General features: G+C 50.1%; 1 protein-coding gene across 4 annotated transcripts; it reads left to right on the forward strand.

Moving 5' to 3' along the window:
* The first annotated feature begins 11,124 nt into the window (after positions 1–11,124).
* Positions 11,125–58,530, forward strand: LOC142250602 (uncharacterized). 4 transcript variants are annotated; one of them, XM_075322788.1, is made up of 7 exons: positions 11,125–11,202; positions 27,497–27,554; positions 37,027–37,215; positions 44,756–44,914; positions 51,272–51,399; positions 51,490–51,567; positions 57,121–58,530. In XM_075322788.1, the coding sequence occupies exons 3-7, from the start codon at positions 37,038–37,040 to the stop codon at positions 57,289–57,291; spliced, it is 714 nt and encodes a 237-aa protein (XP_075178903.1). In that variant the 5' UTR covers positions 11,125–11,202; positions 27,497–27,554; positions 37,027–37,037; the 3' UTR covers positions 57,292–58,530. The 4 variants fall into 4 exon arrangements, with proteins under 4 accessions (XP_075178903.1, XP_075178906.1, XP_075178904.1 ...); XM_075322791.1 differs by having other exon boundaries at positions 37,027–37,185; XM_075322789.1 differs by lacking the exon at positions 27,497–27,554 and having other exon boundaries at positions 11,139–11,202.
* Positions 58,531–71,860: the final 13,330 nt, after the last annotated feature.

The raw sequence follows: 71,860 nt of genomic DNA on the forward strand, positions 1-71,860 counted from the left end.
TGTGGTGGTGGATAAAAAGAAAATTGGAAAAATGAGCAGACATGGTAGAAAAAAATGATATGTAAATCTGTATGTGTTTATAAGATAAAGGAAAAATAATAAAATAATGAAATAAACGATCGAGTGAAAAAGCAAGGTTTTGTGGTTATTTGTATTATGGATATTTATATTACCCTGCTAGAAATAAAAACAAGGAAAGGGATTTTAATTAAATACAATTAAACCCTTGCCATAATATGGAAGGAAGCAAGGGAAGTGTGGAAATAATGTGACAAATGAAAAAATGCAGACATGTAGTGAACAAACACGATGGGAAAAAGGGCACAGAGCGGGAGCTGTGACACGGCTTTCACCTCAAGTTCACCCCTCGCGCAGGCGCACACCCCTTTTTCCCACGCTGTCAACCTCCAATAACCCTCCCTGCCGGTTGTCACCGCTCCCGCTCTGTTCCCTTTTTCCCATCGTGTTTGTTCACTACATGTCTGCATTTTTTAATTTATCACATTATTTCCACACTTCCCTTGCTTCCTTCCATATTATGGCAAGGGTTTAATTGTATTTAATTAAAATCCCTTTCCTTGTTTCTATTTCTAGCAGGGTAATATAAATATCCATAATACAAGTAACCAACAAACCTTGCTTTTTCACTCGATCGTTTATTTCATTATTTTTCCTTTATCTTATAAACACTCACATACAGATTTACATATCATTTTTTTCTACCATGTCTGCTCATTTTTACAATTTTCTTTTTATCCACCACCACATATTTATATATTTTTCCTCAACCTTGCCCATTTTGCTTTAAAATCCCTTTTTCCCGTTGTTTTCTAAATTTTTACACTTCTAATTACATCTACTTCCCCAGCCGCTGACACGGCCTTATTCCCCTTGCACGCTAGCATTTTGACATTTTTTTCGCACGGTAGCAACCTCCAGTTACCCACTTGCGCAGGCGCTTTTCACTCTGGTCTGACTCGGCATTCACCTTAGATCACCCCTCGCGCAGGCACACACACTTTTTTCCCATGCTGTCAACCTCCAATAACCCTCCCTGCGGGTTGTCACTGCTCCCGCTATATACCCTTTTTTCCCCATCATGTTTCTTCACTACATGTCTGCATCTGTCCATTTATCACAGCATTTCCACACTTCCTTTGCTTCCACCAATATTATGGCAAGGGTTCAATTGAATCTAAATAAAATTCCTTTCTTTGTTTCTATTTCAAGCAGGACAATACAAATATCCATAATATAAATAATCACCAAACTTTGTTTATTTAGTCGATCATTCATTTTATTACTTTATTTCATTTTATAAACACTCACATACATATTTACATATCCTTTTCTACCATGTCTGCTCATTTTCCAATTTCCTTGCATCTACCACCACATAAATATATTTTTTTGCCTTTATATCAGTACAATCCCATCACGGCGTTTTTTTTCCCCTTTTCTTGTCTTTCTCCCTTTTTTCTCCTTTTTCCATTTTTTCTTCTTTTTTTCTCCTTTTTCCTTTTTTTTTTCCTTTTTTTCAACATTCAGAACTTTATCCACTCCTCACGTGTTCATGAGTCACGAGGAGGATGATGTCGCAAGTAGTGAATACGTGGCTTGTTTGTAACATATATATGGGAGCCTGCGGCCCCCCTCTCTGCTATAGTATTCTCTGTACATTGTCCTGAAGAAGAGGACGGACATGTCCTCGAAACGCGTAGACCTGTGAAAATAAAAGGAAGAATTTTACTAACACCATCTGGACTCCTGTGGTTTGGCGCGGTATTTAAACCTGCTTTTCTCCTGCTGTCTGATATACCTCCTCGTTGCGGGACCACTGCCTTCCACGCTACATATATGCTTGCTAAGGGGTTGTGACTGGCACAACCCTACCAGGTGAGTGCTTCTACTTGCATTCACCCCTTGTGTCATACCTATTGCGCCTTTTCTCTCCACAGCTAAGTTTGCAACTGGGGCACAAGTGATGCCACTGAAGTGGTGTGTGTGTGGCCCAATTTTTGGAGAAAAGGGAGACTCTGCTTGGAGTCCCCTTGCTGTGATTTACATGATTTTAGAAGGGCATGACATGCCTCTATCTGTGTTTCCTCCTTCTTTTACTCGTCTAGCACTTTTGTTTTCGCATGAGTATATGTCCTTGTCACTTTCCCATGTGTTTCTGGTGTCTTGGGAGTTGTTTGTCACCTTTTGGACACCCTAGAAGGTGTTTTCTATGTGTTTCTATATGTTGGTTCGTCGACGGTTTGTCGAACGTTCGACGAACCTTTCCTCCCAACTCGAACGCTAGGGGGGTGGCTCATTTCTAGTCTTGAAATGTTATTAATGGTCTGAGGAGTGCACTCGGATGAATAAATCATCAAGATCTGCTGCTGGCAACTCCCTTTTGAATTGCAAACTAATTACAGCCCAGATAAGCTCAATGGGAGACAAGTCCGGAGACGCTGCAGACCAATGCAGCATGTTCAGGCCTTGAAACCTTGCGTTATGTTGAAAATTGTCTACTCAGAAACTTTAGTGAAATGGCCGTACCACTGGTTCCACAACCAAATCAATGTAACGCTGAGTTATTAGTTACTTAAAATGAAAACTAAAGAGGTCCACTTACTGAACATTATGCCACCACACACCATAATCCCGGGAATAGGACCAGTGGGACCTTCCTCTCATGAAATCCTCTTCATGCGATAGCCACATGCTCATTGATATCATTCCACCGCTCTCAATTGTTATCCAAAGCAAGATGACAGCGGAGGGCTATCTTCTTCAGTGATGAGTCCCGGTTTGGTCTTGGACGGAATGATAGTTCGAGACTGGCCTGGAGACTGAGATGTGGGCAATGCCATAAAGAGGCCTTCATCATGGAACGTGAAATTGTCCCAGGAGCGGTTTTTCAACACAATGCCAGGCCACATTATTCATCCTACAGTGAGCTGACCAAGTGATCTAAACGGCCTGCAGCACCTCCAGACTTGTCTCACATCTGGGATGTCCTTGGTCGGCAATTGCACAGGGAACTGCCAGTAGCGGATCTTGATGATTTATCCAAGAGCATTCAGCATGGCAGAACATTCCTCAGACAATCATTAATAGCAGCTAAGGCTTAAGTGCGGGGTTTCACTGTTGAGAGTATCGTATAAGATAAATTACGTTTTTCCATATACACTGGTATTTTTGGTTTATGCAAATTTAGTTGAAATTACCACGACATAACGGATTTTTTCATGTTGTTGCTGATAAAATGATCAAACATCAATTCTGCAATTTTTTCATTATGTAGTAAAAATGACCAGCAACATGATTATATTGGTCAGTATGATTACCGAATGCCAGTAGTGGCAGGAGGCAAAGCCTTGAAGGGAACCTGTTACATGGAGACTTCTATTACCCTGCAGATATAGGGTTAATCTGCAGGATAATAGCACTTGGAACCGGTACATCGAACTTCAATCCTCCCAGTAGCGTTCGGGTTTCAGTCATGGGGGCAGCACTGGAGCGGCAATCGTGCCCCCCACAGTGACTGACACCTGCTCATCATTAGAACTGGCTGTCAGGGGCACAGTTACAGCCGCCACTCTCGATACACAGAGCGGTGTCTGAAGCCGCAGCGGCGTCACCCCCGTGACTGAAATCCAATTGCTGCTGGAAGGATTGAAACTAATTTGTTCCCAACGCCAGGGTTTGATGTGGAAGTGTCGGGCAGGTTCCAAACGCTATTAAGCTATGTGCGCATGTTGCCTTTTTTGTGACCACAAAGATGCAGCGTTTTTGTGCATTTTTGGGCAATAAAAAAATGCACAAAAACGCACCTGCGGTAAAAATACATAAAAAAAAGCATGCGTTTTTGCGTGTTTTACCGCATTTTTGCTGCATTTCTGTTGCTGCGTTTATTCCAATGCATTGCATGGGTAAAAAACGCTGGCAAAAACGCAGAAAGTATTGACATGTTGCATTGTTGTGGTCACCACAAAAATGCACCTAAAACAAAACTCCACTGTGCGGACAGCAAAAATGAAAACTCATAGATTTTGCTGGGGAAGCAAAGTCATGCAGTTTTAAGACCAAAAACGCACCTGAAAAACGTGCAAAAATGCCCCGAAAAATGCACCGTGCGCACATAGCCTTAGGCTACATGCGCACGCTGCGTTGTCACGTTTTGTGGTGCAGTTTTGTTGCCAGAACCTTCTGCCATTTGACTTCCCAGCAAAGTCCATAAGAAGTCAGATTTGCTATGCACACGTTGCAGTTTATTTGTCAGCGGTTTTTTTTACAAAAGTTTGTGCCAAAAAGGAAGCAGCATGTTCATTCTTTCTTGTGTTTTTGTCAACATTTGTCACCTATTGAAATCCATGAGGGCATCAAAAACGGATGCTGTCCAATCGGTGCGTTTTGCATGCGTTTTATCTGCAGTTTTGTCAACAAAAACACAGCTCACCAACTTAGTTCCAAAATGACAAAATCAATGCTGGAGTGATTTTGGCATGTCGGTGTCTCTCTCTCCGCTTCATACTCACCGATCACCGGCGCGCACGGCTGTTGCACTGCTCCCGCGGCCTCTCATTCTTCTTCCCTACCACTCATTAGCCTCATAACATATTCACTGCACCCGCTTATTACGCTCATACTATTCACTCCTCCCAACGTCTGTGATTAGTTGAAGTCAGACACGCCCCCATGTTGAGTGACAGCTGTCTGACTGTAACTTATCACAGCCGCCGGTGGGCTTGTCTAGATCGTACAGCACAACTGAAGTAAGTGGCTCTATCAGCACTGACGTCACTAAGGTTAGCCGCTGTCACAGCTGGAGTCCTTCACCTGTGACAGCAAATCACCCGAGTGACTGAAGTGAGCTGGACGATCAGCGGTGCAGTCACTCAAGTGATTTGCGGTCACAGCTGGAGACCTCCACCTGTGTGCACAAATCAGGCCGTGACTGAAGTGAGCCGCAGCTGGAGGACTCACGTGCGTTACAGCACCGCCAATTGCGTGGCTCACTTCAGTAGCGGCCTAAACCTCAAAGCGGTGAACCCGTGACGTCACTGCTGCGACACACGCCGTACTGCGGGACACATAGTTGTGACGTCAGGGATTCACCCGAGTTCATTCTGATCGCTGTTCTCTATCTGCACTCACAGCTGGCATATTCTATGACGTTCACTGTGACAGGACAGGGATGTAGTAGAGCTGAATCGCCGTGGGACCTCATGTGGATTACTTCGGACCTGGTAAGGTGTTTGAGGGTTAATAAAGTGGTGAAAGAGAGGGCTTTTTATTTTATTTCAAATAAAGGATTTTTTTTGGGAGTTTGTGTTTATTTACTTTCACTTACAGATTAGTAGTGGGGGGTATCTCATAGACGCCTGACATCACTAACGTAGGGCTTAGTGGCAGCTATGGGCTGCCATTAACCCCTTATTGCCCCGATTGCAACCACACCAGGGCAATCGGGAAGAGCTGGGTCCAGTGACAGAATTGGCGCATCTACTGGATGCGCCACTTCTGGGGAGGCTTTGGGCTGCTATTGTTAGGCTGGAAAGGGCCAAATAACGATGGGCCTTCCCACCCTAATAATATCAGCCCCCAATTGTCTGCTGTACCTTGGCTGGTATTAGAAAAACAGATGGTACCCACATCATATATATATATATTTTTTTTTCTAAATACCGTAAATCAAATCATTAAAATAAAAAAAGCGTGGAATCTCCACTAATTTTCATAACCAGCCAAGGTACAGCAGAGAGCTGAATGTTGCAGCCTGCAGCTGTTCTTGTGCAGGATATGAAAAAGGGGGGACCCCTCGTTATTTTTTTTTACCCTCCAAAAATTAAAAATAAAAACGGCTAGCCAAGCTAGATATAGCTTTATCAAGCTATTCTGTTATTTCTTTCTATGCATTCTGTTCTTTTTTTATTATCTAATCTATATGTTCGTTCTATCTATCTATCTATCTATCTATCTATCTTTCTGGTTTTTTTCTATCATCTATTCTAGCTGTCTATCCATTATCCTATCCTATCGTATTTTGATTTACCTTTAAAAAAACGCATTAACAAAAACGAACCAAAAACGCACGAAAAACGCATCAAAAATGCACCAAAAATGCACCTACATTACAAGCATTTTTTTTTACAGTTCCAGGCTCTCTCTGATAACATGCAGTGTTGGTTACAGTTTGTGTGCAGAAAAAAACGGCAGCGTACGCATGTAGCCTTAGCCTGCAGATTAATCCCATTTCTGCAGGTCAATAACGCTGTTTTAACGCGACAGGTTCCATTTAAAAGGATTAATTAATTACATAAATAAATAAATAAATAATGGAATTGTGTGTTCCCATTTTTTGACATCTGTGATTTATTTTTAATTCGATTGCGCTGAGTGAGGACTTACTTTTTAAGTGACGAGCGCGTCTTCTTATTGGTACCACGTTGGGGCGCATTACTTTAATTTTCAGCTTATGACTCCTGTCGCTGTCATAACGAATTTCCTGAGCGCCGGCATTCACAGATCATCAGCATTTCTGCTGTTCAGAGGGACACTGAAGCACCGCTCTGAACAGCAAAAACGATCAGACAGTGCGGGCTTCAAGTCCCCTAAAAGTGCTATAGAGAAAAACAAAACCGTATGTGCAGGAGCTTTAATGCGGATTGCATCGTTTGCAGAATTCCATTTTACAGTTTTTGAGAAATTCAGCAATGGAAATTATATGCAAATGACCTGCAAGTGCTTTGGGATAGGACGTGCACTTGCAGCTCTCCTGCCTCCCTCCATGTTCCCTGCCGGGCTCCTGTGTGTGACTGATAGGTCTCTCAGTGACTTTCCTACCAAGATCTTGTGACAACAGTCAGTGTCTGAGTTTAGATCCATCCTGGGGCCCTCACTGCGCACGCTCCGCTCCAGGCACCGACCGTGCTGGTGAGAGATCTCGGTCAGGTGAGGCCGGTGGATTTCTCAGGAAAGCAATTAGTTTGAGGGATACAATTTTCATGATAGGCTCTCTATAAGAATTTGTGCGGTTCTCTTTTATGTATACATATTCTGCTGCTTAATAGATTTACAAACAGACGCTGAAAATACACCTGCACGCTCACACACACTGGAAAGTATACACGCACGCTCACACACACTGGAAAATACAGACACAAACAGAGCGGCACACTCACACGTTAGGTTCTGTAAGGACGGCGGAGCTTGGACGCTGTGAGAGGAAATGAGACTCCAGCATCCTCGTACAGCCATGATTACAGAGCCCTGCAGAGGCCGATTCTCCGCACCGCCCCAGCTCTACTCCTCACTGTTTATAGAGAGAGGAGGAGCAGAGCGCGGCTGCCCGGAGGTGACATCACGCCGGCATTTGGAACCGGATCGGTGCACCGCTTCTTCCTGGTTCGGTGAAGCTGCTACTATTTTAACAACCGGGAAGAAATGGCTGAATCCCACCCCTGCTCATCGGCTCGAGGTATAAGGCAGAGGCAGAAGCACCGTGCACTGACGGGGCCCACAGAAGGCCTCAGTCACACATCAGGACTTTTGGTCAGTATTTCATCAGTGACAGCCGTCAGTCTGCCAATTATAGTTTTTCTCTGTAAGGCTAAGTGCACACATCAGTTTTTTCCAATCAGGCACAATCTGGTTTGTGCCTGACGCAACGGATCCGTCTCAGATTGTGTAAAAACTGATATGACAGATCTGGTAAAAAAACTGATCCGTTTTTTTTTTTTTCTATGCTGAGACACCCCATCATCACCGCACAAACACCGTCACTACCGCCCCCACCATCACTGCACACGCAGGCACTACCGCACGCATCATCACCGCACACGCAGGCACTACTGCACGCATCATCACCGCACAAGCAGGCACTATTGCACGCATCATCACCCCACAAGCAGGCACTACAGCCCCCAACATCACCGCACAAGCAGGCACTCTCGCACGCATCACCGCACACACCCCGGCACTACCGCACGCATCATCACCACACACGCAGGCACTCCCGCACGCATCATCACCGCACACGCAGGCACTCTCGCACGCATCATCACCGCACACGCAGGCACTCTCGCACGCATCATCACCGCACAAGCAGGCACTACAGCCCCCATCATCACCGCACAAGCAGGCACTATCAAACGCATCATCACAGCACACGCAGGCACTACAGCCCCCATCATCACCGCACACGCAGGCACTCTCGCACGCATCATCACCGCACACACAGGCACTCTCGCACGCATCATCACCGCACACGCAGGCACTCTCGCACGCATCATCACCGCACACGTAGGCACTACAGCCCCCATCATCACCGCACACGCAGGCACTCTCACACGCATCATCACCGCACACGCAGGCACTCTCTCACGCATCATCACCGCACACGCAGGCACTCTCTCACGCATCATCACCGCACACGTAGGCACTCTCGCACGCATCATCACTGCACAAGCAGGCACTACAGCCCCCATCATCACCGCACAAGCAGGCACTATCGCACGCATCATCACCGCACACGCAGGCACTCTCACACGCATCATTACCGCACACACCCCGGCACTACCACACGGATCATCACCGCACAAGCAGGCACTACAGCCCCCATCATCACCGCACAAGCAGGCACTCTCGCACGCATCATCACTGCACACACCCCGGCACTACCGCACGCATCATCACCGCACAAGCAGGCACTACAGCCCCCATCATCACCGCACAAGCAGGCACTCCCGCACCCATCATCACCGCACAAGCAGGCACTCTTGCACGCATCATCACCGCACAAGCAGGCACTCTTGCACGCATCATCACCGCACACACTCCGGCACTACGGCACGCATCATCACCGCACAAGCAGGCACTATCGCACGCATCATCATCGCACATGCAGGCACTACAGCCACCATCATCACCGCACAAGCAGGCACTCTCGCACGCATCATCACCGCACATGTCCCGGCACTACCTCAGTGACGTCTCCGCTGACAGCGCGATTCACTTCAGTTGCTCCATGGAGCTCACAGTGAGCAGCGTTGTTCTACTGCTTCTCCTGTCATCTTCATGTAGCAGAGCTGAAATCGTCGTGGGACCTCTGTGGATTACGTCGGACCTGGAGGGGTATTTGGGGATTTTAATAAAATGGTGAAAGAGGGTGATTTTTTGTCTTTTATTCCAAATAAAGTATTTTTTTGGGTGTATGTGTTTATTTACTTTCACTTACAGGTTAATCATTGGGGGTGTTTTATAGACGCCTGCCATGATTAATCCCTTATTACCCCGATTACCACCGCACCAGGGCAATTCGGGATGAGACGAGTAGAGTCCCGGGACTGTCGCATCTAATTGATGCGGCAATTTCGGGCGGCTGCTGGCTGGTATTGTTAGGCTAGGGGGCTCCCCATAACGTGGGGCTCCCCATCCTGAGAATACCAGCCTTCAGCCGTGTGGCTTTATCTTTGCTGGTATCAAAGTTGGCAGGGACCGCACGCTGTTTTTTTAAATTATTTATTTATTATTTTACTGCACGATATAGACCCGCCCACCGGCGTCTGTGATTGGTTGCAGTGACACAGCTGTCACACAGCATGGGGGCGTGTCTGACTGCAACCAATCATAGGCACCGGTGGGCGGGGAAAGCAGTGAATACAAGATTGAATAATGGGCGGCCGGCATTTTCAAATCAGGAGAAGCCGCCAGAGCTTTGTGAAAGCCGTGCAGCACCGCGCCCGTGATCGGTGAGTGGGTGAGGGTGAGTGAGTGAGTCAGTGAGTGAGTGAGTTTGAGGCCTCCGACACACATCCGTGCCGCCGGTACGTGTTTGCCATTTTTGCACGTACCGGTGGCATGGAGACATGTTCAGCAATGCTACCCTATTGTAGCAGGCACACACACGTAAAACCACACGGAACGTGTGTCCGTGTGCGTTTGTACGTGTGTTCGTTTTTCTACACGCTGACATGTCCACGTTTTCTCCGGCAGCACGGGTGTCACACGGCCCGCACCCGTACCACACGGATGTAGTGTGGATGCGGTCTCGTGTGACACGCGCCGGAGAAAACACACGTCAGTGAAAAAAACCCAAAACATTTACTTACCTTCTCCAGCCCTCCTGTCTCTGCCGCTGCTGCCGACCGCCGCTCATTATGCTCATTTAATATTCACTTCACTGCGGCCGGCAGCAGCAGCAGCGGGGAGACGGCAGGGCTGGAGACCAAAGATCAGCACCATGGACAGCAGCACGGAACACGTGAGTATGCAAATTATCGGTTCTACGTGTGCTATCGCGGATAGCACATGTAGAACACACGTGGACCGCATGTACCCGAGACACGTACTTACTACATGCAACACTAGGGTAAATACGTGTCTCGCGGCACGTGCGTGTTTTTAACGGAAGTGTGTTTTAGGCCTGAGAGTGAGTGAGTGATTGATTTTCTGACAAGCAATAACTTTATATCACTTCTGGGCACGCTCAGAATCAAAACCCGGATCAGGTACATGCTTCCGGCGTTTGATGCATGCCACCGGATCCGGGGCGCATAGACTTTCATTATGCACCATTCCGCACAGCGCCGCACCCGGCGCTATGCAGTTTTTAGCCGCTGGCAAAAATGTTCCTCTCTGCGTCCTGTGCGGACGCCAGACTGACGATTTTTGCCGCATCCGACAAAAAACGGATCAAACGCAAGTACATGCGGCACAATCCGGCGCTAATAAAAGTCTATGAGGAAAAAACACACCCGGCGGAAAAAAAAAGATGCGTTTTTTCCGCAAATCACCGGATTGTGCCGCACAGCAAAAACCTGATGTGTGAACATACCCTAAGCCCAACTCCTTTCTTTAGCATACAAACACTGATGCAAAATACTGACCAAATACTTATGTGTGAATGAGGCCTAATACAGTGACAGCAGCTGGAACCTTCCTGCCCCCACTCCCCTGAGCAGCATCACATCCTCCACAAACATGGCGTCCTACATCCTAGTGACCATATTACTTGTAGTCTCTCAATGTACTAGGTCCTGTACAATAAAGTTTATTAATATTTGAAAAAAAAAAAGAAAAGAATCCATCGCCCATTGGCTGGCAGTAATGCCCGCCCAGTTTCCTAGGTAACAGCACTCTATGAAGGTGGAAACCGTTGGATTGTTCAGACTAAAAGCGCGGAGCCGAGGAGAGTAGACGCGTTCTGAGGTAACGGGGATTCCCGGGAGGGGCGGCCTGTACGTGCCCGACACGGTCCACAGCCCGCAGCTGCTGGGGCCACAACTGCCACCGAGAAGTGGCGCTTTATATATATATATATATATATATATATATATATATATATATATATATATATATATATATATATATCCCTCTCGGTTACCGGAGCTGCGGAGGAATCCTCGCTCAGTGTAGCAGCCGTCACTGTAGCGCTGCCCTCCCCGGCGGCACTTCCAGACCCGTGTCCGCTCCCCCTGCACCGAGCACGGGCTGCTCCGCAGGATATTCCCTGTGAGTGGAGCTGTGCCGCGTCCTAACGGCTGAGGGGAGATGTCTGCTGAGGGGTTTCCACAGGAAAATGGCGCCAAAATCTTCCTGCAGGTCTTTGGTGCCGTTTCCTGGGTGACATCCCGCACACTGCATCAGGCCTGTACCACACTCACGTGAAAATCACGCACGTGCCGCGAGACACGTATTTTCCCCGCGTGTTGCGTGTAGGTAAATACGTGTCTCTGGTACGTGCGGGCTACGTGTGTTCTCCGTGTGCTGTCCGCTATAACACACGGAGAATCGGTAATTTGCATACGTGGTCCTTGCTGCTGTCCGTGGTGCTGATCTTTGGTCTCCAGCCCTGCCGTCTCCTGCTGCCGCCGCAGTGAAGTGAATATTAAGGCTGCTTTCACACATCCGGATTTTGCTCCGCGGCACAATACGGCGTTCTGCAGAAAAAACGCAACCGGTTTTTGTGACACCGGTTGCGTTTTTTTTTGCATAGACTTACATTAGTGCCGTATTGTGCCGCAGGGGCTTGCGTTCGGTCCGGTTTTTGCCGCATGCGGCAGATTTAGCCGATGCTGCGGCCGGATAGAACGTCCCCTGCAACGTTTTTTGCTCCGGCAAAAAAACCCGCATCGCGCCGCATCCGGCCGCTGCGGCGCATTTTCAATGCATGCCTATGGACGCCGGATGCGGTGCGATGCGGAAAAAACCGCATCCGGCCGCCGCATGCGTTTTTTTCCACTGCGCATGCTCAGTAGCATGCCGCAACCGGAAAAAAACGGACCGGCCGCATGTAAAAACTTATGCAAATGATGCGGTGTTTTCGCCGCATCCGTTGCATAGGTTTCACAGCCGGATTGAGCCGCACGGCTCAAACCGGATGTGTGAAAGTAGCCTAAATGAGTATAATGAGCGGTGGTCGGCAGCAAGTGACAGCAGCGTCAGAGACAGGAGGGCTGGAGAAGGTGAGTAAGGATTTTTTTTTTTTTTTACTCTGACGTGTGGTACGGGTGCGGGCCGTGTGACACCCGTGCTGCCGGAGCAACACGGACATGTCAACGTTTTTAACACACGGCGACACGTAAGTACGGAACGGACACACGTTCCGTTCCAAAATACTTACGTGTCTCCTAACCATAGGGATTACCTAGGTCCCTGTGTGCACGTGTCTCCGGTCCGTGTAAAAAATGGCACACACGGACCGGCGACACGTGAGTATGTCGGAGGCCTCAGGGTGCACGGGGAGTGATGGCGTTGTGTGGAGGAGACTCCCATTCTTGTCAGTTTAGCTGCGCATGATTCCACATGGAATATCTCGTCAGACACCACCGTGTGCGGTCACCGGAGTCTGGTGCTTCCCGGCTCAGTGTAAGAACTCTTTCACACATTCGTGAAAAACCACGCACATTTTTACGGACATGTCAGAGGTGCGTTTTGCCCTCCGTGAGCCGTGTTTATGGGCTACGTGTGTTCTTAGTGTGTTATCCGTGATAACACACGGAGAACGGGAACTTTCTACTCACCTGTCCGTGGTGCTGATCTTCGGTCTCGGTCCTGCAAGACTCCCCGCTACTGCTGCTTCCGCCGCAGTGAAGTGAATATTCAATGAGCATAATGAGCGGCGGTCGGCAGCAAGTGACAGCAGCGGCAGAGACAAGAGGGCTGGAGAAGGTGAGTAAGGATTTTTTTTTTTTTTACTCTGACGTGTTTTCTCCGGCGCATGTCACACGGGACCGCATCCACACTACATCCGTGTGGTACGGGTGCGGGCCGTGTGACACCCGTGCTGCCGGAGCAACACGGACATGTCAACGTTTTTAACACAGGGCGACACGTAAGTACGGAACGGACACACGTTCCGTTCCAAAATACGTGTCTCCTAACCATAGGGATTACCTAGGTCCCTGTGTGCACGTGTCTCCGGTCCTGGTAAAAAATGGCACACACGGACCGGCGGCACGTGAGTATGTCGGAGGCCTCAGGGTGCACGGGGAGTGATGGCGTTGTGTGGAGGAGACTCCCATTCTTGTCAGTTTAGCTGCGCGTGATTCCACATGGAATATCTCGTCAGACACCACCGTGTGCGGTCACCAGAGTCTGGTGCTTCCCGGCTCAGTGTAAGGACTCTTTCACACATTCGTGAAAAACCACGCACATTTTTACGGACATGTCAGAGGTGCGTTTTGCCCTCCGTGAGCCGTGTTTATGGGCTACGTGTGTTCTCCGTGTGTTATCCGTGATAACACACGGAGAACGGGAACTTTCTACTCACCTGTCCCTGGCGTCGCTGTCCGTGGTGCTGATCTTCGGTCTCGGTCCTGCAAGACTCCCCGCTACTGCTGCTTCCGCCGCAGTGAAGTGAATATTCAATGAGCATAATGAGCGGCGGTCGGCAGCAAGTGACAGCAGCGGCAGAGACAAGAGGGCTGGAGAAGGTGAGCAAAGGTTTTATTTTTTTCTCACAGACACATGTCTTCTCTCCGGTGCGTGTCACACGGAACACATCCATGTGGTCCGTTTGCATTACGTGTGACACGTTTGTGTTCCGTGTGACACCCGTGATGCCAAGAGAAAACTGACATGTCGGCGTGAGAAACACAAGTAAGTACGGAACGGACACACGTTCTGTGCGCAAATACTTACGTGTGTCCAAAACCATAGGAATACCTAGGTCTACGTGTGTACGTGTCTCCGGTACGTGAGAAAACTGCCAAAGACGTACCGGAGGCACGTACGTGTGAAAGAGGCCTATGGCTGGTTTCAAACGTCCGTGTTTAATCAGGTACCAGTCACACGCATGGTTATGGTCATACATGTGTCATACGTGTGTCTCACCTGTGACATCCGTGTTTGCATGCGTGTGACAGGTACCGGAGAAAACACGGGTCTATGAACTTAAAAGATTTTTCATATTTGCCTGCTTTCTCCGGCTCTGCTGCCTGCCGCTCCTGACTGCCGCTCATTATTTTCATCATTATTCGCTGCACTCAGGATCAGGAAGCCGAGCATCGTGGGTACAGCGCTGGGTACAGCCCCACGAGGACAGCACCGCGGGGACAGGTGAGTATTTACAAAGCAGAGTGACATCCAGGAGGTCATCGGAGTTCCCAATGAACTCTGATGACATCCTGATGACCCCCGCGACACCCGTGCTACAGCTTCACGGGTTCATCAGAGTTCATTGGGAACTGTGACGAGTCCCCGATGCTGTCCCCGCAATGTTCCGGCTTCTATGTTCTCATCACACACCTGTAAACTCACTCAGCGATGCGGTCCCCGGCACTGACGTCTCCAGCGCTGTCCCTTCCAGCTCCAAAGGGCACTGAATATTCAGTGAGTATAATGAGCGGCAATAAGGAGCGTGAGGCAGCAGAGCCGGAGACAGCAGCGCTGGAGAGAGGTAAATATAGAAAATCTTTTTATTAAAAAGACCCATATTTTCTCCAGTATGTTTTACACTGATGTCACATGGATCACATCAGTGTGCGATCCGTGTGACATCCGTGCTGCCGGAGATGCCTGCGTGTGTGTGTGCGGGTTCATGAAAGGTCACACGGTCCATGTGCAAACACGGACGTGTGAGGCACATCATAGAATAACATGGGTACGTGTGACATCCGTGTTAAAAACGGATGTGACACGTACCTAAGGCCTCCGACACACATCCGTGCCGCCGGTACGTGTTTGCCATTTTTTGCACGTACCGGCGGCACGGAGACACGTTCAGCAATGCTACCCTATTGTAGCAGGCACATACACGTAAAACGGAACGTGTGTCCGTGTGCGTTTGTATGTGTGTGCGTTTTTCTACACGCTGACATGTCAGTGTTTGCTCCGGCAGCACGGGTGTCACACGGCCCGTACCACACGGGTGAAGTGTGGATGCGGTCCCGTGTGACACGCGCCGGAGAAAACACACGTGTCAGAGAAAGAAAAAAAAACCTTAACTCACCTTCTCCAGCCCTCCTGTCTCTGCCGCTGCTGTCACTTGCTGCCGTCCGCCGCTCATTATTCTCATTTAATATTCACTTCACTGCCTGGCAGCAGCGGGAAACGGGAGGGCTGGAGACCGAAGATCAGCACCACGGACAGCAGCAAGGACCACATGAGTATGTAAATAACCTGTTCTCCGTATGTTATCACGGATAGCATGCGGAGAACACACGTTGCCCGCACGTACCAGAGACACGTACTTACCTGCACGCAACACGCAGGGGAAATACGTGTCTCTCGGCTCGTGCGTGATTTTCACGTGAGTGTGTCGTAGGCCTAAAACACGGACGTCTGAAACCAGCCTAATATGGGGTCCAGTGATGCAGACTCTGCTCCAGAGACATTTCTGGTAGTCGACACCCACTGTTAACACCATAAATGGTTCTCCTGTCTATAGATCCACAAGTCTCCTGTCCGTGTTTGTGTGTGTGTGTGTGTGTGTGTGTGTGTGTGGTGCGCTCTGCTGTGTGTGTGGTGCGCTCTGCTGTGTGTGTGTGTGTGGTGCGCTCTGTTGTGTGTGTGGGGCGCGCTCTGCAGTGTGTGTGTGATGCGCTCTGCTGTGTGTGTGGTGTGCTCTGCTGTGTGTGTGGTGCGCTCTGTTGTGTGTGGTGCGCTCTGTTGTGTGTGTGTGTGTGTGGTGCGCTCTGCTGTGTGTAGTGCGCTCTGTTGTGTGTGTTGCGCTCTGCTGTGTGTGTGTGTGTGGTGCGCTCTGTTGTGTGTGTGTGTGTGTGGTGCGCTCTGTTTTGTGTGTGTGTGGTGCGCTCTGCTGTGTGTGTGGTGCGCTCTGCTGTGTGTGTGGTGCGCTCTGCTGTGTGTGTGGTGCGCGTTGCTGTGTGTGTGGTGCGCTCTGCTGTGTGTGTGGTGCGCTGTCTGTGTGTGGTGCGCTCTGCTGTGTGTGTGGTGCGCTCTGCTGTGTGTGTGGTGCGCTCTGCTGTGTGTGTGGTGCGCGCTGCTGTGTGTGTGGTGCGCTCTGCTGTGTGTGTGGTGCGCTCTGCTGTGTGTGTGGTGCGCTCTGCTGTGTGTGGTGCGCAATGCTGTGTATGTGTGTGGTGCACTCTGCTGTGTGTGTGTGGTGCGCTCTTCTGTGTGTGTGTGGTGCACTCTGCTGTGTGTGTGGTGCGCGCTGCTGTGTGTGTGGTGCGCTCTGCTGTGTGTGTGGTGCGCTCTGCTGTGTGTGGTGCGCAATGCTGTGTATGTGTGTGGTGCACTCTGCTGTGTGTGTGTGGTGCGCTCTTCTGTGTGTGTGTGGTGCGCTCTGCTGTGTGTGTGGTGCGCTCTGCTGTGTGTGTGTGGTGCGCACTGCTGTGTTTATGTGTGTGGTGCGCTCGTGTGTGTGTGTGGCGCGCTCGTTTGTGTGGCGTGCTCGTGTTTGTGTGTGGTGCGCTCGTGTTTGTGTGTGGTGCGCTCGTGTGTGTGTGTGTGGTGCTCTCTGCTGTGTGTGTGTGTGTGGTGCGCTCGTGTGTGTGTGTGTGGTGCGCTGTGTGTGGCGCGCGCGCTCTGCTGTGTGTGTGGGTGGGGCGCTGTGTGTGTGGTGCGCTCGTGTGTGTGGTGCGCTCGTGTGTGTGTGGTGCGCTCGTGTGTGTGGGGTGCGCTCTACTGTGTGTGTGTGTGTGGCGCGCGCGCTCTGCTGTGTGTGTGTGGAGGCCGCTCTGCTGTGTGTGTGGTGCGCTCTGCTATGTGTGTGGTCTGCTGTGTGTGTGGGGGGTTTGCTGTGTGGTGTGGTGCGGTGCGCTCTGTCACTGCAGACTTATGAATCCTGGGCACTGTGAGAACTTGTCCGTTTCAGAGCTAGGAATGCCGGTCACATGTATACAATATACAGACTTCCCGCTAGAATCTGACTAGAGGGTGTCAGCCTCGCTCAGTGCACGGATTCTGGTCAGGAGTCTGCATATCGGATACTTAAGTCAGGATTTATGGTGTGCACACTGCTAAAAATAGGGAAATTTTCTGAGGTGCCAGTGAGGGGACCAAGGTCCAAACAGTATACTAATTCAGACACTGCACTCTCATTCTTGAATAAAGTAGAAAAAAGAGACTGAACAGATTTGTTTTTTTCTTTTGCAAAAATCTTAGTATATTTTTATTTATTGTGCAACAGGGAAGGACTAGGGACGTTTCGGCCCAAATATAGGCCTTTTTCACGCCAATTCATTAGAAAAGGATGAGAAAACAGTAATCTCTATTTTACAATATTTTACAAGATTGACATATTTACAAGTAATATACACATAAAATTAAAAAAAGATCCCATGTTGAGATTTGGTATATAGATACGTAGCTACAACAGCAAAAAGTACAGGCAACCACAGTGGGGGTATCTCTCTGAGGAACACATGAACAGCAGCAGCAACATAAAAATAAGATGCACATAGAAGTAGCATACCTTCACAGAAGAAAATCTATTTTCTCAAGAGAATTTTTCATATAGGTTTCTGCAATTTCTATCTCTGCAATTGCAGAAACCTATATGAAAAATTCTCTTGAGAAAATAGATTTTCTTCTGTGAAGGTATGCTATTTCTATGTGCATCTTATTTTTATGTTGCTGCTGCTGTTCATGTGTTCCTCAGAGAGATACCCCCACTGTGGTTGCCTGTACTTTTTGCTGTTGTAGCTACGTATCTATATACCAAATATCAACATGGGATCTTTTTTAATTTTATGTGTATATTTCTTATAAATATGGCAATCTTGTAAAATATTGTAAAATAGTGATTACTGTTTTCTCATCCTTTTCTAGTGACTTGGCGTGAAAAAGGCCTATATTTGGGCCGAAACGTCCCTAGTCCTTCCCTGTTGCACAATAAATAAAAATATTCTAAGATTTTCTTCATCGTTCCTATGGGAGACCCAGACCATGGGTGTATAGCTTCTGCCTCCGTAGGACACACAAAGTACTACACTCAAAAGTGTAGCCCCTCCCTCCGAGCATATACACCCCCTGGATAACCAAATATAGCCAGTTAAATGCTTTGTGTTCAGGAGGCACACATCCACACATGCATTCTCATCTGATTTTGATTTTTGGAAAGAGTTTGAAGAAAAGCGGGTCCAAGCCTGGACTCCCGGCATGTCCCTTCTCACCTCACTGTGTCGGCGGTGTTGTTAAGGTTGATTTCAGGGCTGGAGCCTTACATGCCGCGCTCCTTCACCATCCCTCGGGCTCTGGCTTGAAGTGGGAGCCAGCACGGTTCTCACTGCCTTGCAGGAGACCGGTCTCCATCCGCAGCCCTTTCAGGATCCTGCCGGACGGAGCACTCATCCCTCAGGGATCTGGCCCTGCGTCTCACAAGCTAAGTATCTGAGACGTTATTATCGGGGGTCCCTTGTACTTTATTGTTGGGGAGAGTGTGCTGTGTATTTATTGTGACATTTCCGGCCGGTTCAATGGTTTTCACCTGAGAACCGCGCCGATGGTGCCTGCTCGCCGGCCGCATCGTTAAATTTAGGCCCCGGCTTCGCCTGAGGCCTAGTTTCGTTTTCACTGCCCCTGCATGCTAATCATGCAGAGGGACAGTGCGGCTCCGCCCAGCGGCCGTTCGGCACAGGGGAGGGACACTCCTCTCTGAGGTAATATTCCCTCCCCTGTATATCTCCTTGGCCCTCCGGATCCCGCTCTTAGAGTAGGCCCCGCCCCCTCTCCTCGCTCCGGCGCCATTTTATCAGCGTTCTTATGCATGTCTGCATAAACCACATTGTGACAGCGATCGGCGCTGGCCATCTCCCTGGGGGTCCGGGCTGTGGGATCTGGAGGGCACAGAGATGTCCCAATGTCAAACGGTCTGGCAAGCCACAACCTCCGGTTGTGGACCTGCTTATATACTCTGAGTATATACTCTGCTGGGGGGCATTCTGGCTCAGAGCCCCCACTTCAGCAGCATGTCTCACACGAGGAGCAAGGCTGTACTTAATATGCACTGCATGTAGGCTCGTACTGCCTGTACTGAGCACATAACCACATTGTGATGCCTGCTCTAACATGGTGGTGCCTCAGCCTGGAGGCTCATCCCCAGTGGTCCCACCGGCTGCTCCGGCTCCGGTGGCTGAACCCCCGGCTTGGGTAGAATCCCTCTCTCCAGGGGACAGATGTCCCGGACTCTGCTGAGCATGCATCAGCCCCTTTCTTAGGGCGCTTCTGCTGCTACGGCTCGCTCAGCAAAGCTCAGAGGATTCTTCATCTGGCTCAGACCCCGTCCTCCTAAAATGGAGACGCAGGGTCCCCTCTCCCTCCTCTCCTTCCTCGTCCCGTGGCTCTGATTCACGAGCTGACTCGCAGGACAAGGAGGATGCCTTTACTGGGGGCTCGGACGCTACCTCCATGTACCCCATGGATCTGTCCGAAAGTGACGCAGATGCTAGTGATTTGATTGCGTCCATTAATTTTGTACTGGACCTCAATCCGCCTGTATCAGGGGAGCTCCCCTCTCTGGCAGAAAAGCATCAGTATACCTTGCCTAAGAGAACAAGGAGTGTGTTCCTTAACCACTCCAGTTTTCAGGCCACTGTGACCAAGCCCAGAGCCTGTCCTGACAGACGCTTCCCAAAGCGTGGTTCTGATGACCGTTTTCCGTTTCCACCAGAGGTGGTCAAGGAGTGGGCTCATTCACCAAAGGTAGACCCTCCGGTGTCTAGACTCTCAGCCCGGAAAGTTGTATCAGTGGCTGATGGCAACTCTCTTAAGGATCCCACTGACCGTATGAGGCGGCAGGGGCCTCGTTCTCCCTCTCTTTTGCAGCAGTGTGGGCTTTCAAAGCCATCTCTGCTTCTCTAGAGGAGATGCATTCCCTCACCAGGGACTCTATGCCCGAGATGGTTGCCTTAACTTCCAGGCTTCAGCCTTTTCATCCTATGCCATGTCTGGCTGGAGGCTCCGCACTGCGGAGGCTTCGGCCAATTCTCTCGCTATCCACAGGATCTTGTGGCTTCGAGAGTGGAAGGCAGACGCTTCTTCAAAGAAGTACCTTGCTGGGCTCCCATTTGCTGGGCCCAGGCTGTTTGGTGAACAACTGGATGAAATTATTCAGGAAGCTACTGGCGGGAAGAGTACTTCCATGCCACAAACCAAATCCAGGAACCTGTCCAGGGCAGGAACCAGTCGAGGTTTCGTTCCTTTCGTTCCTCCAACTGGTCGTTCTCTAAGCCCTCGGCCTCGTCCACTAACTCGGCCAAGGACCAAAAACCCAACTGGCGCACGAAGCCGCGTCTTCAGAAGACCGCAGGAGCTGCTGCCACTAAGGCAGCCTCCTCTTGACTATCTGGCCGCGCCAGCAACGTCCTTGGTCGGTGGCAGGCTCTCCCGCTTGGCGACATGTGGTTTCAACACGTCTCCGATCAGTGGGTGCGGGATATCATCTCCCACGGCTACAGGATTGAATTCTATCTAGCCCGCCAAACAGATTTTTTCTGTCAACTCCCCCCTGCTTCAGGGCCGCCGCCTTCTCTCAGGCCGTGGCATCCTTGCAGGCCAACGGAGTAATTGTACCGGTTCCCGCCTGGGAACGGTTCAGAGGTTTCTACTCAAATCTCTTCCTAGTCCCCTAAAGGGACGGTTCCTTCCGGCCCATCCTGGATCTCAGGCTTCTCAACAAGCATGTTCAGGTGCGGCTTTTTCGCATGGAGTCTCTGCGATCAGTCATTGCCTCAATGACCCAAGGAGATTCCTTGCATCCTCGACGTCAGAGATGTCGATCTGCATGTGCCAATTGCAGTTTCACACCAGCGTTGGCTACGTTTTGCAATCAGAGAGGAACATTTCCGATTCGTGGCTCTTCCCTTCGGGTTAGCCACGGCCCCTCGAGTATTCATCAGGGTCATGGCAGCTGTGGTTGCGGTTCTGCACCTCCAAGGGTTGGCATCCCTTTTTCCTGGACGGCCTTCTAGTCAAGGCTTCATCCAGTGCAGACCGTCAGCGGAGTGCTTCGCTCACTCTCGCCACTCTAGTCCAATTCGGGTGGCTTGTCTTTTTCCCAAGTCCACTCTGACTCCGACCCAAAAGCTCACGTACCTAGGGATGCAATTCGAGACTCTGCCGGCACTTGTGAAGCTGCCCTTAGTCAAACAGCAGTCCCTTCACTAGTGGTGCGCTCTTTGCTGAGGCCCCGCCGTCATTCCATCAGGCACCTAATGCAGGTGCTGGGTCAGATGGTGGCGTCAATGGAAGCGGTTTCCTTGCACAGGTTAGTGGCTCTGTCGCCACAGACCAGGGGCTCCCTTCAGTGGTGGCTTCGGCCCCTCTCTCTTCAGGGACGCTCCTTCCTGGCCCCGTCCTGGGTGATCCTCACCACGGATGCCAGTCTATCCGGCTGGGGAGCAGTATATCTCCTCCACAGAGCACAGGGCACTTGGACTCCGTCCGAATCAGCCCTCTCGTTCAATGTGCTGGAAATCAGAGCTGTGCTTCTAGCTCTCTTGGCCTTTCACCAAGTTGGCGGGCAAGCACATTCGAGTCCAGTCAGACAACGCCACAGCGGTTGCCTACATCAACCACCAGGGCGGGACACTCACCGCCTGGCAATGTTGGAGGTTCAACGCATCCTTCAGTGGACGGAGGACTCCAAGTCCACCATATCCGCAGTCCACAGCCCAGGCGTGGAAAGCTGGGAGGCAGATTATCTCAGCCGTCATACCGTGGACAGCGGCAAGCGGACTCTGCATTCGGCAGTGTTTCGGTCACTCTGCCGCAAGTGGGGCACTCCGGAAGTGGATCTTCGCTCCCACGATCCTCAGGCCTTTGCAGCGGACGCGCTGGTTCAAGATTGGTACCAGTTTCGTCTGTCTTACGTGTTTCCCCCTCTAGTTCTTGCCCAGAGTCCTGCGCAAGATCATAATGGAGGGCCGTCGGGTCATTCTCATTGCTCCTGACTGGCCCAGGCGAGCTTGGTACCCAGACCTGCTCCATCTGTCCGTAGAGGCGCCGTGGCATCTCCCGGACCGTCCAGACCTTCTCTCACAAGGTCCGTTTTTCCGCCAGAATTCTGCGGCTCTCAGATTGACGGCGTGGTTCTTGAGTCCTGGATCTTGACGACTTCTGGTATCCCTCCTGAAGTCATCTCCACTATGACTCGGGCTCGGAAGTATTCCTTGGCCAAGATCTATCACAGGACCTGGAGAATTTTCCTGTCCTGGTGTCGCCCTTCCGGCCATGCTTCTTGGCCTTTTTCCTTGCCGACCCTCCCGTCCTTTCTACAGTCCGGTCTACAGCTAGGACTATCCCTCAAGGGACAGGTCTCGGCTCTGTCAGTGTTGTTCCAGCGGCGTATCGCCTGGCTGGCTCAGGTGCGCTCCTTCATGCAGGGCGCCTCCCACATCATTCCGCCTTACCGGCGGCCTTTGGATCCCTGGGACCTTAATCTGGTCCTCACGGCTTTCCAGAAACCCCCCTTTGAGCCTCTTACGGAGGTTTCTTTGTCTCGTCTTGCACAGACAGTGGTCTTTCTAGTGGCCATAGCTTCCCTCAGGGGAGTCTCTGATTTGGCTGCTCTCTCTTCGGAGTCACCTTTTTTTGGTTTCTCATCAAGACAAGGTGGTTCTCCGTCCGACTCCGGACTTTCTCCCTAAGGTGGTCTCTCCTTTCCACCTTAACCAGGACATTTCCCTGCCTTCCTTTTGTCCAGCTCCTGTTCATCGCTTTGAAGAAGCGTTGCATACTCTGGATCTGGTGCGGGCGCTCCGGATCTATGTGTCTCGCACCGCTGTTCTTAGGCGGTGCACCTCTCTTTTGGTGCTGACCACAGGTCGGCGTAAGGGCCTCTTGGCTTTTAAGCCGACCCTAGCTCGTTGGATTGGGTCGGCCATTTCCGATGCCTACCAGTGTACTCGAGTGCCTCCCCCGCCGGGGATCAAGGCACACTCGACCAGAGCTGTCGGTGCCTCTTCGGTTTCAGGCACCAGGCTACGGCTTAGCAGGTCTGTCAGACTGCCACTTGGACTAGTCTGCATGCCTTTTCGAAGCACTACCAAGTGCATGCTCATGCTTCGGCAGATGCGAGCTGGGGCAGACGCACCCTTCAGGCGGCTGTCGCCCATTTGCGAAGTTAGGTTTCGCCTACTTCTCAGTTTTCTGTTTATTCCCACGCATGGACTGCTTTGAGACGTCCCATGGTCTGGGTCTCCCATAGGAACGATGAAGAAAAAGACAATTTTGTTTACTTACCGTAAATTCTTTTTCTTATAGTTCCGTAATGGGAGACCCAGCACCCTCCCTGTTGGCAGTTTCTTGTTCCGCGTGTTGTCACCGGCTGTTGTTGTAGACAGAGGTTCCGGTTGTTACGGTTCTTGCTCTATCTCTACTTGTGGGTGGCTACTCTCCTTCAGCTTTTGCACTAAACTGGCTATATTTGGTTATCCAGGGGGTGTATATGCTCGGAGGGAGGGGCTACACTTTTGAGTGTAGTACTTTGTGTGTCCTCCGGAGGCAGAAGCTATACACCCATGGTCTGGGTCTCCCATTACGGAACTATAAGAAAAAGAATTTACGGTAAGTAAACAAAATTCTCTTTTTTGCAAAAGAAAAAACAAATCTGTTCAGTCTCTTTTTTTCTACTTTATTCAAGAATGAGAGTGCAGCGTTTGAATTAGTATATTGGATACTTAATGCCACGTTCCAGCCTCTGATACCGGAGAATCCTCAAAGTGCAAGGGATGTGAGGACTCACAAGTCTGCAGTCGCGTAGTAGACATAGGGGGACTGCAGACTTGAGAATTTAGACCGGACAACCCCTTGAAGTGAACCTGTCAGGTGCAATATGGACCCAGAACCACGAGCAGTTCTAGGAGCATATGAGTAATCCCTGCGTCTAGTCGCATAGATAAAGAGATCTTTAGAAGATGTATGCTAATGAGGCCAGGGACTAGTCGCAAACAGGCCTGTGGAGTCAGCCAAACCTCTGATAACGACTCCTCAATTTCCCTGATTTTGACTGACTGAATGACTCCCTCATACAGTTAAAACCAGAGGTTTCCCTTCGCTCTCTATAAAGACACATCTGCATGTTTTTATCACTATCTGACATGAAATCAGAATAAATCCCGTTTTAGGTCAATTAGGAACCAAAATTATTTATATTTGACAAATGCCAGAATAATGAGAGAGAGAATGTTTTAAGGCTTTTTTTGTTAGGCTACCGTCTCACTAAACGACGTACCAGCGATTCCAACCACAATGTGACCTGGTCAGGATCGCTGGTGCGTCGCTACATGGTCGCTGGTGAGCGGTCAATCAGGCAGATCTCACCAGTGACCAGCCAGCAGCGACTCGTGGAAACGATGCTGCGCTTAGTAACCAAGGTAAATATCGGGTAACTAAGCAAAATTCTTTGCTTGGTTAACCAATATTTACCCTGGTTACCAGTGCACACCGCTTAGCGCTGGCTCCCTGCACTCATAGCCAGGGTACACATCAGGTTAATTAGCACAGCGCTTCGCTTAGTTACCCGATGTGTACTCTGGCTACATGTGCAGGGAGCCAGGACTGGCAGCCTGAGAGTGGCGTACGCTAGTAACCAAGATAAATATCGGGTAACCAAGCAAAGCGCTTCACTTGGTTCCCTGATGTGTACCTTGGTTACCAGCGTCCGCAGCTTCCAGACGCCGGCTTCCTGCACATTCAGATCGTTGCTCTCTCGCTGTCAAACACAGCGATGTGTGCTTCACAGCGTGAGAGCAACGTCCAAAAAATGAACCAGCACTGTGTGTAACGATCAGCGATTTCACAGCAGGGGCCAGATCGCTGCTTTGTATCACACACAGCGAGATCGCTAATGAGGTCACTGCTGCGTCACCAAAACCGTGACTCAGCAACGATCTCGCTAGCGATGTCGCTATGTGTGAAGTACCCCTTACTTTCTGCAGAGTAAAAAGTTTACATTTCATTAGTATTTGGTACCATTGCTGATTTGGGTCAAACGTTTTGGATCTCCTTCCACAAGCTTCTAACAATAGTATTTGGGCCCATTCCTTCTGGCAGAACTAGTGTAACTGAGCCATGTTTGTAGGTCTCCTTGCTTGCATCGGCCTTTCCGCTTTGCCCATACATTTTCAATTGGCTTGAGATCAGGGCATTATGATGGCCACTCCAAAACATTGACTTTGTTATCCTTAAAGGGAACCTGTCAGGTCCAATATGCACCCAGAACCACGCGATGTTATGGGTGCATATTGCTAATCCCTGCCTAATTGTTCCTGTATACACCAGCATAGATAAAGAAATCTTTAGAAAAAGTATTTCTAAAGATCTTTTATTGTATGCTAATGAGTGCAGGGACTAGTCCCCTGGACGTTAGTTCACCTGGCTAGTCGGCTCCATTAGCATGTTAGTACGCCACAGTGGGGGTGCGCTAACATGCTAATGAATGTGCAGCGTCAGAGGATGATCTCACTCACCTCTCCACCGGCATCTAAGGCTTCTTTCACATTGCGTATTGCCTTATGCTCACAGGTCCCGTCGGGGCACCCGTCCGAACCACCCCTCCCCCACCCCGCAAAGCGTGTTTCAGAAGCATGCGCTGGCATGGCCATTCACTGTAATTGAGCACACTACGTTAGCGTGTGTCCGAAACACGCTTTGCGGAGGGGCGGTTTGGACGGATGCCCCGACGGGACCTGTGAACGTAAGGCAAAATGCAATGTGAAAGGAGCCTTATCCTATCCTGTGTGATACCCCGTCTGTCCTTGGTGACACTTTAGACATTTCTGGTCACCAACAAAATGGCTCTGCACTGTGATCCTAAACTTCATTCTCTTTTATCCTTTATGGAAACCCCCAGATTGGGAGGGGAGGTGACATCACACACAGGAGAGCAGATTCTGCCCACTTTACTGCAGTTGTAATGTAAGCTAGTTCTACAGTAGGATTTCAGTGTGATTTCAACAGCTGATCCCCCTAGTGTTTAACGGTGTAAAAAATATCAAACTTTTAAAAATGTTTTATATTTTGCTCAATTAAAAAAAATCAATATTTAAACAAAACATTAATACTGTACATTTTTTCAGTTATTGAAATTTTTTTTTTTTTTTAATGACCCCTTTCCTTTAAATGCCGCTGTCAATATCAAGTGCTTGATCTAAGGAGTATTTTGTTTTTATGCAGGTCTATGAGATTGTCTAGTCTCATTCGGAGACTTGGCGACTTACATTGTCAGGCGTAACTGCCACTACACATACTGCTCCGACCGCTTAGGGTACTTTCACACCTCCGGTTTTTCTTCTGCGGCACAATCCGGCACTTTGCAGGAAAATCGCAACCGGTTTTTTTTGCTGCCGGTTGCGATTTTCCTGCATAGACTTTAATTAGTGCCGCATTGTGCCGCATGGCCTTGCGTTCCATCCGGTTTTTGCCGCATGCGGCAGATTTAGCCGATGCGGCGGCCGGATGGAACGTTGCCTGGCACGTTTTTTCGTGCGGAAAAAAAAAACGCATCGCGCCGCATTCGGCCGATGCGGCGCATCTCTCAATGCATGCCTATGGCGGCCGGATGCGTCGCGATGCGGCAAATACCGCATCCGGCCGCCGCATGCGTTTTTTGCCACTGCGCATGCTCAGTAGCATGCCGCAAGCGGCAAAAACCGGGCGGGCCGCATGGGAAAAACTTATGCAAAGGATGCGGTGTTTTCACCGCATCCGTTGCATAGCTTGCACAGCCGGATTGAGCCGCAGGGCTCAAGCCGGATGTGTGAAAGTAGCCTTATAGAGCGTGGCTGAAACCGGAAGAAGACGGCAGAAAATATTCTGTAAGCAGCAATGATTAAAATGTCTTATCTGCCCAAAAATGGCGTTAATGAAAACATGAGCTCGCCACACAAACTACAAGCCCTCTCACTGCGCCAGCCGAAAAATGAAAACCTTTCAGGTCTTTGAAAATGTTGACAAAGCTAATTTTTGTTTTCTTTCACAAGTTCAATAGAGAAAAAAAAAATATATATAAAAGTCTGATTATATATTGCCATATTCCTATTGACCTGCAGCACTTATACAGCACAAGGCTCACAGATGATCTCTCTATACTCGGCAGGTAACGGCTGTGTGACAGTGAGGGTCTGCCTCTAACAATTGTTTGTGGGTGGCATCTGGTAAGTGTCATTGTCAACCTCTGACAGAGCATTAAACACTCGCTGGCATGGGGGGGGCGCCATTCCATGCGCTGATCTGGGCGCTGTGACGTGATTGTAGGGTACTGATGGATTGCTTATGACAACTTGGGGTCTGCTGAAGACCTGTGTCAGAATTGCATTTTTTTTTCTTTGTCACAATTTCACTACACTTTGAATTTTTTCCCAGATTTCTAGTTCACAATGTGACAAAATGAATGGCACCTTTCAAAAGTACATCTCACCCCACAAAAATAAGCCCTGATATGTCTGTGGACAGGAAAATAAGAGTAATGGCTCTGGGAAGAAGGGAAGGTGCACACGGAATTGGCTGTGAGGGGGTTAATACGCTTATTAAAGGGTTACAGCATCGCCCTTTATTCTCCTTAGCATTTTTGTAGTATTCATCTTGGGAATATGTAGAACTAGCTGTAGTACCCGGCGTTACCTGGGATAGTAACTGTCTCTCTGTCTCTTTCCCAGTCCCTGTCTGTGTGTCGCTGTCTGTCTCTGTGTCTATCTTTGTCTGTCTCTATCTCTCTGGCCTCCAACACACATCCATTAAAAACACGGACGTGCCGCGAAACACGTTTTTTCCCTGTGTGTTGCGTGTGGTAAGTACGTGTCTCGGGTACGTGCGGTCCACGTGTGTTCCAGGGCTGTGGAGTCGGAGTCGGAGCTCATTTTGGTGGAGTCGGAGTTGGTATAAAATGCACCGATTCCTAAAATATATAATAAATTGGGGACAGTAGTGCAATGCAGAATGTGCTGAATATTTTACTAAATAATAACATTTAGTATATTGCTTATATTTAAGTGAAAAATTTATTGTAGTACAATGTGAACATCAGACATTTAATAATTGTTATGATACAATAATCAAGATATTTAGATAGAACATAAAATATACTTATTAGAATACAACTCTAGAACACAAAAAACTAATAAATTGTAAATATGTAATACAATATATATATATATACAGTGCCTACAAGTAGTATTCAACCCCCTGCAGATTTAGCAGGTTTACACATTCGGAATTAACTTGGCATTGTGACATTTGGACTGTAGATCAGCCTGGAAGTGTGAAATGCACTGCAGCAAAAAAGAATGTTATTTCTTTTTTTATTTTCTTTGTCGCTCCATTGGGAGACCCAGACAATTGGGTGTATAGCTTCTGCCTCCGGAGGCCACACAAAGTATTACACTCAAAAGTGTAACCCCTCCCCTCTGCCTATACACCCTCCCGTGCCTCACGGGCTCCTCATTTTTATGCTTTGTGTGGAAGGAGGCACACATCCACTCACACATCTCCATTTTAGTCAGCAGCAGCTGCTGATTGTATCGGTTGGAAGAAAAGAGGGCCCCCACGGGGCCCCCGGCATGCTCCCTTCTCACCCCACTAAGTCGGCGGTGCTGTTAAGGTTGAGGTACCCATTGCGGGTACGACGGCCGGAGCCTCATGCCGTGTTTCCTTCTCCATCCCTTAGGGCTCTGGTAGAAGTGGGATCCAAAGCGGTCATCCAGGTTCTGGGACCGTGCTCCCTCCGCAGCCCCTGAGGGAATCTGCTGGACAGGAGCTTATCTATCCTCAGGGACAGGGCCCTGCATCCACGAGGTACTCTGTGTCCCCATGGGGAATGTGTATGGAGCGCCTGGTTCCCGGACGCCGCAACTGGCTGCTGAATTGTGAAGACCGGGGACTACCGCGCCGACCGCGCCTGCTTGTCGGCCGCGGTATTAAATTTAGTCCCCGGCTTCATCGCGGCCTAGTGGCAAAACTCCCGCCCCCGGGCCTGTCTATCAGAGATAGGGGCGGGACAGCCGACCTGACGTCGGATGTGAGGGCCGGGGCATCCTGTATGCTCCCTCCCCCCTCACTGATCACTGTGGGGACCCCAGATTCCCGCACTTTTCCTAACGCCGCCCACGGCTTCACTCCTCCCCTGAGAGCTCCGGCAGCCATTTTTCGGACATTCTGCCGGTGGAGAATCACAGAGAACAGCTCTGCAGCTCTGGGAGACCAAGGCAGGGAATCTGGAGCACACACACCCCGCTTTTTAGCGGTCGGTAAGCCGCACCGGTCACTCGGTGTTGGTCCCCCTGGGTGCCGGTATAGATACGTATATATATACTTATTTCTGTTCAGCCGGGCTGTATACCCTTTTTTCTATATACCCTCAGTGATCACGCTCCTAGGACACTACAGCATGTCGTCCACAAGGAGCAAGGGCACTAAAGCACAGTAAGCTCTCTCAAGGGACAAGTATCGGCGCTCTCAGTATTTTTTCAAAGGCGCCTGGCCAGGCTCCCGCAGGTCCGCACGTTCCTGCAAGGAGTATGCCACATAGTCCCACCTTACAAGCGCCCACTAGAGCCCTGGGACCTTAACAGGGTGCTAACGGCTCTTCAGAAACCACCTTTCGAGCCGCTGCGAGATGTCTCCTTATCACGTCTTTCGCAGAAGGTGGCATTTCTAGTGGCAGTCACATCACTCCGAAGAGTGTCGGATCTTGCAGCGCTGTCATGCAAAGCCCCCTTCCTGGTTTTTCACCAGGATAAGGTGGTTCTGCGTCCTGTTCCGGAATTTCTCCCTAAGGTGGTATCTCCTTTTCATCTCAATCAGGATATCACCTTACCTTCTTTTTGCCCTAATCCAATTCACCGATGTGAAAAGGATTTGCACTCATTAGATCTAGTGAGAGCACTCCGGTACTACGTGTCTCGCACAGCGCCCCTGCGCCGTTCAGATGCACTCTTTGTACTTGTCGCCGGTCAGCGTAAGGGTTCGCAGGCTTCCAAGTCAACCTTGGCTCGGTGGATCAAGGAACCGATTCTTGAAGCTTACCGTTCTTCGGGGCTTCCGCTTCCTTCGGGGCTGAAAGCCCATTCTACCAGAGCCGTGGGTGCGTCCTGGGCATTGCGGCACCGGGCGACGGCTCAGCAGGTGTGTCAGGCAGCTACCTGGTCTAGCCTGCACACTTTCACGAAACACTATCAGGTGCATACCTATGCTTCGGCAGATGCCAGTCTAGGTAGGCGAGTCCTTCAGGCGGCGGTTGCCCACCTGTAAGGCTATGTGCCCACGCTGCGGATTTCGCGCGGATTTTCCGCGGATTTGCCGTGGATTTCCCGAAAATCTGCAGCAGCAGCACTTCCAAGCCATTTCAATGGCATTTTGGAAATGCTGTGTCCATGCTACGGATTTTTCCGCTGCGGATTTGCCGCGGATTTTGATCCGGAAAAATCTGCAGCATGTCAATTGTTTGGTGCAGATTTGGTCCGGATTTTTGGTTTTGAATGGGGGAAAAAAAAAATGAAATCCGCATCAAAATCCGCGGTAAATTCGCGGCAAATCCGCGGGTGCGGATTTGCCGCGAAAGTCGCGGATTTTCAGGCAGAAAAATCCGCAGGGACATTCTAGCGTGGACACATAGCCTAAGAGGGAGCCGTGTCGGCTCTATTTATCGAGGTATTCTTTTACCCACCCAGGGACTGCTTTTGGACGTCCCAATTGTCTGGGTCTCCCAATGGAGCGACAAAGAAGAAGGGAATTTTGTTTACTTACCGTAAATTCCTTTTCTTCTAGCTCCAATTGGGAGACCCAGCACCCGCCCCTGTTCCCTTCGGGCTTGTTGTTCTGTTGTGTACACATGTTGTTCATGTTCAATTGTTTCTTGGTTCATGGTTTCAGTTCTCCGAACATCCTTCGGATTGAATTTACCTTAGACCAATTTATAAGTTTCCTCCTTCCTGCTCTTGCACCAAAACTGAGGAGCCCGTGAGGCACGGGAGGGTGTATAGGCAGAAGGGAGGGGTTACACTTTTGAGTGTAATACTTTGTGTGGCCTCCGGAGGCAGAAGCTATACACCCAATTGTCTGGGTCTCCCAATTGGAGCTAGAAGAAAAGGAATTTACGGTAAGTAAACAAAATTCCCTTCTTTTTAAATTGTGAAAAGTTTATTCAGAGGGTCTTTTATTATTCAACCCCTCAAACCACCAGAATTCTGTTTGGTTCCCCTAAAGTATTAAGAAGTATTTCAGGCACAAAGAACAATGAGCTTCACATGTTTGGATTAATTATCTCTTTTTCCAGCCTTTTCTGACTAATTAAGACCCTCTCCAAACTTGTGAACAGCACTCATACTTGGTCAACATGGGAAAGACAAAGGAGCATTCCAAGGCCATCAGAGACAAGATCGTGGAGGGTCACAAGGCTGGCATGGGGTACAAAACCCTTTCCAAGGAGTTGGGCCTACCTGTCTCCACTGTTGGGAGCATCATCCGGAAGTGGAAGGCTTATGGAACTACTGTTAGCCTTCCACGGCCTGGACAGCCTTTGAAAGATTCCACCCGTGCCGAGGCCAGGTTTGTCCGAAGAGTCAAGGCTAACCCAAGGACAACAAGGAAGGAGCTCCGGGAAGATCTCATGGCAGTGGGGACATTGGTTTCAGTCAATACCATAAGTAACGTACTCCACCGCAATGGTCTCCGTTCCAGACGAGCCCGTAAGGTACCTTTACTTTCAAAGCGTCATGTCAAGGCTCGTCTACAGTTTGCTCATGATCACTTGGAGGACTCTGAGACAGACTGGTTCAAGGTTCTCTGGTCTGATGAGACCAAGATCGAGATCTTTGGTTCCAACCACACACGTGACGTTTGGAGACTGGATGGCACTGCATACGACCCCAAGAATACCATCCCTACAGTCAAGCATGGTGGTGGCAGCATCATGCTGTGGGGCTGTTTCTCAGCCAAGGGGCTTGGCCATCTGGTCCGCATCCATGGGAAGATGGATAGCACGGCCTACCTGGAGATTTTGGCCAAGAACCTCCGCTCCTCCATCAAGGATCTTAAGATGGGTCGTCATTTCATCTTCCAACAAGACAACGACCCAAAGCACACAGCCAAGAAAACCAAGGCCTGGTTCAAGAGGGAAAAAATCAAGGTGTTGCAGTGGCCTAGTCAGTCTCCTGACCTTAATCCAATTGAAAACTTGTGGAAGGAGCTCAAGATTAAAGTCCACATGAGACACCCAAAGAACCTAGATAACTTGGAGAAGATCTGCATGGAGGAGTGGGCCAAGATAACTCCAGAGACCTGTGCCGGCCTGATCAGGTCTTATAAAAGACGATTATTAGCTGTAATTGCAAACAAGGGTTATTCCACAAAATATTAAACCTAGGGGTTGAATAATAATTGACCCACACTTTTATGTTGAAAATTTATGAAAATTTAACTGAGCAACATAACTTGTTGGTTTGTAAGATTTATGCATCTGTTAATCCTGCTCTTGTTTGAAGTTTGCAGGCTCTAAAGGTCCAGTCACACTAAGCAACTTACCAGCGATCCCAACAACGATAGGGATCGCTGGTAAGTTGCTAGGAGGTTGCTGGTGAGCTGTCACACTGCGACGCTCCAGCGATCCCACCAGCAACCTGACCTGGCAGGGATCGCTGGAGCGTGGCTACACGAGTTGCTGGTGAGCTCACCAGCAACCAGTGACCAGCCCCCAGTCTCCTAGTTACAGCACACATCAGGTTAATTAACCCGATGTGTGCTGCAGCTAAATGTGCACAGAGCAGGGAGCAGCGCACACTGAGCGCTGGCTCCTTGCTCTCCTAGTTACAGCACACATCGGGTTAATTGCCTGATGTGTGCTGCAGCTATCTGTGCACAGAGCAGGAGCCAGCAGCACAGGCAGTGAGAGCGGAGGAGGCTGGTATCAAAGGTAAATATCGGGTAACCAAGGACAGGGCTTCTTGGTTACCCGATGTTTACATTAGTTACCAGCCTCAGCAGAAGCTGGCTCCCTGCTCACTGCACATTAGTTGTTGCTGTCTCGCTGTCACACACAGCGATCTGTGCTTCACAGCAGGACAGCAACAACTAAAAAATGGCCCAGGACATTCAGCAACAACCAACGACCTCACAGCAGGGGCCAGGTTGTTGCTGGATGTCACACACAGCAACATCGCTAGCAACGTCACAAAAGTTGTTCGTTACCAGCGATGTTGCTAGCGATGTTGCTTAGTGTGACGGGGCCTTTACTTATTTGCATCTTATCAAACCTGCTAAATCTGCAGGGGGTTGAATACTACTTGTAGGCACTGTATACACACAAGATAAATACACACACAAGATATATATGTAATCTACTGTATATTACATAGTGTATTACATATTTACAATTTATTACAGTTTTTTGTGTTCTAAAGTTGTATCCAATAAATATATTTTATGTTCTATCCAAATATCTTGATTATTGTATCATAAAAATTATTAAATGTCTGATGTTCACATACACATGTTCATGTACTACAATACATTTTTCACCTAACTATAAGCAATATATGTAGGAGTCGGAGTCGGTGCAAGAGAAATTGAGGAGTCGGAGTCGAAGGTTTGGCTTACCGACTCCACAGCCCTGGTGTGTTCTCCGTGTGCTATCCGCGATAACAAACGGAGAACCGGTAATTTGCATACTCACGAAGTCCGCGCTGCTGTCCAGGGTTCTGATCTTCGGCTCCAGCGCCGCCCACTCCCCGCTGACGCTGCTTCCGGCCGAGCGGAGGGGCGGAGATTAGCGCCCGTGACAGCACGCCCTCCTTTACACGCTCATAACGAGCGTCGGCCGGCAGGAACATTATGCAGCGGAAGAATCTGCGGGGCTGGTGGAGGTGAGTATGGGTTTTTTTATTTTAAAATTAATGACATGTGTTTTCCGGCGCGTTTCACACGGAACCGCATCCACACTACATCCGTGTGGTACGGGTGCGGGCCGTGTGACACCCGCGCTGCTGGAGAATACGTGGACATGTCAGCGTGAGAAAATCACGGACGCACGTAAGTACGGAACGGACACATGTTCCGTTCCAAAATACTTACATGTGTCCAAACAATAATGAAAACAGGTCCACATGTCTCCGTGACGCCGGTACGTGAAAAAACTGCCAAACGCGTACCGGAGGCACGGATGGGGGCGGGCTGTCTGGTGTCCGTTACTGTCCCTACTGCCGATTTACGCAGCCGAGTGCTTCCGTGGTCCCGCGCATGCGCCGTGCGACTGTACCGGGACTGTGCAATGTGTGCAGTGTGCCCGCTGGTGACGTGTTGCGCAAGCACGAGATTATGGGCGGTGCTGTGATTGTCATCAGCAAGTGCCCGCCCATAATCTCATGCCCGCCCTTTCCCCTCTGCCTCCAACATTCTGCGCAAGCGCTAGCCAGATGACCCGACGTCACCTCTCGTAACCGGTGGTGTCCTGCTCCGCTCCTCCCATCTATTTCCTGCTCCAGGGCAAGATGGGAAAGAGGTGACGTCGGGTCATCTGGCCAGCGCTTGCGCAGAACACTGGAGGCAGAGGGGAAAGGGCGGGCACGAGATTATGGGCGGGCATCGCCCATAATCTCGTGCCTGCACAACACGTCACCAGCGGTCACACAGTGCACAGTCCCGGTACAGTCGCACAGCGCATGCGCGGGATCACGGGCGCACTAGGCGGCGTCCTGAAGTTCGAAATGGAGCGTTGGGGGACGGCGTAAATCGGCAGGAGGGACAGTAACGGACACCAGACATCCCGCCCCCATGGATAATTTAGAAGATTTGCATACCAAAAGGTACAACTTTATAAAGTATTTAATTTGGTCTAAAAGGGGGCACAAAAACTATAGGAACCTTGCTAGAATGCAGCCCAGGAGCTGCAGAAGGGGAAACTTTTAGGTTTAAAGCAAAATTTCTGCTGACAGGTTCCCTTTAATGTCTTCATCACAGTCAGACATGTGTAGTGCTTGAACTACTGTATTTCTTGGATGTGGCGGCTTCAGATTTCTGTGGTGATCTTCAAATAAGTTTGCTCTGACATTACTGTAGTTTCCTGCATATTCGCATGGTCTCCTGACCTGGTCTGATACCTCACCGCTTCTGTAGCCTCAAGGGTAACCAGAACTGCAGCTGCATCCCCCTCCTCCTTGTGATATTTAGGGTAAGTTCACACAGTGCGTTTTCCGCGGCGTTTTTGCGCGTTTTTCGGGTGCGTTTTTGGCTTCAAAACTGCAGGACTTTGCTTCCCCAGCACAGTCTATGAGTTTTCATTTTTGCTGTCTGCACACAACTTTTTTTTTAAGCTGCGTTTTTGAGCTAAAAAATAAAAATATGGACATGTCAATTCTTTCCTGCGTTTTTCCCCCATTGAATGCATTGGAAAAACGCAGAAAACCGCAGAGATCAAAAACGCAGCAAAACGTAGCCAAAAACGCACCAAATCGCGGTAAAAACGCATGCGTGTTTTGCTGCGTTTTTTTGCCGCGGGTGCGTTTTTGTGCATTTTTAGCGGCCAAAAACACAGCGTCAAAAAAACGCAGTGTGTGCACATAGCTTACTATATTTCTGTAGATGGACTGGAACCATACTTTACATGGGCTACTTTAGAGTGCTCCATTTAGCCTCCTAGGCTCCCAGGTATTAGAATCGCACATTCACTTCATGTTCTCTATTAGGCCTAAGCCACACGGCATGAAAATCGGTGCGAGTGGATTGCGATAAAAAAATCGCATTCCACTCGGACCAATATTACCCTATGTGTCAGCACACATGTGTGATTATTTTCTGAGCCCTAATCGGACCGAGAAAACAATCGCAGCATGCAGCGGTGCAATGTGATCATTGTTTCACTCGCACCCATTCAAGTGTATGGGGCAAGAGAAAAATCGCACTGCACTCGCAGTACACCGGTGTACCACAAGTGCAGGGCGAGAATGGCAATAGCCGGCTACGGAGGAGAAAGGGAGATAAATCCCTCCTCTCCTCAGCGCTGGCCCGCCCCTCCACAGAGCCGGCCCGCCCCCGCAGCTGAGGTCTGCTCGCACGATCGGACCTCAGTCGCAATGACACTCGGCTCTGCTGTACTGCCAGCGTGAGCAGAGTGTCATGCGAGGGGATCGCAGTAATCACCGTGTGGCCCCAGCCTTACAGTGAGGGAATCCCATGTGACATTGCCCTGAGTTCCTCTCTCCTCTTCTGTGCTTGCCATTAGAGGACCAACTGGAAATCCAAAGATTTTCGACAACTTCTCCAGACAGGAGAACGGAAAACTTGTGCAAAGGTACGTGAACCAGACGTTCTGGAGAGATTCACGGTACCCTGGTCCAGAGGCCACAATAGTGAGCACCAGGGCGCATCAAACCTTCTATTACTCATGACATTCCTGACAACCCCTCATTGTCACATGTACGTTACACCATAATGTAATGATATCACAGGGCAGAGTAATCAGGAGAGAGTGTCATATGTAGGAGAGAATTCGCAGGGCTATGGTCCAGAGGCCGCTATGGATAAAGCCACTGGACAGGGCCCTGCAAATCTTTTTGCTGAGCTCCAGTAGACATAGTAATATACGTCATTCATGATCCTGCTGAGTTGTCTCTTGTTTGAAGCTCTGATTTTGTCACTCAGCCTTTATCATCATGGGGAAGCCACAGACCTCTCAACATCGCAGAAAGACTAAGCAGCCACAAAAGAAGGCTTCATCTTCTCAACCATTGCAAAAACCACAGCCTTCAACTTCAAAATCTCCTGGAAGCAAAGGAGCAGGTCCTTCTCGGTCTCCGCAGGGTAAGATGCGTACGTCATTCCATACATCAGGTAAATTTGAAGAGCCATCAACTTATTTTACCTGGCGAGGATTGAAAAATGTGCACATTTGTATTAAATCCTCATGTGTATGCAGGCAAATACACCCATTTCTGCAGCCCTGTCCAGCCACTAGGGGGAGCACACTGTATGCTGATGTATACATGATGACTGCGCTCCTGCATGACTTTTTATACATTTTTATTTTATTTTTTTTGTACCTAGTGGTCATGGCAGGTAGGTTCATTTAAGCTGTGATGTATTATTTATTACTTTTCTTTGTCGCTCCATTGGGAGACCCAGACAATTGGGTGTATAGCTTCTGCCTCCGGAGGCCACACAAAGTATTACACTCAAAAGTGTAACCCCTCCCCTCTGCCTATACACCCTCCCGTGCCTCACGGGCTCCTCATTTTTATGCTTTGTGTGGAAGGAGGCACACATCCACTCACACATCTCCATTTTAGTCAGCAGCAGCTGCTGATTGTATCGGTTGGAAGAAAAGAGGGCCCCCACGGGGCCCCCGGCATGCTCCCTTCTCACCCCACTAAGTCGGCGGTGCTGTTAAGGTTGAGGTACCCATTGCGGGTACGACGGCCGGAGCCTCATGCCGTGTTTCCTTCTCCATCCCTTAGGGCTCTGGTAGAAGTGGGATCCAAAGCGGTCATCCAGGTTCTGGGACCGTGCTCCCTCCGCAGCCCCTGAGGGAATCTGCTGGACAGGAGCTTATCTATCCTCAGGGACAGGGCCCTGCATCCACGAGGTACTCTGTGTCCCCATGGGGAATGTGTATGGAGCGCCTGGTTCCCGGACGCCGCAACTGGCTGCTGAATTGTGAAGACCGGGGACTACCGCGCCGACCGCGCCTGCTTGTCGGCCGCGGTATTAAATTTAGTCCCCGGCTTCATCGCGGCCTAGTGGCAAAACTCCCGCCCCCGGGCCTGTCTATCAGAGATAGGGGCGGGACAGCCGACCTGACGTCGGATGTGAGGGCCGGGGCATCCTGTATGCTCCCTCCCCCCTCACTGATCACTGTGGGGACCCCAGATTCCCGCACTTTTCCTAACGCCGCCCACGGCTTCACTCCTCCCCTGAGAGCTCCGGCAGCCATTTTTCGGACATTCTGCCGGTGGAGAATCACAGAGAACAGCTCTGCAGCTCTGGGAGACCAAGGCAGGGAATCTGGAGCACACACACCCTGCTTTTTAGCGGTCGGTAAGCCGCACCGGTCACTCGGTGTTGGTCCCCCTGGGTGCCGGTATAGATACGTATATATATACTTATTTCTGTTCGGCCGGGCTGTATACCCTTTTTTCTATATACCCTCAGTGATCACGCTCCTAGGACACTACAGCATGTCGTCCACAAGGAGCAAGGGCACTAAAGCACAGTAAGCTCTCTCAAGGGACAAGTATCGGCGCTCTCAGTATTTTTTCAAAGGCGCCTGGCCAGGCTCCCGCAGGTCCGCACGTTCCTGCAAGGAGTATGCCACATAGTCCCACCTTACAAGCGCCCACTAGAGCCCTGGGACCTTAACAGGGTGCTAACGGCTCTTCAGAAACCACCTTTCCAGCCGCTGCGAGATGTCTCCTTATCACGTCTTTCGCAGAAGGTGGCATTTCTAGTGGCAGTCACATCACTCCGAAGAGTGTCGGATCTTGCAGCGCTGTCATGCAAAGCCCCCTTCCTGGTTTTTCACCAGGATAAGGTGGTTCTGCGTCCTGTTCCGGAATTTCTCCCTAAGGTGGTATCTCCTTTTCATCTCAATCAGGATATCACCTTACCTTCTTTTTGCCCTAATCCAATTCACCGATGTGAAAAGGATTTGCACTCATTAGATCTAGTGAGAGCACTCCGGTACTACGTGTCTCGCACAGCGCCCCTGCGCCGTTCAGATGCACTCTTTGTACTTGTCGCCGGTCAGCGCAAGGGTTCGCAGGCTTCCAAGTCAACCTTGGCTCGGTGGATCAAGGAACCGATTCTTGAAGCTTACCGTTCTTCGGGGCTTCCGCTTCCTTCGGGGCTGAAAGCCCATTCTACCAGAGCCGTGGGTGCGTCCTGGGCATTGCGGCACCGGGCGACGGCTCAGCAGGTGTGTCAGGCAGCTACCTGGTCTAGCCTGCACACTTTCACGAAACACTATCAGGTGCATACCTATGCTTCGGCAGATGCCAGTCTAGGTAGGCGAGTCCTTCAGGCGGCGGTTGCCCACCTGTAAGGCTATGTGCCCACGCTGCGGATTTCGCGCGGATTTTGCCGCGGATTTGCCGCGGATTTCCCGAAAATCTGCAGCAGCAGCACTTCCAAGCCATTTCAATGGCATTTTGGAAATGCCCACCCAGGGACTGCTTTTGGACGTCCCAATTGTCTGGGTCTCCCAATGGAGCGACAAAGAAGAAGGGAATTTTGTTTACTTACCGTAAATTCCTTTTCTTCTAGCTCCAATTGGGAGACCCAGCACCCGCCCCTGTTCCCTTCGGGCTTGTTGTTCTGTTGTGTACACATGTTGTTCATGTTCAATTGTTTCTTGGTTCATGGTTTCAGTTCTCCGAACATCCTTCGGATTGAATTTACCTTAGACCAATTTATAAGTTTCCTCCTTCCTGCTCTTGCACCAAAACTGAGGAGCCCGTGAGGCACGGGAGGGTGTATAGGCAGAGGGGAGGGGTTACACTTTTGAGTGTAATACTTTGTGTGGCCTCCGGAGGCAGAAGCTATACACCCAATTGTCTGGGTCTCCCAATTGGAGCTAGAAGAAAAGGAATTTACGGTAAGTAAACAAAATTCCCTTCTTTTTAAATTGTGAAAAGTTTATTCAGAGGGTCTTTTATTATTCAACCCCTCAAACCACCAGAATTCTGTTTGGTTCCCCTAAAGTATTAAGAAGTATTTCAGGCACAAAGAACAATGAGCTTCACATGTTTGGATTAATTATCTCTTTTTCCAGCCTTTTCTGACTAATTAAGACCCTCTCCAAACTTGTGAACAGCACTCATACTTGGTCAACATGGGAAAGACAAAGGAGCATTCCAAGGCCATCAGAGACAAGATCGTGGAGGGTCACAAGGCTGGCATGGGGTACAAAACCCTTTCCAAGGAGTTGGGCCTACCTGTCTCCACTGTTGGGAGCATCATCCGGAAGTGGAAGGCTTATGGAACTACTGTTAGCCTTCCACGGCCTGGACAGCCTTTGAAAGATTCCACCCGTGCCGAGGCCAGGCTTGTCCGAAGAGTCAAGGCTAACCCAAGGACAACAAGGAAGGAGCTCCGGGAAGATCTCATGGCAGTGGGGACATTGGTTTCAGTCAATACCATAAGTAACGTACTCCACCGCAATGGTCTCCGTTCCAGACGAGCCCGTAAGTTACCTTTACTTTCAAAGCGTCATGTCAAGGCTCGTCTACAGTTTGCTCATGATCACTTGGAGGACTCTGAGACAGACTGGTTCAAGGTTCTCTGGTCTGATGAGACCAAGATCGAGATCTTTGGTTCCAACCACACACGTGACGTTTGGAGACTGGATGGCACTGCATACGACCCCAAGAATACCATCCCTACAGTCAAGCATGGTGGTGGCAGCATCATGCTGTGGGGCTGTTTCTCAGCCAAGGGGCTTGGCCATCTGGTCCGCATCCATGGGAAGATGGATAGCACGGCCTACCTGGAGATTTTGGCCAAGAACCTCCGCTCCTCCATCAAGGATCTTAAGATGGGTCGTCATTTCATCTTCCAACAAGACAACGACCCAAAGCACACAGCCAAGAAAACCAAGGCCTGGTTCAAGAGGGAAAAAATCAAGGTGTTGCAGTGGCCTAGTCAGTCTCCTGACCTTAATCCAATTGAAAACTTGTGGAAGGAGCTCAAGATTAAAGTCCACATGAGACACCCAAAGAACCTAGATAACTTGGAGAAGATCTGCATGGAGTAGTGGGCCAATATAACTCCAGAGACCTGTGCCGGCCTGATCAGGTCTTATAAAAGACGATTATTAGCTGTAATTGCAAACAAGGGTTATTCTACAAAATATTAAACCTAGGGGTTGAATAATAATTGACCCACACTTTTATGTTGAAAATTTATGAAAATTTAACTGAGCAACATAACTTGTTTTTTTGTAAGATTTATGCATCTGTTAATCCTGCTCTTGTTTGAAGTTTGCAGGCTCTAACTTATTTGCATCTTATCAAACCTGCTAAATCTGCAGGGGGTTGAATACTACTTGTAGGCACTGTATACACACAAGATAAATACACACACAAGATATATATGTAATCTACTGTATATTACATAGTGTATTACATATTTACAATTTATTACAGTTTTTTGTGTTCTAAAGTTGTATCCAATAAATATATTTTATGTTCTATCCAAATATCTTGATTATTGTATCATAAAAATTATTAAATGTCTGATGTTCACATACACATGTTCATGTACTACAATACATTTTTCACCTAACTATAAGCAATATATGTAGGAGTCGGAGTCGGTGCAAGAGAAATTGAGGAGTCGGAGTCGAAGGTTTGGCTTACCGACTCCACAGCCCTGGTGTGTTCTCCGTGTGCTATCCGCGATAACAAACGGAGAACCGGTAATTTGCATACTCACGAAGTCCGCGCTGCTGTCCAGGGTTCTGATCTTCGGCTCCAGCGCCGCCCACTCCCCGCTGACGCTGCTTCCGGCCGAGCGGAGGGGCGGAGATTAGCGCCCGTGACAGCACGCCCTCCTTTACACGCTCATAACGAGCGTCGGCCGGCAGGAACATTATGCAGCGGAAGAATCTGCGGGGCTGGTGGAGGTGAGTATGGGTTTTTTTATTTTAAAATTAATGACATGTGTTTTCCGGCGCGTTTCACACGGAACCGCATCCACACTACATCCGTGTGGTACGGGTGCGGGCCGTGTGACACCCGCGCTGCCGGAGAATACGTGGACATGTCAGCGTGAGAAAATCACGGACGCACGTAAGTACGGAACGGACACATGTTCCGTTCCAAAATACTTACATGTGTCCAAACAATAATGAAAACAGGTCCACATGTCTCCGTGACGCCGGTACGTGAAAAAACTGCCAAACGCGTACCGGAGGCACGGATGGGGGCGGGCTGTCTGGTGTCCGTTACTGTCCCTACTGCCGATTTACGCCGCCGAGTGCTTCCGTGGTCCCGCGCATGCGCCGTGCGACTGTACCGGGACTGTGCAATGTGTGCAGTGTGCCCGCTGGTGACGTGTTGCGCAAGCACGAGATTATGGGCGGTGCTGTGATTGTCATCAGCAAGTGCCCGCCCATAATCTCATGCCCGCCCTTTCCCCTCTGCCTCCAACATTCTGCGCAAGCGCTAGCCAGATGACCCGACGTCACCTCTCGTAACCGGTGGTGTCCTGCTCCGCTCCTCCCATCTATTTCCTGCTCCAGGGCAAGATGGGAAAGAGGTGACGTCGGGTCATCTGGCCAGCGTTTGCGCAGAACACTGGAGGCAGAGGGGAAAGGGCGGGCACGAGATTATGGGCGGGCATCGCCCATAATCTCGTGCCTGCACAACACGTCACCAGCGGTCACACAGTGCACAGTCCCGGTACAGTCGCACAGCGCATGCGCGGGATCACGGGCGCACTAGGCGGCGTCCTGAAGTTCGAAATGGAGCATTGGGGGACGGCGTAAATCGGCAGGAGGGACAGTAACGGACACCAGACATCCCGCCCCCATGGATAATTTAGAAGATTTGCATACCAAAAGGTACAACTTTATAAAGTATTTAATTTGGTCTAAAAGGGGGCACAAAAACTATAGGAACCTTGCTAGAATGCAGCCCAGGAGCTGCAGAAGGGGAAACTTTTAGGTTTAAAGCAAAATTTCTGCTGACAGGTTCCCTTTAATGTCTTCATCACAGTCAGACATGTGTAGTGCTTGAACTACTGTATTTCTTGGATGTGGCGGCTTCAGATTTCTGTGGTGATCTTCAAATAAGTTTGCTCTGACATTACTGTAGTTTCCTGCATATTCGCATGGTCTCCTGACCTGGTCTGATACCTCACCGCTTCTGTAGCCTCAAGGGTAACCAGAACTGCAGCTGCATCCCCCTCCTCCTTGTGATATTTAGGGTAAGTTCACACAGTGCGTTTTCCGCGGCGTTTTTGCGCGTTTTTCGGGTGCGTTTTTGGCTTCAAAACTGCAGGACTTTGCTTCCCCAGCACAGTCTATGAGTTTTCATTTTTGCTGTCTGCACACAACTTTTTTTTTAAGCTGCGTTTTTGAGCTAAAAAATAAAAATATGGACATGTCAATTCTTTCCTGCGTTTTTCTGCGTTTTCCCCCCATTGAATGCATTGGAAAAACGCAGAAAACCGCAGAGATCAAAAACGCAGCAAAACGTAGCCAAAAACGCACCAAATCGCAGTAAAAACGCATGCGTGTTTTGCTGCATTTTTAGCGGCCAAAAACACAGCGTCAAAAAAACGCAGTGTGTGCACATAGCTTACTATATTTCTGTAGATGGACTGGAACCGTACTTTACATGGGCTACTTTAGAGTGCTCCATTTAGCCTCCTAGGCTCCCAGGTATTAGAATCGCACATTCACTTCATGTTCTCTATTAGGCCTAAGCCACACGGCATGAAAATCGGTGCGAGTGGATTGCGATAAAAAAATCGCATTCCACTCGGACCAATATTACCCTATGTGTCAGCACACATGTGTGATTATTTTCTGAGCCCTAATCGGACCGAGAAAACAATCGCAGCATGCAGCGGTGCAATGTGATCATTGTTTCACTCGCACCCATTCAAGTGTATGGGGCAAGAGAAAAATCGCACTGCACTCGCAGTACACCGGTGTACCACAAGTGCAGGGCGAGAATGGCAATAGCCGGCTACGGAGGAGAAAGGGAGATAAATCCCTCCTCTCCTCAGCGCTGGCCCGCCCCTCCACAGAGCCGGCCCGCCCCCGCAGCTGAGGTCTGCTCGCACGATCGGACCTCAGTCGCAATGACACTCGGCTCTGCTGTACTGCCAGCGTGAGCAGAGTGTCATGCGAGGGGATCGCAGTAATCCCCGTGTGGCCCCAGCCTTACAGTGAGGGAATCCCATGTGACATTGCCCTGAGTTCCTCTCTCCTCTTCTGTGCTTGCCATTAGAGGACCAACTGGAAATCCAAAGATTTTCGACAACTTCTCCAGACAGGAGAACGGAAAACTTGTGCAAAGGTACGTGAGCCAGACGTTCTGGAGAGATTCACGGTACCCTGGTCCAGAGGCCACAATAGTGAGCACCAGGGCGCAGCAAACCTTCTATTACTCATGACATTCCTGACAACTCCTCATTGTCACATGTACGTTACACCATAATGTAATGATATCACAGGGCAGAGTAATCAGGAGAGAGTGTCATATGTAGGAGAGAATTCGCAGGGCTATGGTCCAGAGGCCGCTATGGATAAAGCCACTGGACAGGGCCCTGCAAATCTTTTTGCTGAGCTCCAGTAGACATAGTAATATACGTCATTCATGATCCTGCTGAGTTGTCTCTTGTTTGAAGCTCTGATTTTGTCACTCAGCCTTTATCATCATGGGGAAGCCACAGACCTCTCAACATCGCAGAAAGACTAAGCAGCCACAAAAGAAGGCTTCATCTTCTCAACCATTGCAAAACCCACAGCCTTCAACTTCAAAATCTCCTGGAAGCAAAGGAGCAGGTCCTTCTCGGTCTCCGCAGGGTAAGATGCGTACGTCATTCCATACATCAGGTAAATTTGAAGAGCCATCAACTTATTTTACCTGGCGAGGATTGAAAAATGTGCACATTTGTATTAAATCCTCATGTGTATGCAGGCAAATACACCCATTTCTGCAGCCCTGTCCAGCCACTAGGGGGAGCACACTGTATGCTGATGTATACAGGATGACTGCGCTCCTGCATGACTTTTTATACATTTTTATTTTATTTTTTTTGTACCTAGTGGTCATGGCAGGTAGGTTCATTTAAGCTGTGATGTATTATTTATTACTTTTCTTTGTCGCTCCATTGGGAGACCCAGACAATTGGGTGTATAGCTTCTGCCTCCGGAGGCCACACAAAGTATTACACTTTAAAAAGTGTAACCCCTCCCCTCTGCCTATACACCCTCCCGTGCATCACGGGCCCATCAGTTTTATGCTTTGTGTTGAAGGAGGCACACATGCACGCAAGCTCCACATTTTAGTCAGCAGCAGCAGCTGATGATTTTATCGGATGGAAGAAAAGAGGGCCCCCCACAGGGCCCCCGGCATGCTTCCTTCTCACCCCACTAATGTCGGCGGTGCTGTTAAGGTTGAGGTACCCATTGCGGGTACAAAGGCTGGAGCCACATGCCGTTTTCCTTCCCCATCCCTTAGAGGCTCTGGGAGAAGTGGGATCCTAACCGGTCACTATGCATGGGACCGGGCTCCCTCCGCAGCCCCTGGGGGAATCTGACGGACAGGAGACTGGGTATCGTCAGGGACAGGCCCTGCTTCTAAGAGGTACTCTGTGTCCCCTTGGGGACGGCGCATGGAGCGCCTGTGTAACAGACACTGCAGCGGCTGCTGTGTTTTTTGTGACGCCGGGACTACCGCGCCGACCGTGCCTGTTAGCCGGCCGGCGTTATTAAATTTAGTCCCCGGCTTCTGCGGCCTAGTACAATAACTCCCGCCCCCGGGCCTGCCAGTCAGGGGTAAGGGCGGGACGCTCGACTGGACGTCGGCAGTGAGGGCTGGAGCATACTTAGGTATCCTCCTCCCCCCTCACTGAGCACTGCGGGGCACCAGATTCCCGCACTTTATCAGTCACGCCCACGGCTCCCTCCTCCTCTGAGAACGCCGGCAGCCATTGTTATAATCACTTCTGCCGGTGGAGGAATACAGAACGAGCTCTGTAACGCTGGGAGGCCCAGGCAGGGAATCTGGTGGACACACAACCGCTTTGGGCGGTCGGTAAGCCGCACCGGTTACCAGGTGCTGGCCCCCTTGGGTGCCGAAGTGTATATATATATATATATATATTGTATACATTTTCTCTGTTCGGCCGCATTATTTGCCCTTGGCTATATACCCTCACTGATTACTCTAAGAGGAGACAACAGCATGTCGTCCGCAAAGAGCAAGGGTGCCAAGGCACAGGCTTATTTTGCAACCTGTACCTCTTGTGCGGCTATGTTACCTGCAGGTTCCACCTACCCTCATTGTGTGCAATGCTCGGCCCCTGTGGCACTCACTCAGCCGGAGCCTCATGCACTGGTGGGACCCTCGGCTCAGGTAGAACCACCGGCTTCCACTGTCCAGGTGGCAGGGACAGAGTTTGCAGTTTTGGCTGAGAAACTCTCTGAGTCGCTTTCACAATCCATGGCTCAGTCTATGGACAAATGGTCTGCTAAGATACTAGAAGCCTTGCAGTCCAGACCGGTAACACAGGCCCAGGGCACTGGGCGTTCATCGCCCCCAGGCCCCCCTCGGTCGGCGCAGCAAAGTGCTCCTGAGGTGACACCTAGGTCCCACGGTGAGGACTCCGACACGGACCGCAGTCCCAGACCGGCTAAGCGGGCTCGCTGGGGACCTTCCTCGACTTCATCACGCTGCTCAGGGTCTCAGCATGAGGACTCTCTGGAGGATGAAGCGGAGGTCGCAGCTCAGGGCTCTGACCCTGACGTTGCTCTCAATCTTGATACACCTGAAGGGGACGCCATAGTAAATGACCTTATAGCGTCCATCAACCAGGTGCTAGAACTTTCTCCTCCAACTCCACCTATAGAGGAGTCGGCGTCACAGCAGGAGAAACACCAGTTTAGGTTTCCCAAACGTACACGGAGTGCGTTTTTCGATCACTCTAACTTCAGAGATGCTGTCCAGAAGCACCGAGCATTTCCGGACAAGCGCTTTACTAAGCGCCTTAATGACACACGTTACCCCTTCCCCCCTGACGTAGTTAAGGGTTGGGCTCAGTGTCCCAAAGTGGATCCTCCAGTCTCTAGACTGGCGGCTAGATCTGTAGTATCAGTGGCAGATGGCTCATCGCTCAAGGATGCCACTGACAGGCAAATAGAGCTCCTGATGAAATCCATCTATGAAGCCATAGGCGCGTCTTTTGCTCCGGCATTCGCAGCTGTGTGGGCACTCCAAGCTATCTCAGCTTGTCTGTCTGAGATTAATGCGGTCACACGTACCTCTACTCCGCAGGTTGTGTCTTTGACTTCTCAGGCGTCGGCTTTTTCGTCCTACGCCATGAACGCCGTCCTAGACTCTGCGAGCCGTACAGCGGTAGCATCCGCCAATTCGGTGGCAGTCCGCAGGGCCATGTGGCTACGCGAATGGAAGGCAGACTCTGCTTCCAAGAAGTTCTTAACCGGTTTGCCATTTTCTGGAGACCGTTTGTTTGGCGAGCAATTGGACGAAATTATTAAACAATCCAAGGGAAAGGACTCGTCCTTACCCCAGTCCAAACCAAACAGACCTCAGCAGCGAAAGATTCAACCGAGGTTTCGGTCCTTTCGGCCCTCAGCCAGGTCCCATTCCTCCACGTCCAACAGGTCACAGAAGGGCCAGAGGAACTCTTCTGCATGGCGGTCTAAGTCACGTCCTAAAAAGACCGCCGGAGGAACCGCCCCCAAGGCGGCCTCATGACTTTCGGCCTCCCCACACCGCATCCTCGGTCGGTGGCAGGCTCTCCCGCTTTTGCGACGCCTGGTGGCCACATGTCCAAGACCGATGGGTGAGAGACATTCTGTCTCACGGTTACAGGATAGAGCTCAGTTCTCGTCCTCCGACTCGTTTCTTCAGAACATCTCCGCCCCCCGAGCGAGCCGATGCACTTTTTCAGGCGGTGAACACTCTGAAGGCAGAAGGAGTGGTGATTCCCGTTCCCCCTCAGGAACATGGTCACGGCTTCTACTCCAACTTGTTTGTGGTGCCAAAAAAGGACGGATCATTCCGTCCCGTTCTGGACCTCAAACTGCTCAACAGACACGTGAGAACCAGACGGTTCCGGATGGAATCTCTCCGCTCTGTCATCGCCTCGATGTCCCAAGGAGACTTCCTAGCATCAATCGACATCAGGGATGCTTATCTCCATGTGCCGATTGCACCAGAGCATCAACGCTTCCTGCGTTTCGCCATCAAAGACGAACACCTTCAGTTCGTAGCACTGCTTTTCGGCCTGGCGACAGCCCCACGGGTCTTCACCAAGGTCATGGCAGCAGTAGTGGCGGTCCTACACTCTCAGGGCCACTCGGTGATCCCTTACTTAGACGATCTTCTAGTCAAGGCACCCTCTCGGGTGGCATGCCAACACAGCCTGACCATTGCTCTGGAGACTCTCCAGAGGTTCGGGTGGATCATCAATTTCCCAAAGTCAAAATTGACACCGACCCAATCGCTGACTTACCTCGGGATGGAGTTTCATACTCTCTCAGCGATGGTGAAGCTACCGCTGGACAAACAGCGTTCACTACAGACAGGGGTGCACTCTCTCCTTCAAGCCCAATCACACCCCTTGAGGCGCCTCATGCACTTCCTAGGGAAGATGGTGGCAGCAATGGAGGCAGTTCCCTTTGCGCAGTTTCATCTGCGTCCACTTCAATGGGACATTCTCCGCAAATGGGACAGGAGGTCGACGTCCCTAGACAGGAACGTCTCCCTTTCACGGGCAGCCAAGACCTCTCTTCAGTGGTGGCTTCTTACCACTTCTTTGTCAAAAGGAAAATCCTTCCTGCCCCCATCCTGGGCTGTGGTCACGACGGACGCGAGTCTGTCAGGGTGGGGAGCGGTCTTCCTCCACCACAGGGCTCAGGGAACCTGGACTCCGACAGAGTCCTCCCTTCAGATCAATGTTCTGGAGATAAGGGCAGTGTATCTAGCCCTAAAGGCGTTCCAGCGGTGGCTGGAGGGCAGGCAGATCCGAATTCAGTCGGACAACGCCACGGCGGTTGCGTACATCAACCACCAGGGCGGCACACGCAGTCGTCAAGCTTTTCAAGAAGTTCGGCGGATTCTGCTGTGGGCGGAAGCCACAGACTCCACCATCTCCGCAGTTCACATCCCGGGCGTAGAAAACTGGGAAGCAGACTTTCTCAGTCGCCAGGGCATGGACGCAGGGGAATGGTCTCTTCACCCGGACGTGTTTCAAGAGATCTGTTGCCTCTGGGGAACGCCGGACGTCGACCTAATGGCGTCTCGGCACAACAACAAAGTCCCGGCATTCATGGCACGGTCTCAAGATCACAGAGCTCTGGCGGCAGACGCATTAGTTCAGGATTGGTCGCAGTTTCGACTGCCTTATGTATTTCCTCCTCTGGCACTGCTGCCCAGAGTGTTACGCAAGATCAGGTCCGACTGCCGCCGCGCCATCCTCATCGCTCCAGACTGGCCGAGGAGGTCGTGGTACCCGGATCTGTGGCACCTCACGGTGGGTCAACCGTGGGCACTCCCAGACCGACCAGACTTGCTATCTCAAGGGCCATTTTTCCATCTGAATTCTGCGGCCCTCAACCTGACTGTGTGGCCATTGAGTCCTGGCTCCTAGCGTCCTCAGGGTTATCTCAAGATGTCATTGCCACTATGAGACAGGCTAGGAAACCAACGTCCGCCAAGATCTATCACAGGACTTGGAGGATCTTCTTATCCTGGTGCTCTGATCAGGGTTTTACTCCCTGGCCGTTTGCCTTACCCACTTTTCTTTCTTTCCTTCAATCCGGAATGGACAAGGGTTTGTCTCTCGGCTCTCTCAAGGGACAAGTATCGGCGCTTTCCGTGTTTTTTCAAAAGCGTCTAGCCAGGCTTCCGCAGGTCCGCACGTTCCTGCAGGGGGTTTGCCACATAGTCCCACCTTACAAGCGTCCGCTAGAACCCTGGGATCTTAACAGGGTGCTGACGGCTCTCCAGAAGCCACCTTTCGAGCCGATGCGGGATGTCTCTCTATCACGCCTTTCGCAGAAGGTGGCCTTCCTAGTGGCAGTCACATCACTTAGGAGAGTGTCTGAGCTAGCAGCGCTGTCATGCAAAGCCCCCTTCCTGGTGTTTCACCAGGATAAGGTGGTTCTGCGTCCGGTCCCGGAATTTCTCCCTAAGGTGGTATCCCCTTTTCATCTCAATCAGGATATCTCCTTACCTTCTTTTTGCCCTCATCCAGTTCACCAATGTGAAAAGGATTTGCACTTGTTAGATCTCGTGAGAGCACTCAGGCTCTACATTTCTCGCACGGCGCCCCTGCGCCGTTCTGATGCGCTCTTTGTCCTTGTCGCTGGCCAGCGTAAGGGGTCGCAGGCTTCCAAGTCAACCTTGGCTCGGTGGATCAAGGAGCCGATTCTTGAAGCTGACCGTTCGTCTGGGCTTCCGATTCCTTCAGGGCTGAAGGCCCATTCTACCAGAGCCGTAGGTGCGTCCTGGGCATTGCGGCACCAGGCTACGGCTCAGCAGGTGTGTCAGGCAGCTACCTGGTCGAGTCTGCACACTTTCACAAAACACTATCAGGTGCATGCCTATGCTTCGGCAGATGCCAGCCTAGGTAGGCGAGTCCTTCAAGCGGCGGTTGCTCACCTGTAAGAAGTGGCCGTTTTTTCGGCTCTTTTTATCGAGGTATTCTTTTACCCACCCAGGGACTGCTTTTGGACGTCCCAATTGTCTGGGTCTCCCAATGGAGCGACAAAGAAGAAGGGAATTTTGTTTACTTACCGTAAATTCCTTTTCTTCTAGCTCCTATTGGGAGACCCAGCACCCGCCACTGTTCCCTTCGGGCTGTTGTTCTTTTGTGTACACATGTTGTTCATGTTGAATTGTTCTTTTGGTTCATGGTTTCAGTTCTCCGAACATCCTTCGGATTGAATTTACCTTAGACCAATTTATAAGTTTCCTCCTTCCTGCTTTGGCACCAAAACTGATGGGCCCGTGATGCACGGGAGGGTGTATAGGCAGAGGGGAGGGGTTACACTTTTTAAAGTGTAATACTTTGTGTGGCCTCCGGAGGCAGAAGCTATACACCCAATTGTCTGGGTCTCCCAATAGGAGCTAGAAGAAAAGGAATTTACGGTAAGTAAACAAAATTCCCTTCTTTTTCCCAAACAAACTAGATAAGAAGAAGACACCGGAGGAACCAAAGAGAAAACGCTACCGGCCAGGAACAGTAGCGTTGAGAGAAATCCGGAAATATCAAAAGTCAACAGAGCTCTTGATAAAGAAGGCCCCATTTGCTAGACTTGTGAGTGGATTTAGTTTTGATGACTGTTCCTCTGGGATTTCTGTTTTTAGCAACCAGTAGGAAAAATCTTATATCCTTTCATTCTTGTAGGTCCGAGAAGTATGTTTGAAATATGCTAAGGGCGTGCCGTATTCGTGGCAGAGCTCGGCCATCATGGCCTTACAGGAGGTCAGTATCCTATCCTAATATTAGGACATGCTGAGTAATGGGGGGCTGAGTGGGACACATCTCTATTTTGCCATCGTGCCTATAGATATGGTTGGGTGTCCAGAGACCAGACCTGCACACACCTGTATAGTGAAAATGAGGAAATATTTAACCCTTTCCTGACATTGGATGTGCTAGTCTGTCCTATATCGGGTGCTGGTGTATGGAGACAGCTTATTAGCTGATTGCTTCATTTAAGGCTCGCGATCCAAGGGGAGGTGGGGACGTGCCATTACGTGCACCCATTGAGCCCTTTAAAGCGGGCTTTACACGCTAGGATATATCTAACGATATGTCGTCGGGGTCACGTCGTTAGTAACGCACATCCGGCCTCGTTTGACATATCGTAGCGTGTAACACAAATGAGCGACTGTGAACGAGCAAAAATACTCACCTTATCGTTGCTCGTTGACACGTCGCTCATTTTCTAAAAATCGAACGTCCGTCTGTGCTCCGGTTGTTCATCGTTCCCGTGGCAGCACACGTTACTCCGTGTGACACTCCGGCAACGATGAACTGCAGCTTACCTGCGGCCGCCGGTAATGCGGAAGGAGGTGGGCGGGATGTTTACGTCCTGCTCATCTCCGCCCCTCCACTTCTATTGGCCGGCTGGTGTGTGACTTCGCTGTGACGCCAAACGTCCCTCCCCCTTCAGGAAGAGGATGTTCTCCACCCACAGCAAGGTCATTCGGGAGGTAAGTACGTGTGACGGGGGTTACAGAGTTTGTGCGACACGGGCAACAAATTGCCCGTATCGCACAAACGATGGGGGCGGGTGCGATTGCACATGCGAACGCACGAGAAATTGAAGCGTGTAAAGCAGCCTTAAGACACTAATTGACACAGAAGTCGGGTGGCTTGCTGAAAATCCCCATGTCTGCCATCATAGTACTCCTGATAATCCTGGACAGGTTTAAAGGGAATTTGTTAGCAGATTTTTCAATGTAATCTGATGTAGCGGATAACACACAAAATTCAGCTATGTGTCTCTTATCAAGGTATCTTGTGGTGTTTACTTGCAATGTTTCTTTTAGCACCTGTTGATTATCATTGCTGTGACTAGATGGTGTGGGGGCACTTTTCCGACTCCGCCCCTTTTGTGATTATCTGCTCACTGTCTATTGACATTGTATACAGAGAGCCTGGTGTGGGCAGGACCGATCTGAGCTCTGCTGGATTGCTAAATCTAAACATCTCTGATTGTGTCAGAAGCGCTGTACCCAGTAAATAAGTGACACATTGTTGGATGCAGGGTCTATTTGTCTACATTATGCTGCTCTATAATGTGGTAGCAAAAACCTGCTGACAGATTCCCTTTCTGGGGATTCAGTGGCAGCGATTTGTTACTTCATTGGAGATTAATGGTTTTATTATATACTACAATATCTTATGGTAAAAAGAATAAACCATTGCAGGTTCATATCTTCTAAGGGGAATAAAAAAAAATATATTTTATTTTTCAAAGAAAAAAATTAGAATTTTGAAAAGTTCAGTGTATTAAATATCTTCACATCATGTCTTGTAAAAGTCTGGTCTCTTAAAGGGAACCTATCAGGTGCAATATGCACCCCGAACCACGTGCATATTGCTAATCCCTGCCTAACCGTCCCTGTATACACTAGCATAGATAAAGGGATCTTTAGAAAAAGTATTTCTAAAGATCCTTTATCTTATGCTAATGAGCACGGGGACTAGTCCTAAGGGGCTTATATCCCCAGACTAGCCGCCCTCTTAGCATGCCCACAGGGGCGTACTAAAATGTTATTCAATTCAGTATCACCAGTGGTGTAGCGCGTACCTGTGTTCGCTGTGACCGCGCTTCTGAATGCCCGGCACTTTCAGTCGTGCAGTACGCGTCCCGCCATCAGAGAGGTCTATTGTGCATGACCGGAAGTGCCCGGCATTCAGAAGAGCGGTCACCGCAAACACAGATACGAGCGGCACCGCTGGTGATGCAGAATTGACTAACATGTTAGTACGCCCCTGTGGGTGTACGAACATGCTAAGAGGGCGGCTAGGCGGGGGATGTAACACCCTTGGTAGCAGTACTAGTCCCCATGCTCATTAGCATATGATAAAGGATCTGTAGAAATACTTGAAAAAAAAAAAAATGTTATATATATATATATATATATATATATATTCCCATAAAGAAAAGTAAAAAAAAATGCAGCATTGTCATGTTTTGTCACTGTGCCTTCACCAAAGTGGTACCAAGAAGAAGAGCCGTTCACTCACAAAGCAAGTCCTCGCTCAGTGCCATCGAATTAAGAAAAGCTCTGAAAATGGCAAATGTCATATTTTTCTTTTTTTTTCTTCTTTTAACCCCTTCAGCCCCCAGCCTATTTTGACCCTAAAGACCCGGCCACTTTTTGCAATTTTGACCCGTGTCACTTTATGAGGTTATAACTCTGGAACACTTCAACGGATCCCGGTGATTCTGAGATTGTTTTTTCGTGACATATTGGGCTTCATGTTAGTGGTAAATTTAGGCCGATATTTTTTGTGTTTCTTTGTGAAAAAAAACTAATTCCGCAAAAATGTTGTACTTGTCAAACTTTTAATTTTTATGCTCTAAAACTAACTAGATATATGGCACAAAATAATTAATAAATAACATTTCCCACATGTCTACTTTACATCAGAACAATTTTGGGGGGGAAAAAAAAAAAATTTGAGGAAGTTTTAGGGGTTCAAAGTTTATGAGCAATTTCTCATTTTTACAACAAAATTGGGGAGTGGGAGGTGAGATTGAGGATAGTTACCTTACAGGATGGATCTAGGCAGCAGGATCACAGGAGATGAAGGAGGCAGCAGATCGGGGAGGGTGAGAGGTGGGGGAGGGAGCGCAGATCACGGGGATGACAGGTGAGGGAGCACAGATCATGGGGGTGAGAGGTGGGGGAGAGCGGACAGCAGATCACGGGAGTGACAGGTGACGGAGCACAGATCACGGGGGTGATAGGTGAGGGAGCACAGATCACGGGGGGTGACAGGTGAGGGAGCACAGATCACGGGGGTGACAGGTGAGGGAGCACACATCACGGGGGTGACAGGCGAGGGAGCACACATCACGGGGGTGAGAGGTGGGGGGAGAGCGGACAGTAGATCACGGGAGTGACAGGTGACGGAGCACAGATCATGGGGGTGAGAGGTGGGGTGAGAGCGGACAGTAGATCACGGGAGTGACAGGTGACGGAGCACAGATCACGGGGGTGATAGGTGAGGGAGCACAGATCACGGGGGTGACAGGTGAGGGAGCACAGATCATGGGGATGAGAGGTGGGGGGAGAGCGGACAGCAGATCACGGGGGTGACAGGTGAGGGAGCACACATCATGGGGGTGACAGGTGAGGGAGCACACATCACGGGGGTGACAGGTGGGGGTGCGGGCAGCAGATCGGGGAGAGGGGTGGCAGATGGAGGAGGGCGGTGGCGGGATCGGGAGGCTTTTGCCGGTTTGATACAGTACAATGGCAGCACAGCAACTTCCGGGTCCCATGCTCTGGTCACATAACAGCATGGGACCGGAGCTTGTCGCCCTGCCATTGCACTGTATACACTCACTGTAATGGCGTGCTCAGGACCGAGAAGTGAAGCTGAGGGGGGCGGTCACCGGCAACAGGTCCACGGTGATTGGAGAGATCGGTCACAAGGCCGGTCTCTCCAATCAGAGCTTCTGGAGCAGGGGGAGGGTGATCCAGCTGAGGTCACCCAACTCCAGCGAATGGTCAGGGCTACAGCTGCACTGATCAGGGATGGATTTCAATGTTTCAGCCACTTTCAATGGTTGAAACATTACAGTGACTGTGATTAACTGAGTGGCGTTCGTCAGCCAATCACAGCCTCCGTAGGTCCGGGGAGGAGGCACCACCCCTTCTGAGGTCAGGCACAGGTCCCCTCCTTCCCGAATCTGCGGTTTGTGTGAACCGATCGCAGTCACCGGGGCTCTGGTGCTGCGATTTCGCCATGACGGAGAGATCCGTCATGGGCCTTTAAGTACCAGGGCACCATGACGGATCCATCCGTCCAAGGTCGTGAAGGGGTTAAAGGGAACCTGTCACCTGAAATAAAATGCTATTGACTTGCTTATATGGGGTTAATCTACAGGTTAATAGCGCGTGGTACCTGCCACGCGCTTTCACATCTAACTTGAGGCCAGGAGGAAATTAACTTCAGTCACGGGGGAAGATGGGGGAACTGGCAGTCACCGTTCTGTTTCCTGAGAGGCAACTGTTTCCCACCACCCGCCCCTCCGCACTGGCTGACAACTGCTCATCATTGGAACTGGCAGTCAGGAAACACAGTTACAGTCTCCATACACGGAACGGAGGCTGAAGCCGCAGCGGCGCCACCCTCGTGAATGAAACCTGAACGCTGCTGTGAGGATTGAAGTCCAATGTTCAGGTTCCAAGTGCTATTATCCTGTAGATTTACCCCAGATCTGCAGGGTAATGGCTTTTTCCACATAATGGGTTCCCTTGAAGGTTTCCTGCAACTTGGGTTAAAAAAACAATAAAAATACAACTTTGGTATTCTAGTAATCGCACTGACACATTGACTCATGTAGCCAGCCATTATAACTGTAGAGTTAAAAAAATGGCAGATTTTTATTTTCATAATTTTATTTCTTGGATTTTTTTTTTCTTCAGTACAATAAATGGTAGAGTGAATGGTGTCATTCAAAATTATAACCCGTCCCACATAAAAAGAAGCCTTCCTATGGCTATGTTGAAGGAAAAATAAAAAACGTTATATTGCTCCTCCTTTTCTTTCAAGAGTCATAACCGCAACAAATAAAATCTGTTCTGAAATGGTAATTTCAACAACCTTTGCATAAATCCAAAATAACAGTGTATATGGAAAGCTTTGTAATATAACCACTAGACACTCAACCGTGAAACTGTAGCACAAAAAAGAAAAGTCTTGGATTTATGGAAATTGCAGGATAGAAAGACCTGTTACAATGTAGAGGTTTAGCACCACCCGCTTACTGAAAACTCCACTTAAGTAACAATGATACTGAAGCATTCAGGACAGGACTATGAAGTGGTGCGCTGCAACAAGCAAAGTTCCATATAACATCAGAAGAAAAGAAGCAGCCGCACTCACCAGTAATGTCCAAGTGTCCTTTATTGAAGATCCATAAAATCACCGGGGAACGGGGTGCAGGTAAGGTTGGAGCGGGGTACATCGAGACGACGTCCGTTTCACAAGTGTCAAACTGCAGTTCAACCTTTTGTGCCCCCCTATTTCCCCATGGATTGTATGTTTTTGAGCAGGGCCCTCATTCCTACTGTATCTGCTGAACTATGTGCTATTTTGTTTTTGTCTGTACAAGCCCCCACCTGATTGTAAAGTGCTGTGGAATTTGTTGGCACTATAAAAATCAACTTTATTATTATTATAATGGCCTGAAATAGTGTTTTTGCTGCACATACACCGGACATGTGATTATTAGCAGTCACGTCTATGGCAGATATTTTAACTCTCATACATTTCCTCTCTCCGCAGTCTGCCGAGGCCTTCCTTGCACGGCTGTTTGAAGACTCCAACTTATGCAGCATCCATGCTAAACGAATAACAATTATTCCAAAGGACATGGAGCTTGCCCGAAAAATCCGTGGCTGCAGCTTGCCCGAAAAATCCGTGGCTTCCAGGATGGGCTGGGATAAAACATCATAAACCAGAAGTTTATGTACACTAACTAAAAAGACACATCTGCAGGTTTTTCTCATGATCTGACATGAAATCAGAAAAAAACCTTTCCCATTTTCGGTCTATTAGGAACCAAAATTATTTATATTTGCCAGAATAATGAGAGTTTTAAGGCTTTTTTTTTTCTTTTTTTTTTTTTACTTTCTGCAAAGTCAAAAGTTTACATACATTTCATTAGTATGACTTGAGTCAAACGTTATGGATATCTTTCCACAAGTTTCTCACAATTTGGGCATATTCCTCCTGACAGAACTGGTGTAACTGAGCCATGTTTGTAGCTCACCTTGCTTGCACCGGCCTTTAGCTTTGCCCATAAATTTTCAATAGGATTGATCTGACCAAAGCACGTTCATCTCTGGTACAAAGATCCCAACACCTTCCTGAGCGGTATGGTGGCTGGACATTCCCATCTTGTTTGTACTTGTGTATAATTGTTTGTACAGATGAACGAGGCCCCTTCAGGTATCTGGAAATTGCACCCAAGGATTATTCAGACTTGTGCAGATTCTCTTTCTGACATCTTGGCCGATTCCTTTTTGACTTTCCCATGATGCTACACAAAGAAGCAGTGTGTTACAGGTGTGCATTAAAATACATCCAAAGGTGTGTCTCAAACTCACATGTTGCCAATAAACCTATTAGAAGCTTCCAAAGACATGACACCATCATATGGGCTGTCCCATTTTGTTTAAAAGCATAGTACTCTTAGAGTATGTAAACTTTTGACTTTGCAGAATTTATATATAAATGCCTTTTAAACCTCTTTCATTATTCTGGCATTTGGCAAATATAAATAATTTTGACCTAAAATAAGAGGTTTATTCTGAATTTCATGTCAGTGAGAAAAAACTGCAGATGTGTCTTTTTTTAGATAGTGTATACTGTGTAGTAAACTTCTGGTTTAAACTGTATTAAGGTCTTATGTTATTTTATGCAACTTGTTAAAAAAAAGTTTTGTTAACAGAAAAGCCTAAGTCTGAGGTTATGCCAGCTCTGTCCTAGAGACAAAAGGGGGCACTAAAGCCGGTGTTTCCAGTGTTTAAAATGTGTTCATTGTCAGTAGCAATGAGGAGTTATAGTTTGTGGGCCTCTTATACCCGTTGGAAAGTTGTTTCTTCATAAAAATTATTTTTTTTTTATAATTTAATGCTCTCGTTGAGTTTTTTATATTGATAAAAATAAAGATGTTTTATTATCACTTTGCAATTTTGTTGTTGGACTTCTCTCTTTCGACACAGCCGTTTTTGCGGCGGGTGCATTTTTTGGGGGGCCAAAAATGCTGCATCTTTGTGGTTAAGAAAAGATGCAGCGTGTGAACATAGCCTAATTAAGTGTGATAGGAGCCGGTCTTCATGCTCCTCCTCTCCTCTGGGATGTTATGTCACAGGAGTGTGACGCTCCCTGCTGTCACTACCAGACAATCCCCTGATAATAGCTGCTTCTCTGCAGGGAACAGGGGGAGGCAGCCAGGTCCCTTCTCTGACTGTGGGAAGCAGATATCAGGAGTCTGGCTGATAGTGACAGCAGGGAGCTTCACACTGATGTGTGATGTAACGTCCCAGAGGGGAGGAGGAGCAGTGAAGAGCGGCTGCTGTCACACTGAATTACAGGTTTAGTGAGGACTATAGAGCTGCACTGGGAATCTCATCTTTATAGTTTGTGTGCAGGGACAGTATTAAAATGTCTTCTCTCCCTGGAGTACTCCTTTAATCGTTTTCTTTAATTTGTTTCTCTGACACTTGCAGGGCCATTCCCGGCCTGCACAGGCGGAACTTTCTCTGTGTTGTATTGTATAATTCTACAGTCAATACTGCAGCCAGAATCCGCTCCATACTCTGCATTGTCAAATGAAAAGGCTGGGGAAAAAACGATTTAGGAGAAGAAAAACTCCAACAGTTTCCTATAAAAAAAGAGCATTTCCTAAAACTGTATCTGTTGGAAGACCTCCTAATTTTCAAATGTTTCCAAAAATCCATCTGAACATAATTTTAAATGAGCCCATGTCTTAGATTATTGCACTAATCCAACACTACGCTTTTCAGCTCCTGACCAGCTTCACAGGAATACTTTATATAATCTGAAAACGAATATTGTAAAACTGAATTAGAAGCCCGAGCATGCTTTATGCAAAATGTCCCCAAGAGGTCATCTGTGCGGGGCCATTCCTGTGCATAGTCATGTAGCCCAGGCTGTAATTATGCCAACATTATTGATGTGCCAATGATTTCACCACGTCCAGGGCATACCTGGTGAGACTGATGGCCATACACTGCGCAGATAAGGCCAGAGATGGTTCTCATAGTATATGTTACATACACTATACTAACAGTAGTCATTAGAGTATGTGCAGGATTTCTGGAGCGGCTCTGGTGACATAATGCCACAAGAGGGAATTATTTAGCGCAGACTGCATGACTATTCACATGAATGGCTCCCACCCAAATGACTTCTCTGTTACTATGACACAGCATGCTCTCTCCCTCAATTATCAAAGGGATTAATGACTAAGATGATGGGTACCTCGAACCTCAAACATTTGAGCAGGACCCCTGCTCTCAATAGAAAGCTGAGCACCCACTGCAAGTTCAGAGATTACAGTATTTCTTCGGCGCTCCATTGGGAGACCCAGACGATTGGGTGTATAGCTACTGCCTCCGGAGGCCACACAAAGCATTACACTAAAAAGTGTAAGGCCCCTCCCCTTCTGGCTATACACCCCCCGTGGGATCACGGGCTGCTCAGTTTTCAAGCTTTGTGCGAAGGAGGTCAGACATCCACGCATAGCTCCACTGTTTAGTCAGCAGTAGCTGCTGACTGTCTCGGATGGAAGAAAAGAGGGCCCATATAGGGCCCCCAGCATGCTCCCTTCTCACCCCATTCCTATGGCGGTGTTTGTTAAGGTTGAGGTACCCATTGCGGGTACGGAGGCTGGAGCCCACATGCTGTTTTCCTTCCCCATCCCCCTGAGGGGCTCTGAGGAAGTGGGATCTTACCGGCCCCCAAGCCCTGAGGCCGGGCTCCATCCACAGACCCGTAGAACCTGCTGGATACGGAGCTGGGTACCGTTCAGGGACAAGGCCCTGCAACATTCAGGTACTCTGTGTCCCCGTATGGACAGGCCGCGCACACTCCAGACTTGCTGGGTGTGCTAGTGCGCCGGGGACAGTAGCGCTGCGCGCTGGGGTTACAGTCACTGCAGCTTATCTGAGGGACTTTATGTGTTGGGGACTGCCGCGCCGGCCGCCCCTGGAGCGGCGGCGCGGCTGAGACTTGTGGTGCGCCGGGGACTTCGCGCCGACCGTGCTTTTACGACGGCGGCGCTTATAAATCTAGTCCCCGGCTTTTGCGGCCTAGCTCCGCTTCGTTCCCGCCCCCACCCTGTCAATCAGGGAAAGGGAGAGACGCTGTTCTATAGTCAGCGCCGAGGGCTGGAGTCTTATTTACATACTCCAGCCCTCTCACTGGGCACAGTGGGACGCAAGTTTCCCGCTTTTCGTCTGAACACACCCAGGGCCCGCCCCTCTCCACAGGACGACGGCAGCCATTCCTGCATGCAGTCTGGCTGGGGAACGGACACAGGCTCTGGGAGACCCAGACAAGGGATTCTGGCGACCACACACCCGCGTTAAGCGGGCGGTAAGCAGCACATTAGTGCTGGCCCCACTAGTGCCACAGTGTTATATTGGTGTACTTTTTTCTCTGTACCATATACATATATATCTTGCACTGTAAGGTCGCTTCTTGGCTGTATACCCTATATTGCTCTGAGGAGACAACAACATGTCATCCGCAAAACGCAAGGGTGCCAAGACACAGGCTGTATACGCTGCTTGTGCCGCATGTGGGGCTGATCTACCGGCAGGTTCCAATGACCCCCATTGTGTGCAATGTTCGGTCCCTGTGCCACTTCGTCAGCCGGAGTCTATGGTGGTAGTGGCCCAGGCAGAGACGCCTGTGAACCCTGTCCCGGTGACGGGAACAGAGTTTGCAGTTTTTGCTGACAAGATGTCTGTGACTATGTCAAAAATCCTAGAGACCTTGCAGGCCAGGACTGTTACTCAGACCATGGACACTGCTGTGTCAATGTTCCCTGGTCCCCCTCAGTTGGAGCTAATCCGTGCTTCAAGGGGGTCCCAGGCATCTCAGGCTGAAGGCTCTGACTCGGATGACAGTCCCAGGCAGCCTAAGCGAGCTCGCTGGGAGAGACCCTCCACGTCATCACGCTGGTCAGGGTCTCAGAGAGAAGAGTCTCTGTATGATGACACAGAGGAGGGTGATCAGGAGTCTAATCCTGAGACCGCTCTCAATCTGGATACTCCTGATGGTGACGCCATGGTAAATGACCTTATAGCGGCCATCAATAGACTGTTGGATATTTCTCCCCCAGCCCCTTCAGCAGAGGAGGCAGCTGCACAGCAGGAGAAGTTCCACTTCAGGTATCCCAAGCGTAAACTGAGTACTTTTCTGGACCACGCTGACTTCAGAGAATCAGTCCAGAAACACCATGCTTATCCAGACAAGCGTTTCTCCAAACGTCTTAAGGATACACGTTATCCCTTTCCCCCTGACGTAGTCAAACGCTGGACCCAGTGTCCAAAGGTGGATCCCCCAATCTCCAGGCTTGCGGCTAGATCCATAGTTGCAGTGGAGGACGGGGCTTCACTTAAAGATGCCAATGACAGACAGATGGACCTTTGGTTGAAATCTGTCTATGAAGCTATCGGCGCGTCGTTTGCTCCAGCATTCGCGGCCGTGTGGGCACTCCAAGCTATTTCAGCTGGTCTGGCACAGGTGGACTCTATCATACGTCCAGCAGTGCCGCAAGTGGAGTCCTTAACTTCGCAAATGTCTGCGTTTGCGACCTACGCTATCAACGCTGTCCTGGACTCTACGAGCCGTACCTCAATGGCGTCCGCCAACTCTGTGGTTTTGCGCAGAGCCTTGTGGTTAAAAGAATGGAAAGCAGATTCTGCTTCCAAAAAATGTTTAACCAGCTTGCCATTATCTGGAGACAGACTGTTTGGTGAGCAATTGGCTGAAATCATTAAACAGTCCAAGGGTAAAGACTCCTCCTTACCCCAGCCCAGATCAAGCAAACCTCAACAGAGGAGGTGGCAGTCGAGGTTTCGGTCCTTTCGAGGCTCGGGCAAGGCCCAATTCTCCTCGTCCAAAGGGACTCAGAAGGAGCAAAGGAGCTCAGATTCCTGGCGGGCTCACTCACGCCCCAAGAAAGCAACCGGAGGAACCGCTTCCAAGGCGGCTGCCTCATGACTTTCGGCCTCCTCCCTCCGCATCCTCGGTCGGTGGCAGGCTCTCCCGCTTTTGCGACATTTGGCTGCCACAGGTCAAGGACCGGTGGGTAACAGACATTTTGTCTCACGGGTACAGGATAGAGTTCAGTTCTCGTCCTCCGCCTCGGTTCTTCAGAACTTCCCCACATCCCGACCGAGCAGATGCCCTTCTGCAGGCGGTGGGCTCTCTAAGAGCAGAAGGAGTGGTGATCCCTGTTCCTCTTCAGGAACAAGGGCAAGGTTTTTACTCCAATCTCTTTGTGGTTCCAAAAAAGGACGGCTCGTTCCGTCCTGTTCTGGACCTAAAACTGCTCAACAAGCATGTGAACGCCAGGCGGTTCCGGATGGAATCCCTCCGCTCCGTCATTGCCTCAATGTCTCAAGGAGATTTCCTGGCATCAATAGACATCAAAGATGCTTATCTCCACGTGCCGATTGCTACCGAGCACCAACGTTTTCTACGTTTCGTGATAGGAGACGACCATCTTCAGTTCGTAGCTCTGCCATTTGGTCTGGCGACAGCCCCACGGGTTTTCACCAAGGTCATGGCGGCAGTGGTAGCAGTCTTGCACTCTCAGGGACACTCGGTGATCCCTTACTTGGACGATCTACTTGTCAAAGCACCCTTTCAAGAGGCTTGCCAACTCAGCCTGAATGTTGCACTGGAGACTCTCCAGACTTTCGGGTGGATCATCAACTTTTCTTCGTCGCTCCATTGGGAGACCCAGACGATTAGGGTGTATAGCACTGCCTCCGGAGGCCACACAAAGCATTACACTAAAAAGTGTAAGGCCCCTCCCCTTCTGGGTATACACCCCCCGTGGGATCACGGGCTGCTCAGTTTTCAAGCTTTGTGCGAAGGAGGTCAGACATCCACGCATAGCTCCACTGTTTTTAGTCAGCAGCAGCTGCTGACTATGTCGGTTGGAAGAAAAGTGGGCCCATATGGGGCCCCCAGCATGCTCCCTTCTCACCCCACTTTTGTCGGGTGTTTGTTAAGGTTGAGGTACCCATTGCGGGTACGGAGGCTGGAGCCCACATGCTGTTTTCCTTCCCCATCCCCCCTCAGGGCTCTGGGCGAAGTGGGATCTTAAGGTCTCCAGGCACTGAGACCGGGCTCCATCCACAGACCCAGAGAACCTGCTGGATATGGAGCTGAGTATCGTCAGGGACAGGGCCCTGCTACATTAAGGTACTCTGTGTCCCCGGGCAAGCGCGCACACACACACCAACATTGCTGGGAGTGTTTGTGCGCCGGGGGCAACAGAGCGGAGCGCTCGTGCTATTATTCACTGCAGCTTTGCTGAGTGAATTTATGTGTTGGGAACTGCCGCGCCGGCCGCTGCTGGGTGTTTTTTACACTGTGGCGCGGCTGGGACTTGTGGTGCGCCGGGGACTTCCGCGCTGGCCGTGCAAGGACGGCCGCGCTTATTACTCGAGTCCCCGGCTTTGCGGCCTAGTTTTCGTTTCGTTCCCGCCCCCAGCCCTGCCAGTCAGGGGAGGGGCGGGACGCTGTACAGACAGTCAGCGCCGAGGGCTGGAGTCTGCTTTGCATTCTCCAGCCCCCTCACTGGACACAGTGGGAAGCCAGTTTCCCGCTCTTGTCTGGGGCACGCCCACGGCCCGCCCCTCTTCACAGGACGCCGGCAGCCATTACGGTTTGCAGTCTGGGCTGGAGAACGGAGACAAGCTCTGGGCAACCAGTCACAGGGCTCTGGCGACCACACACCCGCGTTATAGGCGGGCGGTAAGCAGTGCTGACCCCACTAAATACCGAAGTGTCCATTTGTATTTTATGCTTGTATGCTATACACTGCACTGTAGGTCGCTATTTTTGGCTATATGCCCTCCTAGATGGCGAGATAACAGCAGCAAAAAAGCAAGGGTGCTAAGGCACAGACTTTCTATGCTGCTTGTACTGCATGTGCTGAAGTGTTCATTTGTACTTATGCTTGTATGCTATACATTGCACTGTACGGTCGCTATTCTTGGCTATATACTATCCTAGATGGCTACACAACAGTAGCAAAAAAGCAAGGGTGCCAAGGCACAGGCTTTATAGGCTGCTTGTATTGCATGTGCTGAAGTGTTCATTTGTACTTATGCTTGTATGCTATACATTGCACTGTACGGTCGCTACTCTTGGCTATATTCTCCTAGATGGCTGGACAACAGCAGCAAAAAAGCAAGGGTGCCAAGGCACAGGCTTTCTATGCTGCTTGTATTGCATGTGCTGAAGTGTTCATTTGTACTTATGCTTGTATGCTATACATTGCACTGTACGGTCGCTATTCTTGGCTATATTCTCCTAGATGGCTAGAATACAGCAGCACCGGCTTTCTATGCTGTTTTTACTGCACGTGATACTGTTCCACCGGCAGGTTACACTGTCCCCCATTGTGGGCAATGCTACCCTGTAGCACTGGGTCAGCCGGGGTCTCTACTAGAGGTGGCCAAAGGAACCACCTGTGAACCCTGTCCAGGGACAGGGACGGAAGATTGTCCTGGGATAGAGACTTTGCAGTCCAGACAGGCCATGGGCAATCTTGATTAATGCTCCCTGGCCACCCTCATTTAGAACATAATTGCTCCGGGGGGGGGGGTCTCAGGCATTCCAGGGTAAAGGCTCTGACACGGACGACAGTCCCAGACAGCCTAAGCTAGCTCGCTGGGTGCGGCACTCGGCTTCATCACTGGAGGGCTCTCTGTATGATGAGGCAGACGTAGCTGATCAGGGCTTTGATCCTGACACCGCTCTCAATCCGGATACACCGGATGGTGACGCCATAGTGAATGATCTTATAGCGTCCATCAATGGAATGTTGGATATTTCTCCCTCAGCTCCTCCAATGGAGGAGTCAGCTTCACAGCAGGAGAAATCCTTTTTTCAGTATCTCATGCGTATATTGAGTACTTTTCTGGCCACGCTGACTTCAGAGAAGCAGTTCAGAAACACCACGCTTACCAGATAAGCGTTTCCACAAACGTATTAAGGATACACGTTATTCCTTTCCCCCTGACGTGGTCAAGCGCTAGACCCAGGGTCCAAAGGTGGATCCCCCAATCTCCAGGCTTGCGGCTAGATCCATAGTTGCAGTGGAGATGGGACTTCACTTAAAGATGCCATTGACAGACAGATGGACCTCTGGTTGAAATCTGTCTGTGAAGCTATCGGCGTGTCGGTTGCTCCGGCATTCGCAGTCGTATGGGCACTCTAAGCTATTTCAGCTGGTCTTGCGCAGCTGGTCTTGAGCACAGGTACATCTGTGCCGCAGGTGGTGTCCTTAACCTCGCAATGTCTGCATTGCGACTTACCCTATTAATGCTGTCCTGGAGGGACAGTCGAGGTTTCGGTCCTTCCCAGGCTCGGGCAGGTCCCAATTGTCCTCGTCCAAAAGGGCTCAAAAGGCTCAGAGGGGCTCAGATTCCGGTCGGGCTCAATCACGCCCAAGGAAGGCAGCCGGAGGAACCGCTACTGAGGCGGTCTCCTCATGACTTTCAGCTCTCTCTCTCCGCATCCGCGGTTGGTGGCAGACTCTCCCGCTTGGCGACATTTAGCTGCCACAGGGCACAGACCGGTGGGTGAGAGACATTGTGTCTCCAGGGTACAGGATAGAGTTCTGTTCTCGTCCTCCGGCTCGATTCTTCAGAACTTTGCCCCCCCCCCCCCCCCCCCCCCCGAGAAGGAGTGGTAATCCCTGTTCCTCTTCAGGAACGAGACACGGTTTTTCCTCCAATCTGATTGGGGTGCCAAAAAAGGATGGCTCTTTCCGTTCCGTTCTGGACCTAAAACTGCTCACCAAGCACGTGAAGGCCAGACGGTTCCGGGTGAAACCCTCCGCTCCGTCATTGCCTCAATGTCTCAAGGAGATTTCCTAGCATCAATAGACATCAGGATGCTTATCCCCACGTGCCGATTGCTCCAGAGCACCAGCGTTTGCCACGTTTCGTTATTAAAGACGAGCATCTTCAGTTCGTAGCCCTGCCCTTTGGTCTGGCGACAGCCCTACGGGTTTTCACCAAGTTCAGGGCAGCAGTGGGAGCAGTCCTGCACTCTCAGGGTCACTCTGTGATCCTTACTGGGGCGATCCACTTGTCAAGGCACCCTCTCAAGAGGCATGCCAACACAGCCTGAACGTGGCGCTGGAGACTCTCCAGAGTTTCGGGTGGATCATCAACTTTTCAAGGTTAAATCGGGCACCGACCCAATCGCGGACATATCGGGGTAGGGAGTTTCACACTCCCTCAGCGATAGTGAAGCTTCCGCTGGACAAGCAGCGTTCACTACAGACGGGGGTGCAGTCTCTTCTTCAAGGCCAGTCACACCCCTTAGGACGCCTCATGCAGAGGCAGTCACTTTCGCGCAGTTTCATCTGCGTCCACTTCAATGGGACATGCTTTGCCAATGGGTTGGGGAGTCGACGTCCCTAGACAGAAACGTCTCCCTTCTCAGACGGTCAAGGACTCTCTTCAGAGGAGTCCATCCTTCAGATCAATGTTCTGGAAATCTGGGCAGTGTATCTTGCCCTGCAAGCCTTCCAGCAGTGGCTGGAAGGAAAACAGATCCGAATTCAGTCGGACAATTCCACAGCGGTGGCATACATCACCCGACAAGGCGGAACACGCATCGCCAAGCCTACCAGGCAATCCGGCGGATTCTGATGGGGGTGGAAGACAGAGCATCCACCATATCCGCAGTTCACATCCCGGGCGTAGAAAATTGGGAAGCAGACTTCCTCAGTCGCCAGGGCATGGACGCAGGGGAATGGCCTCTGCACCCAGAAGGGTGTCAGGAAAGCTGTAGCCGCTGGGGGATGCCGGACGTCGACCTAATGGCGTCTCGGCACAACAACAAGGTCCCGATTTTCATGGCGCGGTCTCACGAGCAAAGAGCTCTGGCGGCAGGCGCCTTAGTTCAGGATTGGTCGCAGTTACAGCTACCCTATGGGTTTCCACCTCTGGCACTGTTGCCCAGAGTGCTACGCAAGCTCCGCTCCGATTTGCGCCGCGCCATCCTCGTCCTCCCAGACTGGCCGAGGAGGTCGTGGTTCCCGGATCTGTGGCGTCTCACGGTCGGCCAACCGTGGGCACTACCAGACTGACCAGACTTACTGTCCCAAGGGCCGTTTTTCCATCGGAATTCTGCGGCCCTGAACCTGACGGTGTGGCCATTGAGTCCTGGATCCTAGCGTCTTCAGGATTATCCCAGGGGGTCGTGGCCACCATGAGACAGGCTAGGAAGTCCACTTCTGCTAAGATCTACCACAGAACGTGGAAGATTTTCTTATCCTGGTGCTCTGCACAAGGAGTATCCCCCTGGCCATTCGCGTTACCTGTCTTTCTTTCCTTCCTGCAATCTGGGTTGGAAAAGGGCTTGTCGCTCGGCTCCCTTAAAGGGCAAGTCTCGGCACTATCCGTGTTTTTTTCAGAAGCGTCTAGCACGACTTTCTCAGGTGCGCACGTTCCTGCAGGGGGTTTGTCATATCGTCCCTCCGTACAGGCGGCCGTTAGATCCGGGGGATCTAAACAAGGTCCTTGTTGCTCTCCAGAAGCCGCCCTTCGAGCCTCTGAGGGATGTTTCACTTTCTCGACTCTCACAGAAAGTGGCCTTTCTGGTAGCGGTCACGTCTCTTCGGAGAGTGTCTGAACTAGCAGCGCTGTCATCCAAGGCTCCCTTCCTGGTGTTCCACCAGGACAAGGTAGTGCTCCGCCCCATTCAGGAGTTTCTCCCTAAGGTGGTATCCTCTTTTCATCTTAATCAGGATATCTCCTTGCCTTCCTTTTATCCGCATCCAGTTCATCGGTATGAAAAGGATTTACATTTGTTAGATCTGGTGAGAGCACTCGGAATCTACATTTCCCGCATGGCGCCCCTGCGCCGCTCGGATGCACTCTTTGTCCTTGTTGCTGGTAAGCGCAAAGGGTCGCAGGCTTCCAAAGCCACCCTGGCTCGATGGATCAAAGAACCAATTCTTGAAGCCTACCGTGTTGCTGGGCTTCCGGTTCCATCAGGGCTGAAGGCCCACTCAACCAGAGCCGTGGGTGCGTCCTGGGCATTACGACACCAGGCTACGGCTCAACAAGTGTGCCAGGCAGCTACCTGGTCGAGTCTGCACACTTTCACCAAACATTATCAGGTGCATACCTATGCTTCGGCGGACGCCAGCCTAGGTAGAAGAGTCCTGCAGGCGGCAGTTGCCTCCCCGTAGGGGAGGGCTGTCTTTGCAGCTCTAACATGAGGTATTTCTTTACCCACCCAGGGACAGCTTTTGGACGTCCCAATCGTCTGGGTCTCCCAATGGAGCGACGAAGAAGAAGGGAATTTTGTTACTTACCGTAAATTCCTTTTCTTCTAGCTCCTATTGGGAGACCCAGCACCCGCCCTGTTGTCCTTCGGGATTTTTGGTTGTTTTCGGGTACACATGTTGTTCATGTTGAATGGTTTTCAGTTCTCCGATGTTACTTCGGAGTGAATTTGTTTAAACCAGTTATTGGCTTTCCTCCTTCTTGCTTTAGCACTAAAACTGAGCAGCCCGTGATCCCACGGGGGGTGTATACCCAGAAGGGGAGGGGCCTTACACTTTTTAGTGTAATGCTTTGTGTGGCCTCCGGAGGCAGTGCTATACACCCTAATCGTCTGGGTCTCCCAATAGGAGCTAGAAGAAAAGGAATTTACGGTAAGTAACAAAATTCCCTTCTTCAAAGTCAAATCTGTCACCGACTCAATCACTAACGTATCTTGGCATGGAGTTTCATACTCTCTCAGCGATAGTGAAGCTTCCGCTGGACAAGCAGCGGTCACTACAGACAGGGGTGCAGTCTCTCCTTCATGGTCAGTCGCACCCCTTAAGGCGCCTCATGCACTTCCTAGGGAAGATGGTGGCAGCAATGGAGGCAGTCCCGTTTGCGCAGTTTCATCTGCGCCCACTTCAATGGGACATTCTCCGCCAATGGGACGGGAAGTCAACTTCCCTGGACAGGAAAGTCTCCCTTTCCCAGACGGCCAAGGACTCTCTGCAATGGTGGCTTCTTCCCACCTCATTATCACAAGGAAGATCCTTCCTACCCCCATCCTGGGCAGTGGTCACGACAGACGCGAGTCTGTCAGGGTGGGGAGCAGTTTTTCTCCACCACAGGGCTCAGGGGACGTGGACTCAGCAGGAGTCCACCCTTCAGATCAATGTTCTGGAAATCAGGGCAGTGTATCTTGCCCTACTAGCCTTCCAGCAGTGGCTGGAAGGAAAGCAGATCCGAATTCAGTCGGACAACTCCACAGCGGTGGCATACATCAACCACCAAGGAGGGACACGCAGTCGGCAAGCCTTCCAGGAAGTCCGGCGGATTCTGATGTGGGTGGAGGACAGAGCATCCACCATATCCGCGGTTCACATCCCGGGCGTAGAAAACTGGGAAGCAGACTTCCTCAGTCGCCAGGGTATGGACGCAGGGGAATGGTCCCTTCACCCGGACGTGTTTCAGGAAATCTGTCGCCGCTGGGGGGTGCCGGATGTCGACCTAATGGCGTCTCGGCACAACAACAAGGTCCCGACCTTCATAGCGCGGTCTCGCGATCAAAGAGCTCTGGCGGCAGACGCCTTAGTGCAAGATTGGTCGCAGTTCCGGCTCCCTTATGTGTTTCCACCTCTGGCACTCTTGCCCAGAGTGCTACGCAAGATCAGATCCGATTGCAACCGCGTCATACTCGTCGCCCCAGACTGGTCGAGGAGGTCGTGGTACCCGGATCTGTGGCATCTCACGGCCGGCCAACCGTGGACACTACCAGACCGACCAGACTTACTGTCCCAAGGGCCGTTTTTCCATCGGAATTCTGCGGCCCTGAACCTGACTGTGTGGCCATTCAGGAGTTTCTCCCTAAGGTAGTATCCTCTTTTCATCTTAATCAGGATATTTCCTTACCTTCCTTTTGTCCTCATCCAGTTCATCGGTATGAGAAGGATTTACATTTGTTAGATCTGGTGAGAGCACTCAGAATCTACATTTCCCGCACGGCGCCCCTGCGCCGCTCGGATGCACTCTTTGTACTTGTCGCTGCTAAACGCAAAGGGTCGCAGGCTTCCAAAGCCACCCTGGCTCGATGGATCAAAGAACCAATTCTTGAAGCCTACCGTTCTGCTGGGCTTCCGGTTCCATCGGGGCTGAAGGCCCACTCAACCAGAGCCGTGGGTGCGTCCTGGGCATTACGACACCAGGCTACGGCTCAACAGGTGTGCCAGGCAGCTACCTGGTCGAGTCTGCACACTTTCACCAAACATTATCAGGTGCATACCTATGCTTCGGCGGACGCCAGCCTAGGTAGAAGAGTCCTGCAGGCGGCAGTTGCCTCCCCATAGGGGAGGGCTGTCTTGCAGCTCTAACATGAGGTATTTCTTTACCCACCCAGGGACTGCTTTTGGACGTCCCAATCGTCTGGGTCTCCCAATGGAGCGCCGAAGAAGAAGGGAATTTTGTTACTTACCGTAAATTCCTTTTCTTCTAGCTCCTATTGGGAGACCCAGCACCCGCCCTGTTGTCCTTCGGGATTTTTGGGTTTTTTTCGGGTACACATGTTGTTCATGTTGAACGGTTTTCAGTTCTCCGATGTTACTTCGGAGTGAATTTGTTTAAACCAGTTATTGGCTTTCCTCCTTCTTGCTTTAGCACTAAAACTGAGCAGCCCGTGATCCCACGGGGGGTGTATAGCCAGAAGGGGAGGGGCCTTACACTTTTTAGTGTAATGCTTTGTGTGGCCTCCGGAGGCAGTAGCTATACACCCAATCGTCTGGGTCTCCCAATAGGAGCTAGAAGAAAAGGAATTTACGGTAAGTAACAAAATTCCCTTCTTTTCGGACTATAAGATGCACCCTGGTTTTAGAGAAATAAAATAGGAAAATAAAATTTTAAGCAAAAAATGTGGTCATGACACACTTATGGGGCAAGGGTCTGCTGCTGACACTGTTATGGGGGTAATGTCCTCAAATTCTCTACCCAGGTGCCCCATCCTGGTAATGATCCTCCTGCCTTTTATATGTACCCCATCCTGGTATATATTCCCATCCTGCTATCTATCGCCATCATGGTATAGCCCCCATCCTGCTACATAGCGACATCCTGGTATATGACCTTATCCTGCTATATACCGCCATCCTGCTATATACCCCTTCCATCCTGCTATATACCCCCATCCTGATATATACCAAAGTCCATCCTGATATATACCCCCATCCTGCTATATACCACCATCCATC

This window comes from Anomaloglossus baeobatrachus, chromosome 9 (assembly GCF_048569485.1).
Source record: "Anomaloglossus baeobatrachus isolate aAnoBae1 chromosome 9, aAnoBae1.hap1, whole genome shotgun sequence".
In the NCBI taxonomy this organism is placed as follows: Eukaryota; Metazoa; Chordata; class Amphibia; order Anura; family Aromobatidae; genus Anomaloglossus; species Anomaloglossus baeobatrachus.

Coding starts and splice junctions, on each gene's coding strand:
- LOC142250602 (XM_075322788.1), top strand. CDS start 37,038: ATGGGGAAGCCACAGACCTCTCAACATCGCAGAAAGACTAAGCAGCCA. Junction 37,216..44,755: donor TACGTCATTCCATACATCAG/GTAAATTTGAAG, acceptor TTTGTCACTCAG/CCTTTATCATCATGGGGAAG. Junction 51,400..51,489: donor AGGCCCCATTTGCTAGACTT/GTGAGTGGATTT, acceptor TCATTCTTGTAG/GTCCGAGAAGTATGTTTGAA.